Source organism: Bubalus kerabau, chromosome 7 (assembly GCF_029407905.1).
Source record: "Bubalus kerabau isolate K-KA32 ecotype Philippines breed swamp buffalo chromosome 7, PCC_UOA_SB_1v2, whole genome shotgun sequence".
Lineage (NCBI taxonomy): Eukaryota > Metazoa > Chordata > Mammalia > Artiodactyla > Bovidae > Bubalus > Bubalus kerabau.
In genome coordinates, this window is record NC_073630.1 from 120,909,740 (window position 1) to 120,978,997 (window position 69,258).

Sequence of the window (69,258 nt, forward strand, 5' to 3'; positions counted from 1 at the left end):
TCCTGGGGAGGAGCCTTCTCCTGTCTGCTCCCTTTAGTGAGCCATTTCATTTGACTTCCCTTGCAGCTCAGCTGGTAAAGAATCTGCCTGCAATGTGGGAGACCCGGGTTTCATCCCTGGGTTGGGAAGACCCCTGGAGAAGGGAAAGGCTACCCACTCCAGTCTTCTGGCCTGGAGAATTCCATGGACTGTATAGAGTCCATGGGGTCACAAAAAGTCCGACACGACTGAGTGACTTTCACTTTCATGAAGAGGCCTGGCCTCAGCTGCTCCTGAGCTGGGGTGCCAGGGCCCTGTCTGCTGCTGGGTCCAGGGGGCCTGTGGGCCTGGGTCAGTACCCAGCCACGCCCCCCCACCCCCCCCATCCCCACCCCACCCCCCCGTTTGGAAGGCTAGAGGTGGAACAGGGCCCCTTCTAAGGGCAGGACGCTGACCGCCAGCCTCATCTGGAGACCCCTCCAAGGTCCGACCATAGCTGCCTCTGGGTTCAGATGGACGAGTGCCCAGCCTTCTCTCTGGCCAGGAGCCTGGGGGCCTCCGCTGCTCTACCGATCGCACAGGGCGGAGCTGCAGAGAGACCCGAGAGAGCAGGAGGCCTGCCCAAGGCCACGCAGCCAGCCCCAGGCAGGGCAGCAAGAGTGGCGATGGCGGGCCAGCGCTCCGGGCCAGTGGGGACCCCGAACGGCCGGCCGGGCCGCCAGCGAGACCGGGCCCTTCGCTCTGGACAGATCGCCGACCCCGAGCCAAGCGGGCCCCGCGCCGCCTCAGGTCGCCGTCACTGGCGGGCCTCGCGGTCCGGGCGGGGGACCGACACCCACCGCTCGCAGCCGCGTAGGCCGGTGGGGCTCCGACTCTGCAGACGGGGCCAGGGCTGCGCGAGCGCCGTTCGCCGGCTGGCTGCGGAAACGCTCCGGGGCTGCTCAGGCCCCGCCCATCGGCACAAACCCCGCCCACCAAACACACCCCTCAGGTCTGCAAGTCCCGCCCATCCAGCAACCCTTCCTCCCCCACGAGCCCCGCCCGCCCGCAGACGGAGGTCCCGCCCCCAACACAAACCCCGCCCCCCCGAGCTTGTAGCAGCGCGGCCGCTGGTCGACCGTCCCGTGGGCGCTGGGGCGCCACATCCTTGGAGGGAAGAGCGCGGTCTGAGGGCCGGAGCCTCCCGCCCTTCTCCCGCCCGGCCGCGCTCAGGTGCCGGGCTCGGCGTGGCCCGGGAGCGCCGGCGCAGGGCCGCGCGTGAGCCTGGGCCGGATGGTGTCCGTTCCTTCAGCGCGCGGAGCCCGGCCCGGTGCGTGTCCGCCCGCGTCGGTGCCGGGCGTTTTCCGCGGATGTTCCCTGGGGGCGCCGGGACTGGGGGCTCGCGGCCCGGGGTTGGGACTCCCGCTGCGCGCACTAACCCTAACCGCCCCCGAATCAGTCCGGACCCCGGGACCCCCCAAGCCCCAGGCCCCCTGCACCCCAAGACCTCGCTCACCCTGGGGACCCCCGCGCGCCCCACAAGTCTTGTGACGCTTGTGCCCCGAGAGCTCTGTGCACCCCGGGATCCCTGCGTGCCCCAGGAGTCCCTGGCCTTGGGGATCCTGAGCCCCAGGACCCCCCACCAAGCCCCAGGTGCCCTGCACCCCAAGACCTCGCTCACCCTGGGTCCCCTTGCGCCCCACAAATATCGGGACCCTTGTACCCCGAGAGGTCTGCGCACCCTGGTATCTCTGCGCGCCCCGGGACCCCTGCTGCCCAGGAGTCTGGCGCCCCGAGAGCCTGTGGGCCCCGTGCAGTCCACCCGACCTTCAGCTGCAAAGGGCCCCGCCTGGGGCGCCCTGCCACTCGCCAAAGCGACTTTGGGTGCCGCCCTTGTGAGCTGCCTCTTCCCAGCGCCCACACTCAGCCTGAGCGGCTCCCAGGGCCCCTCCCGCGCCTGTCCTCTGGCTCCGAGAGAAGCAGGAAGTTGGACGCGTCCTCGACTGTGCCTTATGGGAGCCCAAAGGTGGGCCCGCTGGCTGGACCTGGGAGGCCAGACCCTCCCGGGGACCTGTGGAAGGCGACTGACTGGAGGTGGATTCCCATGCCGCTTTCTCTGCCAAGAACGAGGGTTCTAAGTCTCTTTAGGACTTTTCCTGGGAGTGCAGACGTGTGTTAGGGGGATGGAGTTTTTCCTCATTTCTACTTCATTTCCCCCTTGCTCTAAGTGCGCTCGCACTTAGTGTGTGTCTGAAGTGTGTGTCTGTTCAGTTGAGCAGTCGTTTGCCTTTGATCGTGGGCTACCTCTTCTTGACTCTTAAGTGCCCACAATTTTACTTTTCTCTTTTACTGTGTTACTCAGTACTTGGTTGAGTTTATGATGATCTCTCAGTGTTGAGAGCTTTGCAAGAGAAGTTAGTTTGACTTCAAGAATGGCTTCGGCTTCACACTATTTAAGAAATTTTGTTGAGCTTTAGATGTGGCTTCTTCCTCTGACCGTCTGGAGTGTGTCCTCACTGAAGCAGGTCTGGGCAGAGAAGCGCTGACTTGCCCACTGGTAGTAGAAGGCAGGCAAACAGCTTGATTTTGAAGTTCTAGAATACTCCCCCCCGCAATTGAAATTGAAATACACTTGTTTAGGAACAGTGGCCTTTCTTTAAGCCGGTCTCCCTCCCTTGGTTCAACTGCCCGGTGAACTGAGACCTCGGTTCTGGCGCTGTGGCCCCCTGCCCTGCTCTGCAGTGCCCTTCTCAGGATCTCCGTGGGGTGGGGCAGCCACGTGTGGTGTGAATGGTTTGCCCTATGGATGGATCCCTACGTTGTCTTGTCTTACTTTGGATTTGGGGACCACGGAGAGGAGGCTGTTACCGGAGCCCCTGGGAATGTGTAACTGGGAGGCAGCCATCATTAATGTTTTGTTTTTTTTTTTTCTTTTTTAAGTGGGTGCATCAGGACCTGGCATTTGCTCATACGCACCTGTGTACACAGGGAGCGGGCTCATAGGAGACCTCTTTGTTTGCTGGTGGATAAAGGAACCGGTGCAACTGGCAGCTTTTTTTTTTTTTTTAACAGGTGGATTGCAAACATTCAAAATTGGCTTTTTCTTTTTTTATAAAAAGCAAATTAAAAATTTTATATACACCTTTTTTCTGCTGTAATATTTTTCAAAGGCACGTGGACTTGCACAATCTTTGGAGTATTTGTTATAAGTGGTCATAATGCCTGTGCCGCAGGCCCAGCTTTTTCCTGCCGGTTCCTTAACTGGATCCCTTGCAGCCTCGTGATGTGGCTGGTTCTTCCCCAGAGTGAAGTCACGGGGCTGGGAGAGCCCAGCTCTGAGTGGGCCAGCGGGTCTGACCCTGGATCTTCTGTCCAGCTGAGCAGAGTCCACCTCATATCCTTTCCCAGAGCCAGCTTCCTGGGTGTGGTCCTTCTTCAGCCTGTGTGCTCTGCACGCTCTAGCAGAGAGCTAACGACCACAGTCTTCTTTTTAAGATGTGAGTTTTTTCTTGTTTTCTTGCAAAGGTCACAGTTCAAACATGGTTTCAGGGCAACTTTAAAGCTCCCGTTGTCTAAGCTCTCCAGTGGTGGGTTTTAATATTGGCAAGATGTTGGTTAGTTAGGGCAGGTGATTTTTGTCTTCTTTGGTTGTCATGAGCATGGCACCGAAAGTGCCCTGTTAAGGAAGGCGCCAAAACATCAACGTCAGGCAATCGTGGCGGCCGTAGCAGCTTCTCTGCATGGCTCGTAGGGAGCACGTGGACGCTCCCCTTTCCTTCCCAGCCCCCGGGTGACGCAGGAGCCGCGACGGACTGGCTCCTGCAGTGCGAGGGGTGCGCTTGGCTCTGTTCACGTCACTGAGTGTCACTGCTTTGGTTTCTATGGCAGCACAACAAATTCACCCCACAACTGGTGGGTTCAAGCAGCAGCATCTGTTACCACTCAGGGTTTCAGGGCCCAGAATTGGGAGCAGCGTGCTGGTTCTCGTTGGGCAGCTTGGCCGCCTGGGGGCAGGGCTGAGCGCCCCCTCAGGGACCTCCCGGCTCCAGGGCTGGGGAGACGTGGACAGCAGGGCTGCTGGCCTCTCTGTGGCTGTGGCCGCCCCCCGCGTGACGCCCCCGGGGGTGTTCCTAAAGGAACCAGGCCTCTGGGGCTCCTGGAAGTCGCCGTGCTCCCCTCCAGTCCGGGGGCCTTCGGCTCCATCTCTTCTGGGGAGGCAAGGAGAGCAGCTCAAGAACGGGGAGCTTCCCTGCTCGTCCAGTGGTGAAGAATCTGCCTTCCAACGCAGGGGACGCGGGTTTGATCCCAGGTCGGAGAATGGGGATCTCACGTGTGGAGGGATGACTAAGCCACAGGTACTGAGCCTGCACTCTGGAGCCCGTGCGCCCCAATGAGGAGAGCCCACGCACTGCGGTGAAGACACATCACAGCCAGCAGACCATAAACAAATACAACCTTTAGGAAAAAAGAGACTCAGCCGGGTCCCGAGTTTCACCTGAGCACTCCTGGAGAGAAAGCAAAGTAGGAGCTGAGATGCTGGAGGAGGTGCCGGCTGCTGGCCGCGGGCTGGCGACTGCTCGGGGGCAGGTACTGCGGTGCGCTGCTGGGTCTGGGGCACCGGGGCCTTAGTGCTGTCTCTTCCGTGAAAACCCCGGGACCAACACTTTAGGGTCCAATGCGGTCGGGCTCTGGCCTCCCGGCTCCGACTGATACAACGGCCCAAGCAGGTCCTGGACATCTTCCTCCCTGTTTAGGGCTTCAGGAGCCGGCTGGGGAGCTGGAGCAACCTGTCTGGAGCCCAGCCTCGGGCCTAGCATCTGGGTCGCCGCCCAGGCCAGGGTCCTGCTTAAGGGCTGGAGGGGCTGCATGTCCGGTGCCCGTCCCCCTTGCCCCCGTCTGTAGCCTGTTGACCCACCCGTTGCTGACCTCCCCGAACACCGGGCAGCCCTGCACTGGAGACACCGTGCACGCTCCTCCCGGTGTGAATGGGGAGCCAGGGCACCAGGCACAGGGGACCCCTCTGGCCGGAAGCTGAGCAGAGGAGGCCGAGGGAAGCAGACAGGACAGCAGGGACTGGACGAGAGTGGTGAGGGGAGTGCTGTGCCTGGCAGATGGAGGCTCGCGCTGCTCAGTTGGGTGGGGCCCTGGTGGTTAGACCAGGAGCAGGAATAGACATGTCATCGGAAGGCGTGGAAGACGAGGTCGTTGGACAATTGTGGAAACAGATGGCAGCAGCAAAAAGGGAGGCAGAGACGGACAGGCAGGGAGGCCCAGGCCAGGCCCGGCCAGGCACCCAACCCTGAGCACTGGCTGTTCCAGGAACGGGGGTAGGGAGTGCAGGAAGGGCTCAGCAGTGACCCCGGGCAGACCTCAGAGGCCCTGACGGCTCGGGTTCCTGGTTGAGAAGACCCTGCTCAAGGCTCGTGCACATCTCCTGACCCTGGGAGATGCGGAAAGCTGGCAGGCATCCAGGGAGGAGAGGAGAGGCGCTGGGCACCCTGTCCGGGAAGCACCGAGGTGTGGGGGGCCCAGGGCCCAGCTGGACAGAGCCCCTTGGACCTGAGCTGAGGCCGCAGGTCAAGGAGTATGAGGGCTAACGACCATCCTGGTGTCTGACCAAATGACGCCTTTTTTTTTAAATGCCAACGTTTTGACTACGCCCTGTGGCACGTGGAATCTTAGCGCCTGACTACAGTTTGAACCTTGTGTTGGAAGCATAGGGTCTTAACCACCGGGCCGCCAGGGAAGTCCCAAGCTTACTTGTTGAGTTTATAATTCTTTGGGGGAGTTTGGGGGAAGAGTTTGCCTTGTGTGGAAACTTTGCATAGGAGGAAAAGGAGGCAGTTATAAACGTTGGGGAACAGACTCCCCGTGCGGCTCCACTGGGACACGATTTATAGTGACGGAATGATGTCGTGATGACTTAGTGAGGATTTGGTAGAGCTTGGAGACAGGGAGGCGGGGTGGGGGCCCATGGTGGCAAGACCTCAGCCCTGATGCTCCCCGAGTCAGAAACAGCCAGGAAGAGCCATGCGTGGGGCTGTTCGCTGTGGACACAGCAGAGGCCATGGCGGAGCTTCGGGCCAGGTGCCCAGCCTCTTGTCACAGGAACGGGGCAGTGCCGGTCTTTGAAACGATGCATGGAGTGATACGACGGGCTTGACTTGTCGTCGGCTGAGTTGTGCTGAAATCCTAAACCCAGTGCCTTAGGAATAGACTTGTGTGCGGAATGCATTAAGATGCCTTCACGCTGGAGGAGGGTGGCCCTAATCCAGGATGACCGGTGCCCTTATTAAAGTGGGGGGGTTTGGACACACACGAGCCAAGGAGCTGCCGGGAGCTGCACAGCCCGGAGCAGGCTCTTCTCGGTGCCTTTGGGAAGCCTGGCCTCCGGAGAGGGAGACAGTAAGAGTCTGTCGTTTAAGCCCCCAGTATGTGGCACCTTGTCACGGCCGCCCCAGACACTCATATGTTGTCGATCGGTCGCCCAGTCGTGTCCAGCTCTTTGCGACCCCATGGACTGCAGCACGGTGGCCTCCCTGTCCCTCAGCTCCTGGAGTTCGCCCCAGTCCATGTTCACTGCATCAGTGATGCTGTCCAGACACCCCCATGTGTGCTTAGCCGCTCAGTCGTGTCCGGCTCTCTGTGACCCCGTGGACCGTAGCCCACCAGGCGCCTCTGTCCATGGAATTCTCCAGGCAAGAGTGCTGGAGTGAGGTGCCGTGCCCTCCTCCACAGACACTTCCATGGCATTCTGCAAACACTGTCTGACTCTCTGTATCAGCTGAGATGGAAACAGACCAGAGCCCACTCTGGCCCCTGTGGGGCAGGATCCGGAGGCCGAGGGGCCAGAGTGGCCGCGAGAGGGCCTCCCGGCCAGCTGGGCCCGTGCGCAGGGCGGTCTGTGGAGCCCCCGCTGTGTGCGTGCCATCCCTGGGCCTGGAGCATGCCAGCATCGCCAGGATGCGAGTGGGGACAGGGTGGGCAGGGAGGGCAAGCCTGAGGGTTTTGGCCTCTGTCCTGCGGCCACGCGGGGTGCTCTGGGGTTGGAGCCTTGTGGCTGCTTCTGGTTGAGGCCGGCTGGGGGCTGCTGATGGACAGGAAGGGTTTGCTTAGGGGCTGCAGCCGCCCAGGCTCACTGGGGTGGCGGGTGGGGAGAGGGGAGTCGGGAGGTGGGCCACTGAGTCCCTGGTTTGGTTGCAAGGATGGACCAGGGCCTTTGGCGGTGGGGACGTGAGATTGGGTTTCTCACTGTAGGAGAAGTGGAGACTGTCCTTGAGGGTGCGTCCTCTCCCATGGGTGTGCCTGGCGCGGGGAGAGGGTGCCCTGGTTAAGGGGGTGCTCTGGGGTCTCTGGGCTTCCTGACCCTCCTGTCTCCATGTCTGCCATCAGCTGGCCTGTCCCCAACGAGAGCACACGTCCCCCAGGGCCAGGGCTCTGAGCTGCTGCAGTCCCGCTCAGCACGCTGACCACGGGCAGGGGTGAGCAGGGCATCATGCGCTGTGATGGTGATGCTCCATCCCGCTTGCTGGGTTTCTTGTGAGGGGAACTGGCTCGGCCTCATGGGCCAAACTATGTCCCCACAAAAAGTTACTCAGGTGAGCCCTGACCTCTGACCCCTGAGGCCCCGCCCCCCAGCACCTGTGCACGCACCTCATTTGGAAACGGGGTCCTTTCAGGTGTAACTGAGATGTGAACTAAGAGGCAGTCACGCTGGATCAGGGTGGACCTCAGACCGGTCCCTGGGGTGGAGAGATGCAGAGATACAGGACCGGGGGAGGCCGTGGGAGGAGGGGGTGGAGGTGGGCGTGATGCAGGCCCAGCCGGGGCCACACGGACCACCGGCCTCCTCCAGCGGGAGCCAACCCCGCGGATGGCTGGGTCTCTGGCTCTGCGCCTCAGAACCGTCCTAACCCCACCTTGTCATGGTGCTTCATGGGGGTGGCCCTGGGAGCGGGGATTTGAGTCTGCATGTTGGTAACCTGGGGGGCACGAGTTCCTTCCCAACAGGACAATGAGAGTGTCATCAGGATGGCCGTGCTCTTCACCCAGTGCTGAGCTGTACCCCGACGCCCAGCATGCCGCTCAGCGTCCCCACCAGGCATCCCTGGCTTTGCCTGTGGCTGCTGCACCCTGGGTGATGCCCGACTGCCCCAGGAGACATGTTTGCCTGGACACGCCGAGGGGCTGCCTTTCCCTGCATGTCTGTGGTGGCGGAGGACCCGTCCACATGTGCCCCCTTTGGGCTGCGTGGCTCCCAGCGTCCATGTCCCGTGTGGCTCCTGCGTCCACGTCCCGCGTGGCTGCCGCATCCATGTCCCATGCGGCTCCCACGTCCATGTCCTGTGTGGCTCCTGGAGTCCACGTCCTGCTTGTCTCCCAGCATCCATGTCCCGCGTGGCTCCCGCATCCACGTCCCATGCGGCTCCCACGTCCATGTCCCATGAGGCTCCCACGTCCATGTCCTGCGTGGCTCCTGGAGTCCACGTCCTGCTTGTCTCCCAGCATCCATGTCCCGCGTGGCTCCCGCGTCCATGTCCCATGCGGCTCCCACGTCCATGTCCTGTGTGGCTCCTGGAGTCCACGTCCTGCTTGTCTCCCAGCATCCACGTCCCACGTGGATCCCACGTCCACATCCTGTGTGGCTCCCGCGTTCACGTCCCATGCAGCTCCCACGTCCACATCCCGTGTGGCTCCCATGTCCATGTCCCATGCGGCTCCCACATCCATGTCCCGTGTGGCTCCTGCGTCCATGTCCCATGCGGCTCCCACGTCCATGTCCCGCATGGCTCCCGTGTCCATGTCCCATGCGGCTCCCACGTCCACGTCCCGCTTGGCTCCTGTGTCCACGTCCCGCGTGGCTGCCGCATCCATGTCCCATGCGGCTACCACGTCCATGTCCTGTGTGGCTCCTGGAGTCCACGTCCTGCTTGTCTCCCAGCATCCATGTCCCGCGTGGCTCCCACGTCCACGTCCCATGCGGCTCCCACGTCCATGTCCTGCGTGGCTCCCGCGTCCATGTCCCATGCGGCTCCCACGTCCATGTCCTGTGTGGCTCCTGGAGTCCACGTCCTGCTTGTCTCCCAGCATCCAAGTCCCACGTGGATCCCACGTCCACGTCCTGTGTGGCTCCTGCGTTCACGTCCCATGCAGCTCCCACGTCCACATCCCGCGTGGCTCCCGTGTCCATGTCCCATGCGGCTCCCACGTCCACGTCCTGCGTGGCTCCTGCGTCCACGTCCCGCGTGGCTCCCGTGTCCATGTCCCATGCGGCTCCCATGTCCACGTCCTGTGTGGCTCCTGGAGTCCACGTCCTGCTTGTCTCTCAGTACCCATGTCCAGTGTGGCTCCCACATCCATGTCCAGTGTGGCTCCCGGCGTTCACGCCCCGTGTCGCTCCCATGTCCACGTCCGGTGTGGCTCCTGCGTCCACATCCTGCGTGGCTCCCAGTGTCCACGCCCCGTGTGGCTCAAGCGCCCACATCCCGTGTGGCTCCCACGTCCATGTCTGGCACAGCACAAGGTTGGATCGGGACCCGAAGTGTGGGCTCTGACTGCTGTTTGACACATGAGTTGGACGTTGTCCCCGGAGCCCTCTTTCTGGCCCAGGGCTGGAGTCCCCCCAGGGTGGGCTGTGGGGCGGGCCCCTCGCATCCATCTTTCACAGCTCTGATGCTGATCACTGCCCGTCCCTTTGCACAGTTCACCTCATCAGGTTTGTCTGATTTTTCTAACCAGTAAATCCAGGTCCTACTTTCTGGCAGGAACCCCGTGTCCCACGCTGTCATTTGTCCCGTGACCGGCCACGCGTGCCTTGCAGCTGGCTTCCATGGTGGTGTCCAGGCTTCTCCGCTGTGTGCTTTCTGGTGAGGAAGTGCCTCGCGGGGGAGCCTCTGGGGCAGTGTGACACCCTGTTCTCCTCATGCTCCCACTGACCGCTTTTTGTTGTTCAGTCGCTCAGTCGCATCTGACTCTTTGCAACCTCATGGACTGCACTGCACCAGGCTTCCCTGTCCATCACCAACTCCAGGAGCTTGCTCACACTCATGTCCATGGAGTCAGTGATGCCATCCAACCATATCATCCTCTGTCATTCCCTTTTCCTGCCTTCAATCTTTCCCAGCATCAGGGTCTTTTCCAGTGAACCAGCGCTTCGCATCAAGTGGCCGAAGTATTGGAGCTTCAGCTTCAGAAACAGTCCTTCCAATGAATATTCAGGACTGATTTCCTTTAGGATTGACTAGTTTGATCTCCTTGCAGTCCAAAGGGACTCTTAAGAGTCTTCTCCAGCTTCCCTCATAACTTAGTTGGTAAAAATTCTGCCTGGAATGCAGGAGACCTAGGTTCGATCCCTGGGTTGGGAAGATCCCCTAGAGAAGGAAATGACAACCCACTCCAGAATTCTTGCCTGGAGAATCCCATGGACAGAGGATCCTGGCAGGGTACCATCCATGGGGTTGCAAGAGTCGGACACAACTTAGCAATTAAACCGCCATATCCAAGGGACTCTCGAGCCTTCTCCAACACCACAGTTTTAAAACATCAATTCTTTGGTGCTCAGGCTTCTTTATGGTCCAATTCTCACATCCATACATGACTACTGGTAAAACCATAGCTTTGACTAGACAGACATTTGTCAGCAAAGTAATGTCTCTGCTTTTTAATATGCTGTCTAGGTTGGTCATAGTTTTCCTTCCAAGGAGTAAGCATCTTTTAATTTCATGGCTATAGTCACCATCTGCTGTGATTTTCAAGCCCAAGAAAATAAAGTCACTGTTTCCACTGTTTCCCCATCTATTTCCCATGAAGTGATGGGACCGGATGCCATGATCTTAGTTTTCTGAATGTTGAGCTTTAAGCCAGCTTTTTCACTCTCCTCTTTCACTTTCATCAACAGGCTCTTTAGTTCTTCACTTTCTGCCATAAGGGTGGTGTCATCTGTATATCTGAGGTTATTGATATTTCTCCCGGCAATCTTGATTCCAGCTTGTGCTTCTTCCAGGCCAGCGTTTCTCATGATGTACTCTGCAAATATGTTAAATAAACAGGGTGACAATATACAGCCTTGACGTACTCCTTTTCCTATTTGGAACCAGTCTGTTGTTCCATGTCCAGTTCTAACTGTTGCTTCTTGACCTGCATTCAGGTTTCTCCGGAGGCAGGTCAGGTGGTCTGGTACTCCCGTCTCTTGAAGAATTTTCTAGTGTTGTGATCCACACAGTCAAAGGCTTTAGTGTAGTCAATGAAGCAGAAGCAGATATTTTTCTGGAATTGCCTTGCTTTTTTATGATACAGCGGGTGTTGGCGATTTGATCCCTGGTTCCTCTGCCTTTTCTAAACCAGCTTGTTCTTGCCTGAAGCTTTACGGGACATTTGTCAGGTGGTGACTTAAAAAATTCCGTCCTTCCGTCTGTGTTTCTTAGTTGGCATTTTCCCACCTCTTCCTCCTCCCCCCCATTTCCTCTTTTCTCAGTTTTCCCTCAGTCTGGGTTCGTGGACCATATGTCCTCTGTGGCGTACGCTCTGCTTGCCTCGTTCTCTCGGCGCCTGCCGGGGGCCCTGTTCCGCCCTCTCACCTGACCTGACGGTTGGGCCCTCCGGAGCAGCCCCGTCCAGCCCTGCACACCCAGCCTCTCCCAGGACTGTGGGCCCGCTTTTCAAACACTAGTAGTTTTGCTGTTTATTTCACATCTTGTCATCGCTGCTGTTCCCTTTCCAGCGCTGTGCGTGCTGTGAGCTGCCGGGAGGGTTTGACAGAAGGCTCTGGGAGAGCCTGGGGCGACCAGCTTGGGGGCCAGGGGCGGTGTCGCGGCCATCGGGGGCTGGTGAGGTTGCAGCAGGGCTGGCCTGTCCCATGTCAGGGCCTGGTGAAGCCCCTCTCCCACGAGGGGCTCTGGGTGGGGCCCATGGGGCCTTGTGGGGCGCGGCAGGGTGAGTGTTCTGTGGCTGCTCCCACCCGTGGGCTGGGGGCTGGGGTGCGAGTGCGGGTGCGGTGTGGCCGGCTCTGGTCCAGCTCTTGGGTCCGAAACGCACTGGAGTGGGGCCACTCCTGCTGCAGAGCCGCTCCATGGGGACACACTGGCCCTGTCCCACCTTTCGGAGCCTCAGGGGCCCCGACTGTGTTGCAAGAGGTGGTCACCCCATGGGGGGACCCGGGGATGCCACCAGGGCCAAGTGTGCCATGGGCTAAGGACCCCGCAGATGGGCTTCAGACCGAAGTGCGCTGACATGGATGTTGCGGACAGCAAGTGCCTCTCCTGGCCTGGAACCAGCCCTGGGGGTGCTCGGTGCCCATGGGGGGGCGAGCTCACGTCGCACACGCTCCTGCTGGCGGGAGGGCCCCGCGCCCTGGAGATCCCTGTCCCTTCTCTACCAGAGGGTGTGCCCTGTTTGTGCCAGGACACCTCCCTCTTCTCGCCCACGGCGACGCTGGCCTTGGGGCGCTGTTTCCGGGTCCTTCGGTGGGCCTGTTGAGACCCACTGAGAGTGTGTTCACATGTGTTTTAGGATCAGAGGGCGTCCCGGCATCCGTAGAAATCTTCATGCAGCTTCCCCCTGGATCTGACCACGGATTTTATGATGGTGAGTGCCCCTTGCGATCCACACAAGGCCCCTGGGGTGCTTCCCATGGCGAGGGGGCTGTGCACCAGGCTTTGGGGAAGTGAAGCTGCCCAGATGGTGACCGGCCGGTTAGAGGCGGGTCCTGGGTGCCTGCCGAGCCCCAGGCGGCCTCGGGGATGGGGGTCCCCAGGCCTGGTGGTGGGTAGGAGCCAGACTCTGCAGACTCCCGAGCCCCGTCCCCGCTTGCGGCTCAGTCTCTGAGCTCTAACTTCCATCAGTGTTTCCTGATCGCTGTAGCTGCGGTGTGTTCTCCCTCTGGCATCCTCTGTTTCCTCCCATCGCTGGGGTTTTCCTGTGTCTCCACCTCTGTCTGCGGCTTCCCAGGCTGGTGGCCCTGGCAGTGCCCACAGGCGGCAGTGGCCACGGGAGGGGGCCAGGGTGGGTGGCAGGCAGGGTGACCAGCCGCGTGGGCTCAGGGCCCTTCCCGTCTGGGCCCCGCTGCCGGCTCCTTGTTTCTGCGACCCCCGAGCTGCAGCTCCCCACTCCGCCCGGGAGAGACCCCCAGCTTCAGTTGGGGGTGGGGCTCTCGCTGGCTGGGTGCGGCGGGGAGGGGTGTTTAACTGCCGTAGTCAGCCCTCAACGGCCGGTCGTCCCTGGGGTCTCCCTGCCCCTGGCCGAGGCCTCGGTTTCCCAGCAGCTCCTCGCGTCCAGAGTGTGGCCGACTGTGCTCCTCCGTCTGGTGCCTGTTTGGAGCAGGGTAGGGGGCCCCCCTTGCTGGTTCCCACCCTGTCCGCCCGCCTTCCTGAGATCAGACCGCAGCTTTCATTAGGTTTTCCAGGAGAAAGCTCGTGCAGTCGTTTACATGCAGGAGGGTCTTAGGGGGTGAGTTTGTTCACTGCGCGGAGCTGGTGGGATGCTCGTGGTCCCGTGTGTGTGACGGTTTCTCTTTGCCAACAACAGGCACGGAGTCCAGAGAATCCTTGGAAACGGATTGCTCGTCTTTAAAACCAAAACACACATGTGCGGGTTAGCTCAGCACCCACAGCAGCCGGGGCCTCTTGAAACCTGACATTCCAGAAGCCCAGGGCCTCCCAAAACCTGATGTTCCAGAAGCCCAGGGCCTCCCGAAACCTGATGTTCCAGAAGCCCGGGGCCTGTTGGCACCGACAGAGGGCCCAGGCCCGGCCATGGTCACCCTCATCACCAAGAAGCTGCAGAGCCAGTGCCTGGACGACCTCGCCCACAAGAGCTATGATACCGGCCTGGTGAGCTGCCCACCCCGGGTCAGGGGATGCTGCCCGGGCTGGGTCTCAGCTTGGGGAGGGGACAGGGGTGGGTGGGCAGCTCCCCAGGGAGGTCCTGGCATCCTCAGAGCTCAAAAAGCTCCCCAAGGTAGTGATGGGGTTCTGGCATCATTAAAACACTGTGAGTGAGAGCCCAGCTCCCGGTGGACACGTGTGGTCCTGGATACCCAGCCTGGACGTTGCCCCGGTTGGTAGCCACGCCCAGCGACACCACCCTGGCCTCTGGGCATGGCCCCTCCCAAGAGCCCGTCTTAACCTCTGTCTCCTGGGCTGGCTCTGTGTTCTAGGTCGAGTTCCCATAATCGTCAGGTCACACCCGCCCACTCAGGCTGCAGGTCCACAGGGAGCCGACAGAGCATGGGCACTGCCCGGTGCTGGGGTCCGAGCCTGCAGTTCTCCTGGGCAGGCGCTCAGAGCCGGCGTGCCCTTGGTGGCCCTGGGCCGGCTTGTTGCCAGTCTGGCAGGGAAGGGGGTGGGCAGGAGGGTTCACTTGGAGAGACATGGCCAGAAAGTTCTGTCTGTATTCTTCCCGCTCTGACACAGGGGCCACCAGGCCCTCTGCATTAGCAGGCCCATTGCCGAGAGCCGTGAGAGGGTTAGGGTCCTGCAGGGGGTGCAGAGACAGGGCTCAGAGCATGGGGACCGGAGCTTCGTGGGGACCGGAGCCCAGTGAGGGGACAGGAGCCCAGTGAGGGGAGAGGACCCCAGTGAGGGGAGAGGAGCCCAGTGAGGGGAGGGGAGCCCAGTGAGGGGAGGGGAGCCCAGTGAGGGGAGGGGAGCCCAGTGAGGGGAGGGGAGCCCAGTGAGGGGAGGGGAGCCCAGTGAGGGGAGAGGAGACCAGTGAGGGGAGAGGAGCCCAGTGAGGGGAGGGGAGCCCAGTGAGGGGAGAGGAGACCAGTGAGGGGAGGGGAGCCCAGTGAGGGGAGGGGAGCCCAGTGAGGGGAGGGGAGCCCAGTGAGGGGAGAGGAGCCCAGTGAGGGGAGGGGAGCCCAGTGAGGGGAGAGGAGCCCAGTGAGGGGAGGGGAGCCCAGTGAGGGGAGGGGAGCCCAGTGAGGGGAGAGGAGCCCAGTGAGGGGAGGGGAGCCCAGTGAGGGGAGAGGAGCCCAGTGAGGGGAGAGGAGCCCAGTGAGGGGAGAGGAGCCCAGTGAGGGGAGGGGAGCCCAGTGAGGGGAGAGGAGCCCAGTGAGGGGCGAGGAGACCAGTGAGGGGAGAGGAGACCAGTGAGGGGAAAGGAGCACAGTGAGGGGAGAGGAGCCCAGTGTGGGGACCAGAGCCCGTGGGGCCAGGAGCCCAGTGAGGGGACTGGAGCCCGTGGGGACAGGTGCTTGGCGTCCCTTCTCAGTGAGGACCGGCGCTGGAGCAGAAGCCGCGGCCCATCTGGGGAGAAGGCCCCCTGTTTACAGGCCTTGGTGGGGCCTGGGCAAGGAGCCCGTGAGGGGCGAGGGGTGCATGGTCAGGGAGGGTCAGCGTGTGCCAGCCTGTGTGGGTATGGCCTCAGTGTGTTGTGTTCCCTGGCGTGTCCAGCTCTGTGGGTACAAACTTAGGTGGGTAGAGGGCTCAGCTTTTAAAAGTCTTAAGTTTAAAAAATACTGTTTTGTTGAGGTGTACGTTGCATGGGCTTCCCTGGTGGCCCAGATGGTGAAGCGTCTGCCTGCAATGCAGGCAGACCCAGGTTTGATCCCTGATTCAGGAAAGATCCCCTGGTGAAGGGCATGGCTCCCCACTCCAGTGTTCTTGCCTGGAGATTTCCACGGACAGAGAAGCCTGGCGGGCTACAGTCCATGGGGCTGCAAAGAGTTGGACATGACTAAGTGACTGTCGCTTTAATTTTTCAAGTTGTAGGCAGTGAAATCTACAGATGAGGTTTGTTGTTGAGTGGGTGTTTCCCAGTCATGTTCACAGTGACTTTGTTCCCATCACCCCAAACGTCTCTGTTGCCCGCAGAGACCCCCATGTGGTTTTCCGGTCCCAGAAGGCAGCAGTGTGCTGACTCGCAGGGTGTGGGTGCCCTGGAGTCTGGGGTGCACTCAGCGCCGGGTCCCTGGGACTCCGTGTGGACGGAGCATCGGCGGGCGTCCCTGTGGCCTGCCGGACGGTCCTTGCCTCCCTGGAGCCCAGCCCTCGGGCCGTGTCCACAGCCGACCGTCAGGAGCGATGCCGCTGTCTGCATTTGCGTGCGGCCTGTGTTGAGCCGGCGGCCTGCCCGGCCATCTGTCGGCACTGACCCTGCTGTGCCTTCTCCCCGGTGGGCTGTGGTGGTCCCACAGCACTGATCTCGTGTCTGATGACCAACGAGATCACGGCCATCTCCTGTACTCCTGTTGGTGTTCAGCTGCTCAGTCGTGTCCAACTCTTTGCGACCCCACGGACTGCAGCCTGCCAGGCTTCTCTGTCCTTCACCATTCTCTTGGAGCTTGCTCAAACTCATGTCCACTGAGTCGATGATGCCATCTGACCATCTCAGTCTCTATTTTTCCCTTCTCCCCTTGCCCTCAATCCTGTACTCATCAGAGTTTTTTATGTGCTTTTTGCTGTTCTTTTGCTGTTTCTTTTGGGGGGGAGAGTTGTGTGTATTTTTCTTATTGGTTTGGAGCAAGTCTTTGTATATTCTAGCTATAAGTCTTTTCTCACCTGTGTATTATGCAAATATTTTCTCCTATCTGGTTGGGTTTGCCTTGTCATTCTAGTTCATAAAACATGTAATTAACGAGCTGTTCCTGGCGGTGCCAGGTCTCACTTGGGGCGTGCGGGACCTTGGTTGTGGCAGCAGCCTTCCTGTGGCGTCTGTGGGCTCTGGCGTGTAGGCGCAGTTGTGCTGCATGGGGTTAGCTCCTCGTGGCATGGGGGGATCTTAGCTCCCCGACCAGGGATTGAACCCAGGTCCCCTGCACTGGGGGCTTCCCCGGTGGCTCAGTGGTAGAGAATCCTCCTACAAGTCAGGAGCCTCAGGAGACGCGGGTTCGATCCCTGGGTGGGGAAGATCCCCTGAAGGAGGGCATGGCAACCCACTCCAGTATTCTTGCTTGGAGAGTCCCATGGACAGAGGAGCCTGGTGGGCTGCAGTCCACGGAATCACAAAGAGTCAGATGTGACTTAGCATGCACGCATTCTCCCCTGCTTTGGAAGGAGGATTCTTAACCACTGGACCACCAGGGAATCCCCACCTTGTCACTTTCTTAATGGTGTCTTTTGATGAAGAGATATTCCAAATTTCACACAGACAAATGTATCAATGTAAATTAGTTTTCTTTTTTTTAATCCTGTTTAAGAAGTCTTTGCTAATCTGAATCTGGGAGACACACTCTGAAGCGCTGCCCCCTTACTGCAGCCTGAAGCTTGCACTGTCTGAGCTGTTCCACGTGGGGCGAGGCAGGTGTGTGGGGGTGCGGCCGGCCAGCACCGCTACTCAGAACCACCACCCCTGCCCCGTCAGTGGTCTCGTGGGGCTCCCGTGGGACCCCAGCGGCCTGTTCTGTGTGTCCCATGGTCACTTCTGTCCTGGGTGGGAGATGAGGCCTGCAGAGAGGGGCGGGCTCCAGGCTGTGTGCCTGCCATGCCCAGCACGGGGGACAGGCTGGGGACAGGCTGGGCGACAGCCTGGGCGCTGGGCGGGCTGGACTGAAGGTCTGGCTTGCCCAGCCCCTGGCTGCGCTCCTGGCCACTCACTGCACAAGTCATCACCGGGTTCCGCTGTCGTGAAGGAGGACTGAGATGGAGCCTCTGTGAGTGTGGAAGGGCGCTGGGACCCCCGCGAGTGTGGAGGGGCGCTGAGACCCCCGAGGCACCAGCCCGGGGCCTTAGCCAACCCTGCCCCCCTACCGTCCCAGCGAATGCCCCCACCCCCAGGGCACGTCACGTAGCTGGCCCTGTGCTGGGCACGGCAGGCACACAGCCTGTAGCCCGCCCCTCTCGGCAGAGGCATGGCTCAGCCTGCGCGGCTCCCTGCGTGGCTCTGTCTCGAACAGGAGCTCCGGGGCACGTGCTCACCGGCTGACCGGGCAGCCTGCAGACTGTCGATGGGCCTCATCCTTCTGGGTGATGAACCCAGCTTTTAACTTACTCCCTTCATGAGAACAGCAGAGAAGTTCTTCGTTTTGTCATGAGTTTGTTGTCCCATGAAACGGTCCCCCCGAGGGGCTGAAGCCCCATGACCAAGCGCTGCGTGCTGTGGAGGAGACTCCAGGTGTGGGAGGCGGAGAAAGCTGAGCACCGCCTGCGCAGGAGGTCTGGAAGGGAGCAGACAGACTCAGGCCTTGAGAGGACGCGGCTCCAAGTGGGCCCTCAAACTCCTGGGGCTACACCGTGGCCGAGCAGAGTGGCATGGGCTCGGGCTGGGCCTCGTTGGCCGCCGAATCCCGCAGCTGCTCGCCTCACTGGACAGAGGGCCGGTGTGGCCATGGTCGAGGTGGGACCAGCTTTCTGAGGAACCGCCCTGCTGAGGACAGCTGTGGCGGGTTTCATGTCCTTTGCTCACCTGAAGAGCTGTTAGGTGTTTAAGTCTTTAGGAAAAAAAAGAAAAAATAAGTGTATTTTGAGGTCCAGACCTGCTGCAGTCCACAGGGTTGCAGAGAGTTGGACACGACTTAGCAACTGAATTACAACTTCTCCTTTTAATCACCAGGAAGGCCAGTGCTGGGGAAAAACAGATTTCAAAACAGGCCTGTTTCTGAGCTGTTCCTGAATCTGCATGTGTAAACCCACAGTACTGAAACTTCTTTCTCTTCACTTTCAGTATTCTGCCCAGAAACTCAGCATAAGTGGCCGGCCACTCCTTCCCTTTTGAGACTAACAGTGAGTGTTTAAAAGCCCCGGCGGGTTTTCCGGGGCTGCTGGGGGCTGGGACCGTGGGCAGGGTGGGAAGGACACGGTCGCTGGCCCGGAGGCGAGGTCGCCCTGTGCTGGCCTTCCTCCCTGGGGCAGCGGCGTGGGTGGGGCCTGGGGCTGCCGCCCCACCTTCTGGAAGCTGCCTGTAGGGCGGAGCTGAAAGGCCCGCCCTGAGGGGTCCTGTGGCTGCCGGTGAAAGGACAGGCGGTCAGGCAGTGTGCGCAGCCTCGGCTCCAGCGCCGCTGGGTGCGGTGCGTGTCCAGGTCCTGCGTGCCTGGAGGGCCTGGGGCTGCCCGCCAGCCCTGCAGTGCATGCCCACAGACGTGTGCCCTGCGGTCTGAGTGGGCTGGCCGCCCGAGTGTGCATGCGCAGGCCGGAGTGTGGGTGCGCGGGCCCGCCCCTCGGTGCCCCCATGGACCCAGCCCTGCCGTCTTCTCTGACTGACCAGGCGTGCTCGTGCCCCAGGGTCTCCCTGGGCGTCCTGCTCTCCTACCCGGGCCCCTTGGGCTCCAGGCTAAGGCCTCCTAGCTGGTGGTGAGACAGTGGAGGCTCTGGTGTTGGGATCGCTGTGCCCCTAGGCGACCCCTACAGTGTGCGCTGGTTGGGGGGCGATGTTTCTGGTGGGCAGGGCCCCTCAGCACCCGCTGCCTGGAGGCCAGGGGTGCGCGCACAGGGACGGGCACCCCCCTCATTCATCTCTCCGTGTCTCCGCAGAAGAGCAGTCCTGGGAGGTCGTCGGTGGAGGGCGGCCCGTAGGAAGCCAGGTGGCCGTGGGCCCCGCCAGCCCCTCCCCGCCTGGTCCCCGCGGCCCCAGCGTAGGCGCGCTCGGCACCCAGGACCTCAGGGGCAGCGCCGGCCGCCCTCAGCGCCGCTCACCAAGCGGCACAGCTGCTCCCTGTCGGAGCCAGAAGAGCTGGCGTGGGGCGGGTCCCTGAGGCGCCCCGGCGGCCCCAGGGCCTGGACTCCGGTCACCAAGAGGCGCTGCCACGGCAGCAGGAGTGCCTGGCTGCCGGGCCGCGCCCTCCCGGCCACCAGCGCTCTGGCCGCCCCGGGCCTGGGCAGGCCACCAGAGGGGGACCGCACGCCCTCCCCGCGACGCCGCCTCTCGCCGCCGCCGCAGGAGCGCCTGGTGCCGGAGGGCGCAGCCCCACCTTCAGCCAGCAGCGCGTCCACGCCTGAGCCCAGCCTGCTCGCAGCCGTGCGTGCGTGCGCGCGGGCGCGCGAGCCCGGCCCTGGACTTCCTGAAGATGGCCGGGGTGAGGCTCCCTCCCGCGTCTGGTGCCGGCGCGGCCCCCCCCCCCCCAACCCCGCTCATCCTGTTCCCCAAGCTCCTCTGTCCTCGGACTATTGCGCAAGGACAGACCCACGCGTCCGTGTTTGTCGGTTGTGCCTGGGCCTTGTGGGTCAGCTGGGCCTGGGGCTCCCGTGTCTGTTGGGAGATGCTTCGGGGGCGTGTGCCACCCCACAGTCCCTCCCTGTTGGCTCTGGCCTGCCTCCTGGGGCCCTGCCCGCGGAGGGTGGACTCCTGTCCCCCTCGGTCTCTGTCCGCTCACTGGTGGAGAACCTTGTCTGCTGGCTGTCCGGTGCTGTGGGCTGTTTCCTTTGTCCTGCATCCCCCGTTTCCTGCAGACCGAGTCGTCCCATTTGTCTTCACGGCCGTCTCGGATGCAGGCGCTGTCCCCGGGTGTCTGGTGACGCTGGGACCCAGAAGCTGACCTGTGGCTTCGCATGTGGGTGCGGCCTTTCCATCAGGAGATTTCAGTGGGGTGCTGGGATGCCTCCATCTGCGTCCCCAGTTCTCCAGGGAGGCCTCGGCCCGTGCCGCCTGGGGAGGCTGGGCCCAGGCTGGTGTGACCCTCAGGTGACCACTCTTGGTGCTTGTGTCCTGTGTTTGGTGGACCGTGGCCCCCCCAGCCCAGTGGCAGGGGATGAGGCCCTTGGCCGGGGCAAGTCGGCGGAGGTGCGTGTCTGCGTGCCTTCCCGCGGCCGGAGCCCCAATGCCGGGCTCCGGGTGTTCCGGGCAGTCAGGGGCCCCTCCCTCGGCCGTCCGTGGCTGTGGCCTGTGGGCAGGGTCAGCTCTGGTGCGAGCATGGACACTGGGCTGTGTTTCCATGAGGGAGAGAGGTTGAGCGTTTGTCTGGAGAAGGCCCAACGCCTTGGCTAGGGGCATATACAGCGGGGGCAGGTCAGCTCTTGGCTCGCGGGACGGTGTCTGTTCAGGGCTGCGCGTGGCCGGACAGGTCGGGTGTCCTCCCTGCTCTCGGCTCAGTCTTGGGGCCCCTTGGCTCCAGCCGCTGAGCCTCGGTACAGTCCCTGTCCGGCGTAAGTCGTCCGACGCGGGCAGGCACGTCCACACCGGCTGTTTTGCACACAAGATGACAGACCCCGTAAGATCGAGGGCCCCTGATTCAGACTCAAAGTCTTGACCTTTGATTTTCTGAAAAAGTATTTTTTGTTCACCTGGTTAGATGTAGGTCACCATCAAACCGGAGCAGGACCGCCCAGTGACGAGAGTCGTGCATATCAGTTCAGGTGCCCTGAGCAGCTCGGACTGCCCCCTGTAGTTTTGTGACACCTTTTGGGCCGTGAAGTTGGTGGTTTCTAGCTGCGTGTGGCCCGAGCCAGGAGCATCCCGAGCTGCGCCTTTCACACTTGAGCTGTCGCTGTGATCACGGCTGGGCTGTGTCCCGGCCGCAGACATACCTCTGGGCTGCGGTCCTTCCGCCTCCCGGCAGGTTTCCACCATCCAGCAGAAGGCCTGATCTCTGTGCCGTGACTTCATGGGTGGAGAAGCGGGGAGGGACATGTCGGCTCTGCCACCGAGTGTGCGGGGTTGGGCCCGCCCTGCAGTGGGGGGTGGGTAGGAAAGTGACCGTGACTGGGGAGTCCACCTGCATCTGAATGCAGAGGAAATTCTTTCACGAACCCTCATTTCGTGGCCAGAATGTGTGGCCAGTTGTCAGGTCTCTGAAGACTTGGTTCTTGGGTTTCTCTTTCCAGTGGCTCGCTCGCTGCAGTGGAGCAGCGATGGCTGAAACCAGGGCCTTCGTCTGCTGGAGCGAGCGGCTCGGAAGTGCCGGCTCCAGAGGGACCGCGGGGGCCCGGGGGCGCTGTTCTGGGACACACGTGTCGGGACCCTGGCTTTGGGGGGCCCGGGGGCACCATACCCCATAACTGCTGCCCACACACTTGTGGCCACCTCGTGTTCTGCCAGTGGCCTGAGAAACCCTGAAGCATGCAGTGACAGGTCTGGGGCAGCGTGGCCGTGCGAGGAGCGGCTGCTGTGTGCACACCCGCTGCTCCGCCCGGATCAGGACCTCAGGGTGGCTTGGTGTGGCCACCCGGCCTCGGCTGCCCATGGTACCACCGAGGAGAGGTGCCTTCGAGCGGGTGGGCATGTGTCTGTCGCTGGGGCCGGTGCTTGGTCTGGGGGTGCAGACTGGGGATGTGATTGTCGGGGGCAGGGCCCTGGCAGGGAGGAACTGGCCATGGGGGGGCAGGAGCCCTGTAGAGCCCGTCTCAGCCGGGCACCCTGGGCTGGGCGGGGACATGCCTGCTGGGGCAGAAAAGGGTGGCGGCTCAGGGGAGGCTCCGGTGTGCGGTGTGTGTCTCTCTCTGGAGTTGAAAAGTGAGGACAGCTGCAGCGTGTTTGTGTTGAAAGCGGAACCACTGGAAGAGGGGGGGCTGGGAGGGGCCGTGGGAGGGGCCGTGGGGGGCTTGCCTGCCTGGAGCTGGGGGGCCCCGATGGGCGCCTCCTGAGGCTGCGGAGGCAGGAGTTGGGTGGTCTGCTGAGCGGGGCAGCTGGACGTGGACCCTGGGCCTCCGGCCTACCTTCCCCTGAGTATTTCCTGGGACTTTGGACACAGCTTTGGCCTCGGGGCCCGGGCCCCCATCCCCAGGCAGGGGTGCGTGGGCAAGGCTCTCAGAAGGTGGCCCCCAGGCAGGGAGGGTGTGTGGTGTTGCCAGAGGACCAGGGAGGTTAACGTGGACTCGGGGACCCTCCGGGGCCAGTGGGACACCGCGTTGCCCGTGACCTCCTGGAAGTGCCTGAAGCTTGCGTCTCTTCTGTTGCAGATTCTGAAAACTTCAAAAAGCCTCTGCCCTCTCCATTACGAAGACGAGGATGAGGAGGACACCCAAGTGAGGACGGCCTTGTCCTCCCCGTGTGACCCCTGTGGCCCTGCCATGCGGGGCCCATGCCTCCGCCCTACCAGCCCTGGCCTGGGGTCCTGGTGGGGCTGGACCACTGGCGAGGGAGCGGCGGGGACCCCGGTGACTGGGACAGTGCTGGCGACGAGGGCGTCCTGCCCCGGGGCCCCGGCGAGCTGGACCTGGAGCAGATGGAGAGCAGCTGACCGGTGGGCGGGGCCTGGGGGCGGGGCCTGGGGCCTGGGGCGGACGCCTCACCTCTTCCCTGCAAAGGCCCGGGCTGTTCTGAATGTGACGTGTTCCTCAGATTCAGCCCTTCCTAAAGCAGTATTTTGTATTTTTGCACTTTCGCAGTTCTGAGAAAGCATCTCTGTTTTGAAACGAACTTTCGGATGGGTGCTCTGTTAACAGGCTCTGTGTGCAGACTGGTGTGGCCATGTGTCCTGCACACGGTTCAGCTTCTCGGGACCCCACGGCACGGCCCCCGCGAGCCAGCTGCCCTGTCTGGAGCGGGGTCGCGTCTCGGGCCGCCGGCTGGGGGGCTCAGGGCCTAGGCTTTGAGCTGGTGAGGACAGTCCGGCCTCTCGCGCCCCTCCCCAGGCAGGTGCCGGGTGGGGCAGGGGCCGGATGGGTCTCCGTTTGTTTGTTCTGACTCAATAAAACCCTGAGATTTCCACCAAAGATGTTGATCTGAGAAACTTTGGATAAGAAAAGGAGTTTGAGACAGCAAAGGGAAATGTTTATGACCTTTGCAGACACATCCTTGATTTTCTTTCCTGAGAAATTGTCATGGGGCCCCGAGGAGAGCTAAAGCACCTTCTGAACTAGTTTGGATGTAGGCAGAAGGCAGGCAAAGTGGGGAGATGGGCTCGTCCTGCTGGACCCCCACCCTCAGGCCTCCGCCTGCAAGTGCTGCCTCAGCGCTGGGACCCCTCCTGGGGATGTCGGGCTGCCTGCCAGGCGCTGGCCCGTCTCCTGCTGGGACCCCAGCAGCACCTGCCCGGTGGCCGGAAGGGTTTCTTCCCGTTGGCATCAGAGAGGTCTGTCTTCTGCTACAACGTTGGCTGCAGCCTGAGGCCCCACTGCCCTCAGACACACACTTTGCTCCTGGCTGTTTCCCGTGGGGGGCGGGGTGCTGGATGTCCGTGCCCCAGATGGATGCAGAACGGGGCTCCTGCCTTGTTCTGAACAGTCCACCTGTCCCATCGGAGGCTCCCCTCCACTGGTGGCCCCTCTGGGGTGTTGCCTGGATGGCTGGGTTTTGGAAGCTTCTCAGACTTAGCTGAAAGTGGAAAGGTCAAAGATAAGGGGACGGGGGAGCTGCAGAGCACGGGGTGGGGGGTGGGGGGTGGGATGGAGGCCTCAGAGGACATCGCAGGGCGGCGGCGAGCCGGCCCCAGGGCCTGCAGTATGCCTCCTGCTTGGGGGCTGGGTTTGGAGGCTTGGTCTCCTCCCACCAGAAGCCTAAGATCCACCTGAGCTCGGCCAGTCGAGGTTCAGCGGGCGTTTGCCGAGCCCTGAGTTCAGGGAATAAAAGGATAAAACCAAAGAAAGAGGAAACGGGTAATAAAATAGGGGCAGAAAGGGAGGACTTTGACAAGGCTGCCACGAGGAGACTGGGGGTCTTGCCTCTGCTGGACTCAGAGGATGGGCCGGGCGGGATGACCAGGGAGGGACAGTTGGGGGGCGAGAGGAGGGACGCAGCCCCCGAGGGTGGCAGAGATGCTGACGCTGGTGAGGGGGTGCGGTGGGCAGGGGAGGGGGCAGAGTGCAGACACAGGCGCTGGAGTCAGAGCCTGGGGGGGCCCTGCAACTGCGAACTGTCCTGCAGAGACCATGCCCACCCAGGACGGCTTTGGGCAGACCCCACGGAACACACAGACGAGGTTCCGGGTGGAGACACGTCCCTGAGAATCGAGCCAGGCCCGGGGACCCTGGTGTGGACAGCGTGGGGGGACCGTGGGGGTGGAGCTCAGTGGCGGCCGGGGTCAAGGGTCAGGGTGGACAAGGTTGAGGGCAAGCAGGGTCCAGCTCCTGTGGCCTCCACACCAGCCCTCCAGATCACAGTGGGGAGAGGGCCCTGGTCCCCTCACTCAGGCCACCAGCCTGGAGGTCCCAAGCCCCTCCCCACGTATCCCCGGGGCCTCTGACCTTGGCTGCCCACTCTCAGCAGGGCCCCTCCCAAGGGTTTCTGCTCGGGGGTCCAGTGGAAGGGGAAATGACACCCCCCTCCCCCGCAATCATGCACCTCTTTCTGCTTTTCTGCAGGTTTTTAACTAATTCAAACCTATTTCAGTTGATTTGGTGATTTATATCGTCTTAGAACGTTGTCAGTTTCATCAAGAGAATCCCACGCTCTAACATGTCGCTTTTAATCCCGGCTCTCTGACCCGCTCTGGGCCCGCTGGGCCTCTCTGTTCCCTCGCTCTGTTCATTAGCCCGTCAGACGTTTGTTTATTTTATTTATTTATTTTGAGGCACCAGCTCGTGGATTTACTGAGGAGTTCCCCCATTTTTCTTGTTTCCAATTCATTAATCCGCCTTTATCTGTCCCCCCTCCTGCCTCCCTGGATTTACTTTATTGTTCTGTTTTCCCTCCTTGTGTCCAATGTTTAGTTCATTTATTTTCAGTCTCTCTTGCTCAGTAATAAAAATATTTAAGGCTGTGAATTCTCCGCCAACTCCTCCTGAAGCTGGCTCCGCGGACGTGCGGTCTCTCTCTCTGTACAGCTGTAAAATCGTGTGTCACAGTAACTTTTATTTGCTCTCTGACCTAGGAGTTATTTAGGAGAGTAGCTTTGAATTTGCAAATCGTCTGGCTTCTTTTAAAGATCCTTTTAGCAATTTTTAGGTTCACTGCATTAGCTTAAATTATGAGGCCTATAAATATTTTATTGCTTGGAATATAGTGAGGTATATGTGCATATGTGTTCATACATGTGCATGCATGTACCTGTGTGTACACACACGTACACCTGCACCTATGCCTGTGCGCACACATGTATATACACACATGCACGTACTTGTGAGACCTGTGGGCCTACGCATGTGCATGCGCACGCATGCATTTGTGTGCCTGCCCATGTGTGGCTGCATACATGCGCGATATGTATGCAGTGCACACACATGTACACACATGTAGCCATGCACACACACGTGCACATGTGTGTACATGCACCTATGTGTACACACACAGCCACATGTGAGCATCTGTGGACCTGTGTGTGTGTGTGCAGCATGTGTTTGCCCGTGTGTGGTTGTGTCCATGTGTGATGTATGTGCATGCACGGGTGTGTATATGCCCCTGTGGGGCTGTGCCCAGGTGTACACACACATGCACACATGTGGAGAATGTTCTCTGGTTTCCAGCCAGGTGAGGGCTGCCCAGACAGGGCCTCCGGGAGGGGACTCAGGCCTCGTTCTCCTTCAGTTTTGTCCACCTGCTCCTGGGTTTCTGGCCGAGGTCTGGGCACTGGAGCTGGGCTCCCCAGGTACTCACAATGACACCCCCGATCTCATGCCCCTTGGTGGGCCCAGATGGCCAGGACTGCTTGTTAACAAGCCACAAAGACAGCTTGAAGCCCCACTGCTGGGCGGCCTGGGAGAGGCTTGTGGGGCACCGCTGTGCTGGCGCAGAGGGTGGCCCTCATCCTGGTCCTGGCCCGGGTGTGTGCCAGGTCTCCCCTCAACCCTGAAACAAGGAGCGGAGCATGGAGCGGACTGAGGGGATTCAGACAGAGCAAGTCCAGTTTTACTCCTAGTCTGCTAATTGTAGAAAATCACGTGAATGCTGAACTTCTGTTTGTCTATCGAGACGATCCTGTGATGTTTCTCCTTTTATCTGGGGGCACTGGGGGGCTCAGACAACAGACACCTGTTCCCCCCAGTCCTGAGGCTGCAAGTCCCAGGTCAGGGTGCGGGCGGGGCGGGCTCCCCCGAGGCCTCTCCTGGCCGTGTAGACGGCATCTCTACCCTGTGTCCTCACGGGCTCTCCCGCTGAGTGTCTGTGTCCTCATTGCGTATCCCCGTAAGAACACCAGGCAGCACTGGATCAGAGCCCACCCTCAGGGCCTCGTTTTAGTCACTTCCTTAAAGACTGTGTCTTGGACTTCCCTGATGGCCAGTGGATCAGAATCCAGTGCAGGGGACGTGGGTTCAGTCTTTGGTCCGGGGAGATTCCACTTGTCGGGGAGAAACTAAAGTCCGTGCTGAGCTTGTGCCCCAGGAGAGGCCCGCAGACTGCAGCGGAGAGTCGTTTCCGCTCAGCATGACCAGAGAGAGCCCAGCAAAACCGGAAATGATGAATAAATGCATTAACTAGTTAAGTTATAGAAAACAACCCTGGCTCCAGTTTTTTGATCGTGGCAAAGTACGTGCAATATTTACCATGTTAACCAGTTAAAAAATGTATTGGATTATAGCTGACTTACCATGTGTTAGTTTCAGCTGTACAGTAAAGTGACTCTGTTACATGTATATCCCCTCTTTTTCAGACTCTCCACATGAAGGCGTTACAGGGTACCTAGGATAATTCCCTGGGCTATACTGTAGATCTTTATTGTCTGCTTTATATATGGTAGGGATGTGCTGTGTGCCGTGCTCAGTCGTGTCCATGTGGACTATACAGTCCATTGGATTCTCCAGGCCAGAATACTGGAGTGGGTTGCCATGCCCTCCTCCAAGGGGATCTTCCTGACCGAGGGATGGAGCCCAGGTCTCCCACATTGCAGATGGGTTCTTCACCACCAGGGAAGCCCATGTAGTAGATATACTGTGTGTCTATCAATCCCAATCTCCCGATTTATCCTGTCCACCTTCCCTCCTGGTAACCACATTTGTTTTGTACGTCTATAAATCTATTTCTGTTTTTTAGTTATTTTAAATATTGTATTTACTTGTTTGGCTGCACTGGGTCTTCATTGCGGCATGTGTATCTAGTTCCCTGACCAGGGATTGAACCCGGGACCCCACGTGCAGAGTCCTAGACACTGGACCACCAGGGAAGCCTCTCTGCTTCTCTGTTTCACACTCCAGGCAGTAAGTGCGTTCATGTTGCTGGTCAGCCACCACCACCGTCCACTCCGAGCGCCTCCATCTTCCCCAGCTGAACTCTGCACCCGCTCAACTTTCCACTCCCTCCCCCAGCCTCACACCCCTCTACTTTGTGGATTTGACTATTCTAGGTGACTCGGGTAAGAGGAACCACACAGCATTTGGTTTTTGTGTTTTTGGTGACTGACTTACGTCCCTGAACTCAGCACAATGTCCTCAAGGTTCATCCTTGTGGCAGGTGTCCACGTCCCCTTCCTGCCCGAGGCTGCAGCACAGCCTGCTCTGTGGACGGGTGCCGTGGTAGCCTCCACCTCGTGCCTGCGGAGAGCGTGCTGCTGTGGACACAGGGCACCGAAACCCCTTTGAGACCCTGCTTGTAATCCTCCGGGGTGCGTGTCCAGAAAGGGAATGACGACCCTGCAGTGACGCTCTGCTTAGTTTTCGAGGAGTCTCCGCGGTGTTCTCCAGCCGCTGTGCCCTCTGCATTCCCATCAGCAGTGCACAGGGTCCAGTTTGCCCACGCCCCAGCCGGCACCCGGGGTTTGCTGTTGTGTGGGTAGTTAGCCTTCCCTACGGGGGCAGGGGCTGGTGCCTGTGGAGACTGTCTGTTTTCTATTTTGTTGCTGATATTTAACTTTCCTGCATGATAGTAGGAAATGTATTAGAAGTTTATGGCCTGACGTAGGGGCAGTTTTTATAGCTGTTCTGCCTGTGCTTGAAAAGAATATTCTGAAGATGTAGTATTCTATCTGTTTGTAAGATCTAGATTTATTGTACAAGTCTTTATCTCTATTGAAATTTTTTGTCTACCTGATGAATCAAGTCTTGATAGCGTGTTAGATTCTATGATGGTGGAAATGTCTGTTTCTCCTTGAAGCTTGGTAGCTGCATTCACGTTAGAATTATATATTTCCAGTTAATCTTTTCTAAAAATAATTTTATGTATGTATTTATTTTTGGCGGTGCTGGGTGTCTGTTGCTGCTCGGGCTGCTTGTCCTCTAGTTGTGGGGTGTGGGCTTCTCACTGCCACCGCAGCGGCCTCTCCTGTTGTGGAGCTTGGGCCTGAGGCTGTTCGGGCTTCAGGACCTGCGGCCCACACGCCCCGGAGCGCACACTCACTAGCTGTGGTGCACGGGTTTCGTTGCTCTGAGGCACGTGGGATCTTACTGGATCAGGGATGGAACCTGTGTCTCCTGCATTGGTGGGCAGATTCTTTACCACTGAGCCACTAGGAAAGCCTCAAAATGAATCTTTTATAGTTACAAATTGACCCTCTTTGTCTCTACTGATAATTTTGATTAAACTTAATTTTGTGTATTAGTAAAATAGCTATAATATCCCTTTGGATTGCCACATTCAGCACTTTTGATGGCCTTCATTCCTTCCAGTAGACCTGAGTTTTCACTGGGTATCATTTGTCTTCAGCCTGAAGACCTCCCTTTGGCATGTCTTGTAATTGTGGGTGTGATGGCTCGCTTTCATTTATCTGAAAATGTCTTCATTTTGCCTTAATTTTTGAAGGACAGCTTTGTTATACATGGAATTCTGCTTTGTCGCCTTCCTTTCTTATTTTATAAACTTAAATTTTTAAAAAATTATTTAGTAGTGCTGGGCCTTAGTGGCAGCACGTGGGTCTTTGTTCTTCACTGCAGCGTGCAGGAACCTTGGCTGTGGCGTGTGGGACCTAGTTTCCTGACCGGGGATTGAGCCTGGGCCGCTGGACACCCAGGGAAGTCCCTCCTTCTTCAAAGAAGCAGTTCCATTGTCTTCTGGCTTGCATAGTTTCTGGTGAACGGTCAGAAGTAATTTTGTTGCTGCCGCACTGTAAGGCGTCTCTCTTTTTCTAAAAAAAGCTTTTGAGAATTTCTCTTTAGTTTTGGCTTTCAGCAGTTGGCTCTATCCAGGAATGGTTTTTCTTTGTATTTATCTTGCATGGTTGCTGCTGTTTCAACTAGCTTCTGAGCTTAGTGGGTTGTTAGACTTTTCTGTAGTCTCCCCTCTCCTGTCCTCGGGGCCTCCGGCTCCTTGTATGTTAGATGCTTGATAGTTTGGGTGGTTGACCAAGCCCTCCGAGCCCCCATCCCTGCGGGCAGACCCCCTGGGCCAGCCCGGCACCCACCCTGGGTGTCCTCGACAGGCTCGTCTCTCTGCAGACTTCAGTTCTCCCGGCATCCCCAGCTTGAGTGGTGACGAGTTGTCTTCTCGTCAGGAGCTGAGGGCTTCACCATCCTCAGCCTTCTGACCAGAAGGGGATGTCAGCAGGGGTATATTTTTACATCCTTTTGTGTTAAATCTTTTGGTAACCTTGTTTGGTAGCTCTTTGGTGAACAGACCAGAGTGATTTTCTTAGTCCCGCCTCCAGCTTGACCTGGAGAAATGTGTTTTTGCTTTTATTTTTTCACTTACTGTCGATCTTCTGTCACTGGGTCCTGCACCCTTTGTCTCCCTCTCCTAGCTGTGACCCCAGGACTCCTGTTTCTGCTCTGCAAGGGGGCACCCCACTGCCATGAGAAGCATCCTTGTCTTGCAAAGTCTGAAGGTCAGCCAGGTCTTTGCCTCCCCCTGCTACACCAGGACCTTGGTCAGTTTAGTTCTGGCACTGCCCTCTTAGTTTTCTGTCCTCTTCTCGGGCACAGGCAGGCTCGTTTTACGCACAGGATGTTGACAGTCCTGTCATGCGCTGTCAGGGTCCCTGCATACGCCCCCCACCCAATGGCGCCTCCTCGCCCCCCAAGGAAGCTCACAAGCGGCAAGCTTCCCTTGGCTGCCCAGCCCTCTGCAGCACCCCCGCTCCCTGTGAGCCCAGGAGGTGGGGGCCGTGGGGCATCTCAGAGGCCGCCCTCTGCCCAGCGAACACCTCTTCAGCTCAGGCACCATTCTCTGGCTCCTCTGTGTGCCCCGTGCTGGGGTCCCTCCCCAGGGAGCTCCCCATTCAGCTGAGAACTTGCTCCGGGAACAAGAAGCCGTGGTGACAGATGACAAATGAGGCCCGCAGCACTGTACCGACTGTAGCAGGGAGAGTGTCTGTGGTGCCTGGGCTGAATGCAGCCCTGCCAGTCCCAGGCAAGACCCAGGCCACATGCACCCCTGGGAGGCGGGGGGATGGAGACCCTTGCTGAGGCAGCGCCGGGTGAGGGGGCACATCACAGCCCCTGCGCAGCCGGGACGTCCCTGGGGAGAGGCTGTGGGGAGCTTGGGTGGGCACAGGTGGGCAGGTACAGGTGAGGGGCCGAGGCCGGGTGGACGTGACAGCCACGGGACAGAAGTCTTACTGCTCTGATGTTATTTTCCTAAAAGTCTTACACTGAGACATCTTTTTATTCTTAGCATACGGGATTTATTGATTTGGGTGTTAACTGCATACATTACTACACATTCAAGCTACCTAATTGTCTTTTTAAAACTTGTTTTTGAGATGAAATGCATGTTACATGAAATTAACCATTTCAAAGCGACAGTCAGCACACTGATAGGGTTGTGTGGCTACCGCCTCCAGCCAGCTCCCTGTGGCCCCAGAGAAGCCCCCGTCCTTGGCCATCACCACTCCAGCCTGCTCTGGTTCTGCGGTTTGCCCCTTCTGGACTTTTCAGGGAAGTGGACTCTTACAGTGGGGGCTTCCCAGGGAGAGAAAAAGACCCCTGGGAGGCAGGGGGACGGGTTCTGGGCCGGGTGTCCCCACATGGACAAAACTCATTCTCCTGATAGTGTGGACAGGGGCCGGGGCCCAGGGAAGCAGCTGCGTATGCCCCTTGGCCCCCAGCTGCCCTCTGGCTGGGCCTCCAGGGTGCACGTCCAGGATGCCGGTTGGCTCCAGGAGGCCCCTGGTCACTCACCCTGTGGCTGGGTTTTCCTGCGGCGGCCTATGGCTCCACCTGCGCTGCCCCTGACAGCCACTGGGTGGCAGCAAAGATCGCCCCGGCGGTGGCCGAGCCCTTGGCCGGCCTGGTGGCCGGTGGGCAGGCCGGCACGGGTCTGGAGCCCGGGGGTGGGTGGGTGTGGGCAGACCCTGGGGACCAAGTGTGGCAGCGATGGTGTCCCCCGCCAGGCCCACCCACTTCAGTGCCCTTAGGGCTTCTGGGCCTCTTCCTCCTTCCTAAAGAGGGTTGGGTCTAGGGAGGGCATCAGTACCACTCCCTAGAGTGCTGGGCACCCTGGGGGTGTAGACAGGATGGGATGCCCAACCCCAAGGAGGCCCAGATGTCTAGGGGCTTGTCAGGGAAGCAGGAGCCCCGGGTGGGGTGAGGCAGGCGAGTTGTAGGTGTGGCCAGGTGGGCTGTGGGTGTGGCCCCATGGCTGTGGGCTTGGCCCCCGTGGCTGTGGGTGTGTCCGCTGGGCTTACTGAATCCAGCCCTGGTCAATGGACAGTGCACTTCACAGATGGGACTCTGACTCCAGAGTGAGGGGCTTGCCTAAGGCCATGGGACTCACGCAGCCCTAACATTCAGGGGTCACTGAATGCTGAGTGGGCTCCCAGAAGGGCTGGGGAAATTGAGGTTCAAGACCCAGGCTACCACCAAATTGCTGCTTGAACTCGGGAGAAGCCGCTCTGCCGAGTGGAGATTCTGGGAGCAGCTGCTCTCTGGGCCAGCGCTGGGGGTGAGGGCCTGGGGCCACTTCGCCTGGCTCCCATCTCAGGCCCCCTCTGCTTGGCCCCCTCCTCCGTACCCCCTCTGCCTGGCCCCCCTCCCCCACACCCCCTCCGCCTGCCCCCCCTCCCCTGCACCCCCTCTGCCTGCCCCCCTCTCCTGCGCCCCCTTTGCCTGGCCCCCCCTCCCCAACGGCAGCCTTGGGGGCCCCTGGCTCAGCCTGGACACTGGCCCTGTCTGGTCAGTGAGTTCAGCACGTGTGCTAGGAGGATACGTAGGAGGGGACCCAGGACGGATGGGGAGAGGGCAGGGCGGGTGGGCCCTGCAGGGTTCTCAGTCTGGGCCCCTGGAGCCTCGATCCTTCGGTTACTGGAGTAGAGACGCTAGCATGTGTGTGTCCTGGGATTTCCCTGCAACTAGGTGTCGGCGATGGCGGGAGCTAGTCAAGGGCGGTGCCACCAGCTAAGCAGCTGCTGTGGCCTCGGCAGGGCCCTGGGCTCGAAGGTGGAAGCGGTGTCCCCTCTGCCTGCTGGGCCAGGAAGGCCCTGTGTCCTCGGGACTTGGCCGGTGGGGACCTGGGTGGCTGGGAACATAGGGCGGGCTGGGTGACTTCCCAGCCAGGGGCTGTCAGGAGTCCTGGTGAGGCAAGAGGCAGCAGTCTGACAGCGCGACCCTCGGGGGCTTGGGCCCTAACAGTCCATGAGCAAACGCGGCCCCCACTTTCCCTGCCGGTGGGGGCCGCGAGGCCTCCCTCGCGCATCAGGCCCGGGAGAGGCAGCGGGTCCTTCCCTTGGAGGTGGGCCGGGTGGGGAAGACTGTCCGGGCCTCCCCGGAACCGCCGTGGTGCCCCAGTGCTGCCCGCAAACCCCACCGGAACTGGAAGCCCAGCCCAGCCTCCCCTGTCCCTGATGCCCGGCCCTCCTCACGTCTCACCCTGACGCGCCCACCCCCTCCTGAGAGGTCACCTGAACGTGGCACCAGCCTCCCCTGCTGCTCCCGCCGCCAGTCTCCTGTGGGCTGAGAGTCCGGTCCCGCGGGCACCAGATCCTGCGAGGTTCATGGACGCTGGAGCTGCCCGGTCCTGGTTCTGGCGGCGGGGGCGGGAGCGGGGCAGGACGGGGGCCGTGGGAGTAGGGGGGGCGGGGCGGGGTGAGGGCGGGGCAGGGGCGGGGGAGCCGTGTGGGGCGGGGCCTGGGGCGGGGCGGGGTGAGGGCGGGGCAGGGGCGGGGGAGCCGTGTGGGGCGGGGCCTGGGGCGGGGCGGGGCCTGGGGGGCGGGGCGGGGTGAGGGCGGGGCAGGGGCGGGGGAGCCGTGTGGGGCGGGGCCTGGGGCGGGGCGGGGGCCGTGGAGGGGCGCGCGGGGGCCGTAGGAGGGGCGCGGGAGCGGGGCAAGGGTGGGGGGGGCAAGGGTGGGGCGGGGGCAGGCCCGCGGGCCGAGCGGGGCTGGGGCGGGGCCTGGGGCGGGGCGGGGCCTGGGGGGCGGGGCGGGGTGAGGGCGGGGCAGGGGCGGGGGAGCCGTGTGGGGCGGGGCCTGGGGCGGGGCGGGGGCCGTGGGGGGGCGCGCGGGGGCCGTGGGGGGGCGCGGGAGCGGGGCAAGGGTGGGGCGGGGGCGGGGGCCGGTGCGGGGTCGGGGGGTAGGGGTGGGGGGCTGGGGCGGGACCGGGGGCGGGCGGGGACGTGGGCAGCCCTGGGGCCCTATTGGTTACCTGTTTCCTCTTGTCCTCCTGCTTTCCGGGCTCCGCTCCAGGCCCGACCTCAGCGGCCAGGTGACCCCTGTCCTGTGGCGCCTGTCACCCAGAGGCCGAGGCGAGGGCCTGAGATCCGTGTGGTGAGGGTGAGGCCGAGGGCCTGTCTCTACTCACGTTAGCATTGCGGGGTTCAGGGACCCCCCCCCTCAGCCTCCCTGTGGCCTCAGCCCTCCTGGTTGGCCCCCCCACCCCCAATCCCCACCTGGATCCGTGCAGGGTCTTCGCGAGCCTTCCCCGGGCTGGCCTCAGCCCTCCCTGCCCTGCGTGTCGGTCAGCTTTCCATTGTGATCCTGCTGTGTGAGGGATAGCCCAAAGGCCAGGCCTGGGGACCAGTGTATCCCTCTGGGTCCAGCATAGACCACACAGGCCCCGGTGCACGGTGCCCCTCAGGACCACTGGTCAGGTGAGTGGATGCCACGCCCTGAGTCTTGGTGGGGAAGGGCACCTGGTTGGGCTCCCAGAGGACTTGCACCGCGGGACCCTGCCCTGGGGGCCAGAGCCTGGTCTCAGACTCCAGTTTCCCGCCTCCTCTCAATCCACATGTTGCCCCAGCGTGCCCTGGCCCTGACCACTCGGACCAAGACCCTGGATGCTGCGTGCCTCTCGACCATGGGCGAGATACTCCTGCAGGAAGGGCTCTGGGTGAGTGCCCGCGGCCAGAAGGACCCTCCCTGGCATCTGGGAAGCACCCCAGGGCCAGCCTTCTCTTGGTGAGATCTGCAGGCGGCCGCAGGGAGGCCAGCCTGGCTTTGTCACTATGTCCTCTCTGGAGGGCTCTGTTGCTGCTCCTGAGGATGTAGAAGGCCCGTCATCTGTGGGGGTCTGCGGTGGACGTCTCCCTGAGGGTCCTGCCTGGGATACCGCTTCCCCTGGCCCTCCCCCCAATGGGCAGCTGGCTGCTCTGTGGTTGCCCCTGGGCCTTGGGGTCTGTCGAGCTCCGATTCCCCTGCTGAGCTGTGGGTCCCTCTGGGTCCCTCGAGCCCTGTTGTCTTGTTGCCCAGGGCCTTGGAAGCCTTTCCCACAGCCACTTGGCTGAGAGGGACGCCGGACGGTCTCATGTCCCCACAGGCTTTGCCATCTGGGCATGGTGGGCTGTGCGCTGGGGCCTGCCCTCTCTCTCTGTGCGTCAAAGACAATTCCCTGACCCTCGCAAGGGGCGCGGGGGCAGTGGTCGCCCCTACCCGCTTTCACGGACGGGAGGATGGGGCATGGTGTCCAGGGGGCGAGCTGACCTGAGCTGCAGGTGGCTCTCCCGCCCTCTGCCAGACCTGCCCTGTCCTGCTGGGAAAAGGAGCCTCTCTGCTCCTCAGCTCCTCGGAGGGGCACCTGGCAGGAGGCGGCCTGCTGTCTCCGTGGACGGGGAATCCGGACAGTGGGACGGGCGGCCCGCGGCAGAGAGGTCAGGCCTTGCCCCTCTTCCCAGGCGGGGGCACTTGGGGGTCCTGGGGGTCCCGGGAGAGGATGCCTGTCTCCCGGGCTGGGGGCTGCGCCCCACCAGGCACCAGGCTTCTCGCCGCCCACAGGAGACGGGCCGTCAGCGCTACCCCCTCGACTTTTTTCTCCTCCCCAATTAATTAATTTAAATTGACCATTAAGTCAGCCGAGTTTTTGATTGATATTTTCATTAGCAGCCCTGTCCGACGCCCCAGGAATGTATGGTAATGTCCGATCTGCGGCCGCGCTCCCCCCGCCGCGCTGAGTTATGGCTGGCACCGCGCGTCTCCCAGGGTAATTTGAATTCAGATGAGCTGCCGCAGTGTTCCGGAGCCTGGCGGCCGGCCGCTGACGGATGGCACTCGGGTTATCACAAGGTCACCGGCACAGCCGCCGCCCGCCGTGGGAGGGGCCAGCGGGCCTTGGGCGCCTTGGGGGGGAAGGTGGGCGGCCAGTGGACCCCCAAAAAGTGGCGGGCCGAAGGGCGTGTGTCCAGGGGAGCGTGGCCACCAGCCTCGCAGCTGCAGTCCCCACAGGGAGCTGAACACCCGCCCACCCTCCTGGGCGCCTGGCCGCCCCTCATAGCGGGGTGGGGGCCCTGGCCCTGGAAAGCGCTGACCAGTGCTGGACACAGAGCTTGGGGGGTCCTGGGAGTCGCCTGGAGCGTCCCTGCCCTGGGCACCGCGATTCCGTGAGCTGGGCTTGCTCAGTCCACGCGTCTCAGGGTGGCTGGGTTGCTGCGGGAGGCCATCCAGCTGCAAGGCCATGGCAGCTCACCTCTGTACTGTCTCTCCGTTGGTTCAGCAGGATGACATGGGGCCTCCACTGTGGCTTGGGGTGAGGGACCCGGGCAAAGCACGGAGTCCTCTCTGGCTGCACCCCTGAGAGGGGGCTCCTGCTGAGCTGTGAGGTGGGTGGGGGGTGGTGGGGCTCTGACTGGCCCCCTTTCCCAGGCGCTCTGGGGGTGCTGCCTGCTGACCCCAGGCCTGGGTGAGGGCTCCCGGGGACCCTCCATGGAGACCCCAAGTGCTGGCATCCGGGCTGGACCAGAGTGAAGCTGAGCCTGTGTGGGCGGGATCTGTGCGGCTGCCCAGTGGGTCCAGTGGTCGGGGAGCAGGGCGGGGGTGGGGGCCGAGAAGGAGCCCCGCTGAAGGGCCACTCCAGGCAGATCGGCCTCTGGCCCAGGCACCCAGGCCTGAGCTTTGCCCATCATGAGGGCCGGACAGAGACCCGAGGCTGTCGTGTCCTGAGCGACCTCAGGGGGTCGGCAGGCCCTCGCCCCTGGGCAGTGACAGACACTGTCAAGGCTAGCTGTTTGCCCCCATCTGCGGATCCTGCTGGTCCTTGAAGGCCCTGCTGGGGTCATGGAGCTTCAGAGGTGGGGCCTCGGGACAACCAGGAGGAAGGCCTGGGGTCTGCCCAAGTCCGGCAGGGAGGAGCGGGTGCTGGTCTGTATTCTCGGGCAGGGCTGTGGGGGCTCATCCCAGGCCCCGTCCTCAAGTTCTGCTGGGTGGGGACAGACTTGCCCCCAGGCCCCATCCCAAGCTGCTGCACTCACACTCCTCCCGGCCAAGCCAGCCGCCTTCCCTGGGCCCCGATGTTCCCTGCAGCTGTGTGTGGCCGTACAGTGGAGGCCTACTGAGGGGGTGTGAGTACAAGTGCTGGACAGAGCTTTGGGAAGGCTCCTTAAACGTAGCTGATTCAGCTGGGAAAGACGGAGGGCAGGAGGAGAAGGGGCGACAGAAGATGAGATGGTTGGATGACATCACTGACTCGATGGACATGAGTTTGAGGAAACTTGGGGACGTAGTGAAGGACAGGGAAGCCTGGCGTACTGCAGTTCACGGGGTCACAAAGAGTTGGACACGACTGAGTGACTACAAGCACCTGGGAAAAGCACTCCCCTGTTCTTTGCATTTCTTTTTTTCCTGCTTCCTAAACAGAGATGTGGTAGTTGGGGCTCTGGCAGCTGTTTTGAACCACGAGGCAGGAAGCCATGTGCGAGGATGTGGAGCAGAAGGACAGAGGTGCCTGGGTCTCTGACGGCTGTGGACCCCCAGACCACCCTGGTTTGGCCTTCTCCGACTCTGGTCTCGTGGGAGAGACATGAACAGCTGACTTAGCAGCGCTACTTACTGTTGGCGGAGTGTTGCTGGCGCTGGAGGCACAGCTCCTGGGCGAGGCAGGAGCTGAGGAGGACCCACCGTGTGTGGGAGCAGCTCATTGTTCCTGGACAGAGCAGGGGGCTCAGGGCAGATCCCATGGGGCTCACTGCAGCAGGAGGGGCCGTTCCACCCAACCGCCATGGCCGAGGTCACGTGGCCACTGGTTTATTTCAGGAAAACAAGGTGGCTTTCATGAGGTGCTGACGCAGTCTATAATACGATGACATAAACACAGGGATGAGAGACCAGGGGTGGGAGACGGGCTGGTGGGTGGGGAGGGCGAGAGGCAGGGCTGACCCTGAGCCAGCTGGGGAGGGAGGGGTCCCCTCTGCCCTGACCCCAATCCCCCTGTCTGGGCTCAGCCCGGCCAAGGTCCTGGGCCCCCTGGCGTCCCAGTGCCCCCACGGCACCTCCCCGTGTGTCTGGCTGTGGGGGCGCCCATCTCACCGTCCCTTCCTCGTGTTCTGGCACAAAACAGAGGGGTCATCCCCGAGGGGCCACCTTGCCTCCCGGGAGTGCACTTCCAGAGTGGTGTCTCTGTGCTCAGACGCAGAGAGCCAGGCACGGTCAACTTCAGGATAGAGCAGGGCGAGGGACCGTCACACTGGCCACCGCCCTGGAAAATGGGCCGCAGGAAGTCCTTAAGACAGAGCCAGGGGAGCCAGAACCTTGGCGGGAAGGACGGGCCAGCAAGGCCAGGCAGACACGAAGGTCCCCATCCAGCGGCCTCTGAATTCTGGGCCACGTGGTTCTGGCAAGTGGAAAGGAATCAGTTTGTAATGAGTGCCTTACAAACAGGGGCAGGAGAAGGGGCTGAAGGGAGGCCAGGTTTGCACATGTGGGTACCCTGCATTCTAATCACCTCTGGGGAGCTCCAGAAACGGACCCTTAACCACAGACAAGTCACTGCGGATGAGTCTCTAAACAGCCCCCAAGTCCCAGAGCAGCCGTCCTGGGGTCTTCAGGACCGGTAGCCTTGGCTTTCATGCTGTGCCATGACCTGTCATGCATGAATCTGGGATGTGTTTCGAGGAAGCAGGGCTGTCCCTCTCTCCAAACACTGACTCGCTACTCCCGGCACCATTTATGAATTTTTGGTTTATTCATTTATTTTTGGCTGTGCTGGGCCTTGGTTGCTGTGCATGGGCTCTCTCTAGTTGCGGCCAGCGGGGGCTGCTCTTCCCTGCTGTGCTGGGCTTCTCACCGCAGTGACTCCTCTCGTTACGTATGGAGTGCAGGTCTGTCTAGGTCTACGGGCTTCCGCAGTTGCAGCTCTCGGGCTCCATAGCACCAGCTCAGGAGCTGTGGAGCACGGGCTTAGCTGTTCCGCAGCGTGTGGAACCTTCCAGAGCCAGGGGTCAAACCTGTGTCCCCGCATTGGCAGGCCAATTCTTATCCACAGCACCATCAGGAAAGTCCTTGGCACCATTTTTGGAAAAGATGTTCCTTCCCCTGTCAACAAGCCCTAATATCAGAAATAAACAGACCACGTGTCTCCACGTCCACTTCTGGATTCTGCTCTGCCCTGCTGGCTGTTGGTCCATCTGTCTTACTGCAGTTTTACAGTTAAGTCTTTTTTAAAATGTTTATTTATTAGTTGGCTGGGCTAGGTCTCAGTTGCCCCACGGGGATCTCTGTTGCAGTCTGTGGGATCTAGTTCCCTGACCAGGGATCCCACCCTGGCCCCCGGCCTGGGGAGTGCAGATTCTGAGCCGCTGGACCCCCAAGGAAGTTCCTACAGGAAGTCTTGACGTCACTTTGTGTAAATCCTCCAGTTTCTCCTTTCCTTTCAAAAAATTTAGGCCAGGCTTCAAGCATTTTTACCAAAAAAGGCTGCTGGCATTTTGATTAGGATTATGTTAACTCTGGCTTCCCTGGTGGCTCAGACAGTAAAGAGTCTGCCTGCAATGTGGGAGACCCAGGTTCGATCGCTGGGTGTGTTAACTCTATAAACCAATTCTGGAAGAACTTCCATCCTGATGGGACTGAGTCTTCCGACCCACACAGTCCATGACTCCGTCATCTATGTGCAGGTCTTGCACAAGTTTATTTGAATTTATCCTCATCTATTTTACTTTTGGTGCTAATTTAAACATGTTTAAACATTCTGTTTCCTAATTATTGACTGGTCGCGGGCAGAAGTGAGATCGTGTCTTGTGTATTGACCTAGTATCGTGGGATGTTGCTAATTCCTCCCGGCAGCTCCAACAGCTCCTCTCAGAATTCCTGCACCTGTTAGTTACCTGTGGCCACATTGCGAATTATGCCCAAGACTAGTTTGGTTTAAGCTTGTTGCGATCCGTGGCTTCTGAGGGTCAGTAGTCCTTGTCACTCGCCTGGGGCCTCAGGCTCCAGGGCTCACAAGATTGGCGTCACGCCGGGGGTCTGTGGGCTCACTGGACTCGCCCCTTCCTACCGTTGCAGCTGCCCCCAGGGTGAGGGCCGGTTCAGAGACGGGGGAAGCCCCATCTGCTTCCTGCTGGAATGCTGACGTTCACGCCTAGAATGGACCCCGGGGAGGAACGGCGCCCAGCTGGATTCGTCACTCTCCGCTGTGTGATGACTCTCCAAACCGAGCAGCTGAAGAAACCAGCACTCACGCCCCTCGGCTTCCGCAGGCTGGGCCCTGGCTTCGGTGGGTTGGGCCTGGCGGCGGCCCAGCTGGTTGTGCTTCAGGCTTAGGCCCGCGCCGTCTGCAGGCTCGAGTGGGGCAGGGTCTCCAGGTGCCTCGCTCCCCTGGTGGCTCCTGTCTGCGGGGGTCTCAGCGGGGGTGGGAGGCAGCCCTCCCCTTCACTGTCTGGCTGCCAGTGGGTCCAGGCCACACTCCAGGGAGGAGAGGGAGACGCTGTGTCCAGAGCAGGGGAGTCTTTGGGCCTTCACAAATGTCCACAGGCCAGGTACGACTAAAGGTAGAGAGTGTGAGAAAGGAGAAAAATACACTTCTTCAATACGAGGCAGACTCCACAGTGGGGCTTCCCTGGTGGCTCAGGGGTAAAGAATCCCTCTGCCAGTGCAGGAGACACAGATTCCCCAGGTTCAATCCTTGGGTCGGGAAGATCCCCCTGGAGGAGGAAATGGCAACCCACTCCAGATTCTTGCCTGGGAAATCCATGGTCAGAAGAGCCTGGCGGGCTACAGTCCATGGAGTCACGAGAGTTGGACACGACTTAGCGACTCAACTACCACCACCAAACTCCATGGTGAAGAGACTGAGGACACTAAGCTGCATGGGAAGAACAGGATAGCATCAAAATATCGAAAAGAAAACCCTTCTAACAGCATAGAAAACACAACAGGACCACAACTTTGACGACAGTCTTTGAGCAGACCGGGAAATAAAAATTCACGTGTGTACAGAGGATTTGAACAAACCTATATGGAGAGAATTGAACACAGCCACGTATAGGTGCATCAAACTTCCTACTCGACATGCAGAAGACCCCTACTCTAAGCAGTTGTGTGCATGCCTGCTAAGTCACTTCAGTCATGTCCGACTCTTTGAAACCCCACAGACTGTAGCCCTCCAGGCTCCTCTGTCCACGGGATTCTCTAGGCAAGGATACCTGAGTGGGTTGCCATGTTCTCCTCCAGGGGATCTTCTCAACCCAGGGATGGAACCCAAGTCTCTTATCCCTCCTGCTTTGGCAGGTGGGTTCTTTACCACTAGCGCCACCGGGGAAGCTCACTTTAAGCAATTCGGGAACATTTACTAGAAGGAGCTATCAAGTGCCCCAGGAAGACTATCTCAGTAAAATTTTCAAACAGAAGCCACCACTTTTTAGGCTCTGGCTACAACGTAACAACAGCACTAGGCGTCACTAGCAGAAGCTGAAGGCAGGAAACATGCTCAGCCGTCAAAACAGTCTCATCTCTTTCTTTCTTCCTCAAATATCCATTAACTCAAAGAGGAAACAAGAGACTGTTGAGAGTCCCTTGGACGGCAAGGAGATCCAACCAGTCCATCCTAAAGGAAGTCAGTCCTGAACATTCATTGGAAGGACTGATGCTGAAGCTGAAACTCCAATACGTTGGTTACCTGATACGAAGAACTGACTCTTGAAAAGACCCTGATGCTGGGAAGGATTGAAGGCGGGAGAAGGGGATGACAGAGGATGAGATGGCTGGATGGCATCACCGACTCAATGGACATGAGTTTGGGTAAACTCCAGGAGTTGGTGATGGACAGGGAGTCCTGGCATGCTGCAGTCCATGGGGTCGCAAAGAGTCAGACACAACTGAGCGACTGAACTGACTGACTGAGGCCAGTTTGGAAAACAGCTCCACTGAGATGATACACGTCAAACTCAAGAGCTTGGCTTGCCATTTGGACCTGAAATTACACAGGGAAGGACAGGAGAACTGCCTCTGAACCCCTCCCGTCCACCTCCCCTCCTTGCCCCCTGCTGGTCCAGGCCGCCGGGCCCCCCACCCCACCCCCCCCACCCCCCCACCCCACCCCCCCCCCGGCTCTTCCAACCTCAGACGCGGAGCTGAGCCAGCGCCCTGCAGTTCCAGGAGCATTTCCTTCCCGGAAGGTGCAAGGCCGGCCTCCCGTGTTTTATTTTACTTTATCATTATTTTGTCTTGTTTCCTTTAGTCTCACCATCTCGTGACATCCAGTCTCCCTTTCTTCCCTTTAGTGACAGAGGCTCCCAAGTCATAGCCCGTGGCCCATGCTCTGAGGATCTCCCTGCCTTCCTGGGGGTCGGGCGGGAAGCCTGTGCGTTCAGCACCCCAGAGAGGGTGGGCAGCAGAGCCAGCCTGACGGCCGGGGGTCCAGCTGCTGGAGCCTCAAGATGCAGTCAGCTGCTCTCTGCCAAAATGTCAATGGACGCCCTCCAGACACCGGCGGCCTGCCTCTCCCGCCGGGTTGCTGGTGGGCAGGCTCTGAGGAGCAGGGTGGGGAGCGGTTTGTGGACGGTGGCAGTCTCCAGCGCTCGAGGGTCCTGTCTCTGCAAGCCCACCTGCTCGCGAGGCCCCGCTTGTCTGCGCCGTCGGCCCTGGGGAGCCCGCGAGGGCACCGGAGATGGACGTGAGTAGAGCCACGGGAGAGGTCGCCCCTGCCCCCCACCCCTGGAAGAGCCGTCTTCCCGCCCCCGCGGGGTGTGTCTCCGCTCTCGTGCTTCGGGGGTGACTTTGCGGCTTTCATGGTCCCGGCCGAGAGCTCGTCACACCCAGTGATCTGTGCGCAGGAGGCCGGATGGGCCCCGCGCGCAGGAGGCTGGCCGGCCCCATGGGGGACCCCGTGTGCCGGGTGGGCTCCGTCCTGGCCGCGCGATGGTGCTGCCCACAGGGTCAGTGCGGCGGAGCCAGTGACAGTGCGCTCGCGAAGCCATCTTTAAACACAAGCCCACGTGAAGCAAGGTTCCGTGTCGACCCATCAGCGAGAACACGGGGCCAGAGGCCGCAAGAGCAGCCCTGCGTTTCCTGGGGAGTGGCAGGTACAGTGAGTCCGAGCTCACGGGGCGATAACGGAGAAGGGACGCTTGGGCTTGGGTGTGGCCCCCGCGTGTGTCCCTCCCTCCACAAGGCCAGTGTGGCTGCACCCCTGACCCGTTCTGGAGCGTCTTCCGCCCCCTCACCCTTCTCCTGGTGGCAGGCACTTGGCCACCCTGACCTGACTGCTCCCAGGATGAGACTGCCCTGGGGCAGAGCCCCTCCCTGGCTATGTGGGCCCGGGGTCTGCATGGGTTCCAAAACCTGCTGGCCAGTCTCTGCTGGCATCGGCTCTGAGCTGACCTTGGAGCCCACTGCTCTGCAGGGCACGAGAGTGTCCGAATCTGCATTTATCTGATTCCTGGTCGGTCGACCTCCTTTGAATGGGTTAGCCTATCGGCTCTCCCCTCGGTGATTTGCCTGCTCATTTCTTCTGTTGGGTTCTCCAACTTTTTTACATCCATTCCCAAAACTTGCTGATGTGGCCTCAACGGCTACATCTTTGCATCTGGCCTGAGCTGGGGAAACAGTTCAGTCTTTCTCTGTGTAATAATCCAATCCCCTTTCAAGGCTCGTTTTAAAGAGATTTAACAAAATACAGATAGATGTTAAACTCACCAAACACACTTCCTCATCTGAGACGCTCATGTCATTTTTCTCCCTTTGGCTCCTGATGGAGCTGAGCCATGTTGACCTAGGAAGTGCAAGCTGTCATTAGAACACACTGCTGGGTTCAGTTAGAAGCATTTTATTAAAAATGGAAATGTATTTGTGGTACACACATGTGTGCCTGTGTATACACACACACCTGGACATAATACACATATGCACACACACGTACACACAAATCTGTATATGCACACACATCTGTACACATGTGCATGCACAGACCTGTATACACACATATACCTGTCCAGATGTGTACACACACAACTGTATATGCACACACATATGTACACAGGTGCACATATACACACAACTGTATATGTACATGCACATGTCTCTACGCACACACCTATATATGTACACACACCTATGCACACATGTACACTCCTTTGTGCATATACACAGCACACACATCTGTGTGTGTACATGCCTCTGACCACACACACGTGTACACACACACACAGCTGTGTGTATACATACACATGTGTCTCGGCCCTGTTTGATCTCCTCTCTGCCATCTGCGTGTGCTTGTTTTGTTGTCTGGGCAGCAAGGTGGGGCCTGCCCTCTTCTGTTTCTGGAACAGCCTGTGTTGAGCAATGAGAGAGGCCTGGGGGGCTTTCTGGGGCCTTTCGTGGGGGGAGTTGTACTTTTCAAAAACACCCATTTGGATGCATTTTCGGGATGGTGTTTTGAGCACTTTCTCTGTGTGCCGTGGCCATTGTGGGAGCCCAGCGGGGGCAGGTGGCCATGGGGGTTGGTGGGGTGGGCAGGGGGGCCTGGGAGGGCTAGCTTCACAAGAATCAGCCTGGGGGGTGGCTAGGTGGGATGCTGGTGAGGGGTGGGGGGGCCTGGGGCCGCTGGGTGTGTGCACCTGAGCTCCGCGGGGCTGCCAGCAAGGGCGGAAGGCTCTGAGAATGGGGGACGGGGCGTGGTGCCAGGGAGTGAGGGACCCCCAGTCCAGGCAGGCAGACAGGATGTGCTGTACCACCAGGATGCAGAGGGCAGTGGGAGTGGGCTCTGGAGCGAGCAGGGAGGCTGGGGGCAGCGCATGTGGCCTGGGGGCTGACCGGAGGGATTCCTGCGCCAGCCCCTCTTGGGGAGGTTCCAGCCTCTGGATGAGTGTCTGCAGCTCTCACCCCCCCTCCCCAGCCTTAGTCTCCCCATCTGACACTCCAGACACTCACCTCACTGGCTGGGGAGGCTTTGGGGGCCCTTCTTTGGGATCCCCTGCTGCTGACGGGCAGCAGAGCCCCTTCCAGCCCAAGTGGTCAGCTGAGGGCTGGGAGTCCTTGAGGCTTGCCCGTGGGCGTGGCTGAAGGCCATGCACAGACGGCCCAAGAGAGTTTCTGGAAGGGTCGGTCCATGCGAGACGTGCCTGCTGGCCTCAGACCCAGACCAGGGAGGAAGACCGCGCTCATCCTGGGCTCAGCACTGGTGTCGTCTCCCCCAGGAAGCTTTCCTGGATGCCCCGCTGGCATCTTTAATGACTCAGAGGCTCCTGGTGCCCACCCAGGCTCTTCCTGGAGGACAGGTGGGTATGCAGAGGCCGGAGGCACCTGGCTGTAGGTGCCAGGCATGGGCGGCAGCCGGGAGTTCAGGACGTGACAGGGAGGCTTCTCTTGGCTCTTGGAATCAGGCCAGTGCGGCAGAGCCCACGGCACTGAGAAGGCCCCGCGGCACAAGAACAGCCCGGTGTGGCCTGAGACCCTCGGGTCCTGGGCGAGCCTTGAGGTGAGTGCGTGTGTGGTTTCTCTTGTTGGTGGATGTGTGCACGTGTGTGTCCGGCGTGTGTATCATAGGACAGCATGCGTGCACGTGGGTGCTCATGCTCACGTCTGTGTGTGTGCAGGAGCGTGCGATGGTGACGTGTGGGGGGTGACGTGTGCGTGTGTGACTCTACTGTGTGTACGAGTGCCACGTGCATGTGCCAGTGTGTGCGTGCTTGTTCGTGTGTGTGCACAGGTAGGCGTGCCTCCCCATCTGCTGTGTTCACCTGCACACACGTGCGCGCGTGTGGGTCCCTCAAGCAAGCTCAGGCGCTCGAGCACGTGTGCACTGTGTACACTTTGTCGTGTGCCCGCAGGCACGTATGAGGGGCCGCGCTGTGGGCACTGGTGGGCGGCCAGGCTGGACTTCGCCTCCCTCCCTCCCTGTGCAGGACCCAGCCCTGCAGCACGGAGACCTTCACCTTCACGGGCAGCGTTGTCAAGGGCCCCACACGACCCGGTGTAAATACAGCAATCCCTACTTCAGATAAATACAAGATGCATCAAAAGATTTAAGGCACCTGTTGTGTATTTAAAAGAATTATATCTTGTTTATGGTTCAGTATAAAACGCATAGCTGATTTATACAGCGGCTGGTCCCTCGCAGAGGAAATCTCATTTCAATCATAAATGGCAGGATTTGATTTAAGAATTCATTCTTTAATGGGTCTGCAATGTTCAAATTTAAACCCATTCAATTCATCAGCCAAATATTCAATATGGGGCACAGGGAACTCATTTAGGCAAACAGAGACTTTTAATATAAATTTTCCGGGAGATTTCTCCATCGATTCCGCAGTTTAGTGCAAAATGATTTGTGCGATACATTCTTGAGGATCAATGCTGCCGGTCAATGGCTCCTATAAAACGCCTCCCCCGCCCCCAGGGGTCAAGGAACTTTGGTTCTCAGGGAGCTGCCCTGACACCGGGCAGCCAATCCGCCTCTGCACTCACCCACCGCCTGTTTGCCCGCTGGGCTGCCTTCCCGATGTGCCGATCCGGGCAGGCGCGGCCCTCACGGCTCCACACCAGCCTGCTGTCTGCCGCGCTGATGAGACCCAGGGCCCCAGTGAGACCCAGGGCTCTGATGAGGCCCAGGGCTCCGTGCCCAGGCCTCCTCACTGGACCTGGTCCGTATGGCGTAGCCACTGCAGCTTGGGCCTCAGTGCCCGGCCATCTCAGCAAGTGAGAGTGCGTTGGGCCAGGGAGCTGGCTGCCCTCTCAGAGCCAGGGCGCCCCTGCTGGCGGGCCTGGGGGCCACCACCCCGGGAGCTGCCTCCCGTGGCCGATGTCTGGGTCTGAGGGTCGGTCTCCGGGACAGACGGTGGCGGCAGACAGCCTGTGGGCTGCTAGGCCTCAGGCTGCGGTGCCCGGACTGGAGTCTTCCAGCAAGAGGGCCTCGGGGGCACAGGGCCGGACCCCGCGTTCCCCACACCCAGGCCCCATCTGCGCAAGTGAACAGGTTCCCCCTCTGCATGCTGGGGTGGGCTGGGTGCCAGACTGCTCGCGGGGTGGCTCACCTGCGCCCCCATTTCCCAGGTGAGGTGCTTGGCCTCGAATACGCCCAGGGTCACAGATAGGGGTCAAAGTCATGCCACTGGCACCAGCGGGCAAGGCCGGGCCATGCCTGGCAACATCAGGAGGGGCAACAGGGGCGGCCACAGAGATGGGGACCCGCAGCTTTCCTGGTGCCCTGGGGCATGCCGGGGCTCTGAGAGCCGCCTGCTGGACACTGCAGCCGCTGTGGTGGGATTGGCTCCCAGGAGGCCAGGGGCAGCTCTCGGGCCAGGCGCTGGGCAGGACGGGCAGGGGCCGCGGGGCGGGCAGTTAGGAGGCCGGTCTGGGCAGGACTCTGGGGTGGCTGGGGGTGGGCAGGACGGCGGAGCGGCCGGCTCACGTCACCAACTCTGAGCTGAGCGTGCGTTCTGAGCCCTGCGAGCAGCTCCTCAGGCCTGGCCCCCGTCCCCTGACCTGCGCAACCCCACACCGTGCTCCCTGTGGTCCTCCAGGCCTCTCCCCCGCCTGGCGCTGTGGGGTCCCTTGCTGCTCTGGCCCCCAGGCTGGGGCTCCCCTGGTTCCCCAGGTCACGGTCTCCGTGGACCCCGGGCGGCCCTCGTGCCCTTCCTGAGTGGGCCGTCAGTCCATCTGTCCCTTCACTCCACTTCGCTTGCTCACTTGCCCCTCAAGCGTACCTGCTCTCCTCTGCCCTGGGGCTTCCCTCAGGCAGCTCTGGGTCTGGAGGCTGGAGCCACAGGACTAGCCCACCCCTTCCCAGGCAGAGAGGACAGCTGGCAGGCTGAGGGCAGCCGGGGCTTCCGGGGCACAGATGGGCGTGGCTGCCCCTGGGCTGGGTGTACTGGGGTGGGCAATGGGCTGGCCCTGAGGGTCCTGGGGAAGGATGAGCCCCTGCGCGCTGCAGCGAGAAAGGGTGCCAGGGGGCTGAGGGTGGACGGGCCGCCGGGGGGCTGAGGGGGATGGGCTGCCAGGGGCTGAGGATGGACTGGCCTCCGGGGGGCTGAAAGTGGACGGGCCTCTGGGGGGCTGAGGGTGGACAGGCCTCCAGGGGGCTGAGGGTGGATGGGCCACCGGGGAGCTGAGGATGGACGGGCTGCCGGGGGGCTGAGGGGGATGGGCTGCTGGGGGACTGGGGGGGACGATCTGGGGGTCATGGGTGATCGCGAGCTCAGGGAAGCCACGGGGGGTGTGGCTGAGCCTCCACCAAAGCCCAGGCTTCGAGGGAGGCGGGGTAGGTGCAGACCTGGCCTCCCTGTGAGAGTGAGAAACGCAGGGAGAGGGGCCTGTGTCCTGGGTTGGGGGGTGCGGTCTCTGCAAGGACCCCAAGGTGAAGGAGCGACGGCTGTCCTCCACTGAGCCTAGGCATTTGCAGCTTGACGGTGCTCCCGCTGCCCCAGAAAATTCCAGGAGAGTGAGTGTAAAAGTCCGGCCGGCAGATCGGCAGCACCCCCGCCCAAGCCCCGCCGCCCTCAGCCGCCTCGGTGGTGTCCCGGGCACAGGGCACTCCAGGAATGAAAAGCAGAGCCCGTATTGATTTCATTTCCAAATTATTAATCAACTTCACAGCTCAACAGAAATATTGTATTGTTCAGCTTGGGCAGATCCGAATGGCTCTCCCTCGGGCGAGGAGCAGGGGCCGGTGAAGGACGTGGGTGATAAACGTTCCAACTGCCGCGGAGGCCTTGGCGCGCCCACCAGGAGGCCAGGTGAGCAGTGGGAGGGGCTGGGGTTCGGAGGTGCGCACACGGCAGAGCCACACCCTGGCTTGGGCCCTGCCAGGGGCTTCTGCTGGCTCTGGGGAACTGATGGCGGGCAAGGCCCTGCTCAGTGCCCACACCCGGAACCTGGCCGGCTGCCCTGGTGTGCCCGCCGCCCCCCTGTGTCCCGCCAGGCTCCTGTGCCCGGCTTGGGGTCCTCTGTCTGCGGTCTGACTGCACCTCTTGTCCCGGCCTGGGATTCTCGGAGGGCCACGGTGCCCCTGCTGCGTGTCATCTCAGACCCCTGCCCCTGGGCTAGGCTCACTGTCTGCCCATCAATCCCCCTCCCCAGGAACCAGGCCCCCCACCCCCTGCTTGGAGCAGACAGGGGCGGTGGGTGCAGCTGCACCAGCAATTCAGGGTGTGGCGGGCTGGGGCAAGGGGTGGAGAGGGCAGTGGAATTCTGTTATGGGGGTGTGGGGGTGCAGGGGTGGCAGCGGGGGCTTGAGGTGACTTGATTTCCCCACAGCCTATGAATCAGAAAACGCGTCGATGGCGACGGAGGCCTCACCTAGGCTTGATGTGAACAAACCAGGTACCGGGAAGACACCAGTCTGCCTGTTGTGGGTTAGCGGTGGCCATTTTTAGGGATTTTGTTTTGTTGAAGTCTCCTCATCCTTTAGAAATACACACTGAAGCACATCCGGCTGAAAGGGTTTGTGTGAAGAACTCATTCTCAGATTACCTGGGGGTGGGGGTAGAGACGAAACCAGATTCCTGAACTGTTGAAGGGCAGTGGGTACTTGGGTCCTTTGTACGGATCATCTCGCTACTTTTCTGTGTGTGTTAACATCTGCAAAATGATGTAAATAGACGCAAGTCAAAACCACTCTGAGACACCACCTCACACCCATGACGATGGCCATGAGCAAAGACAAAACAAGAAATCCCCCTAAACAGGAAACAACCAGTGCTGGTGAGGATGTGGAGAAATTGACACCCTCGGGCACCGTTGGTGGGAATGTAAAAAGGTGCGGCCATTGTGGAAAAGAGGATGGCGGGTCCTCAAAAAATTAAACACAGAGCCATCCTACGGTCCTGCAAGCCCACTCTTGAATTTATACGCCAAAGAATTGAAATTGAAGAGGTATTTGTGCACCCATTTCAAAGCAGCATTAGGCACAACAGCTAAGACAAGGAAGCCACCCAAGTGTCCAGGGAATGTTATTTGGGCTTAAAAAGGAAGGAGATTCTGAGGCCTACTACCACACAGATAAACCTGAGCACCTTCTGCTCTGGTATCCAGGGGGGTCAATTCACAGAGACGGAAAGCAGGTGGTAGGTGCCAGCGGCTGACAGTGGGGCTCGTTGATGTTTATTAGGTAGAGTTTCTAACGAGATGGTGAAAAAGTTCCGTGGACAGAAGGTGGAGACGGCTGAACAACCATGTGAATGTATTTCAGGCCCCTGGATTGTGTGCCTAAAACTGGTTACAACGGCAGGTGTTACCTAAAGTAAATAATCATGTAATGTGCCAAGCCCCCTGGATTATGCAGGTGAACTGCACGGTATGGGAGTGACAACCACAGAGCTCTTTTAGAACAGCGCCTGCAGTGTGGTTAAGTGGGTATGACTTCCAGGTCAGGGCCTGAGCCCTGCGGAGCCGCTGCTCCAGGGCCATCCTGGCCCAGGCATGGCACAGGCCGCACAGGAAGTGCAGGTCTGGGTGTCCCCACCCCTGGTGGGCAAATAGATGCTCAATAAAGCTGCTCCACAGGGAGCACTTGGAGTCTGGACTGAAAGAGGTGGGGAGGACCCAGGGGCCTCAGCGGCTGCATTTTAGAGAAACAGAGAAGACCAGAGGGCTGACCGGGCCCAGAACCCAGCGGACTCTCGGGTTTGGGGGGGCGTGTCCCGCCTGGGCCCAGTGAGTGGGCTGCTCCCCCACTTTGGGGGCATGTGGGGGCCCGTGTCGCCTCTGTCGTGCTGTGCGGGCAGGCTGAGGGCACAGAGAGGACACGGGGGCTGCCCGAGAGGCCGTCCGAGGAGCCTCACCCCGCCTGGACCTGGACTGGATGGACCGCAGGCCAGGCTGGCCCTGCTTCTGGAAGGGATGAGGCGCTGGGTTTGGGGCGGGGTGTGTGTCAGGTGGGCGGGGTGTCTGCCTGGTGGGTGGGGCATCTGTCGAGGGGCGGGGTGTCTGGTGGCCGGGGTGTGTGCCTGGTGGGGTGGGGCTCTGGTGGGGGCGGGGCTCTGTCTGGTGGGCGGGGCTCTGTCTGGGGGTGGGGCGCCTGTCTGGTGGGCGGGGCGCCTGTCTAGTGGGCAGGGCGTTTGTTTGGTGGGGGTCGGATGTCTGCCTGGTGGGGTGGGACGTCTGTCTGGGGGGTGGGGCATCTGGTGGGGCGGGGCGTCTGTCTTTATGGACGGGGTGTCTGGTGGGCGGGGTATGTGTCTGGTGGGGCGGGGCTCTTGTGGGGTGGGGCTCTGCCTGGGGGCGGGGCGCCTGTCTGGTGGGCGGGGCGTTTGTTTGGTGGGAGTAGGGTGTCTGCCTGGTGGGGCGGGGCATCTGTCTGGTGGGGGCGGGGCATCTGTCTGGTGGGGCGGGTCTCTGGTGGGGGCAGGGCGTCTGTTTGGTGGGGCCGGGACTGTGCAGGTCACCTGTCACGTAGCCGCAAGAGGCTGTCTGTGGGCGTGGACACTGTCCCTCTCCCCAGGAGGCAGGACATGTTACTACCCCTGTAAGCAGGTGGATTGACTCAGGGGCCCTCCCAGGTCCTCTAAAGTGAGACCACCCAGTCTGGTCCTCCTGGGACACTGTCCCCCAGCACTCGGAGGGGTCATGTTGGGGGTCCTGGCTGGAGGTCTCTGCCTCAGCCAGTGTCAAGCTCGGATGTGGGATGACCCAGCGGGGCCTGCCCACCCTGAGTTTCTCCAGCGAGGCTGGTCTCGGTGCTATGGGGGGCAGCGACTGCTGGTCTCGTCCAAGATGCCGGCCAGAGCCTCTGCCGCAAGTGAGCTGCAGGGGGTGGGAGGTCACCCCGCAGTGGACAAGGGACACCACAGATGAGGTGGGGACAAGAGAAGGGGGTGGTGGGGTCGGGGGTATGTCTGCACACCAGGAGGAGGGGTGATGAGATGGGGAGGTAGAAGGAATCAGACTCTCCCCAGGAGCCCCGAGAGCAGGTTCAGACAGAGGGAGGCAGTCTCACATGGGGCTAGAGGGGGTCAGGGGTCAGGGCGGTGTTTGGGGTTGGGGTGTGTGGTGGGCTGTGGGGTGTGGAGTGGAGTGTGGTCTGGTTGGGTTTGGGGGGTGGTGGGGTGCAGGATGTGATGTGGGGTGTGGAGTGTGGGGTGTGGGGGATAGCGGGGGCAGTGGGGTGCTGGGTGCTATGTAAGGGGAGCCTGGGTGCAGGGCTCAGTCTTGTGGCTTTAGGTGAATATTCTAGAGCACGCCTTGTGCTTCCTGGGGTCTTCCTGGGGTCTGGCAGGGAGGTGCTTGCCATGGGGGGCTGCTTTCTTGCGGGCGGCCTCAGCCTCCTGAGACGAGCCTCCCCGCCGGTTGCTCGGCATGCAGGCCCCACCCCTCCTGCCTGCGGTGAGAGCGACACCCCCGTCCTCGCTCATGTGAACTTGGGGCTGCGGCCCCCCAACTCCAGAGGCCCCCTCAGGAGAGACCCTCTGCTGTTGGGGGCCCCGGCCTGGCCTTGCCCACCCCTGGCAGCAGGGTGGGGTCTTCCTGGAGGAGGTGGAGGCAAGGATGGTGCTGGACGCTGGGCAGTCCAGCGTGTGTGGCTGGGGGACACACCTGCTGGGCGTTGCGGCTGTGCCCAGACCCCAGGGAGCTGGGCTCCCCTGGTCCCACGGGGACTTCTTCTGGGCCGTGAGAGCCCACCTGGGTGGTGGCGGAGCATTCTGGAGGCTGAGGGCCGGAGCGGTGGGAGGCCTGCCCCGGCCAGTGCTGGCCTGCAGTCGGGTGAGCCTGGGTGCAGTCCCCGGGCACGTGAGTTGCAAGGTGCCCCTCCCCTGGGCCTCCCTCGAGCCCCGGGGAGGGGCAGAGCCGGGGGCTCTGAGCCACACGGCATCGTTCACTCCCCCACCCCCACCCCATGGTGAAGCCAGTCAATTTTTTCAAACCACATTTGCTGTCTTATTGTTTATTTTCGGGCAGCAGCAGCAATTTTCGATACCCACCTCAGATATGGCTCGGGTCACCTGTCATTCCAGAAAGGTCAGCGATTCATTTAAAGTTCCATCACTCTTCACATAAGCAGGCAAACACCATTTCATCTGCCACAGCCTTTGTGTGGGCTGCGGACTGGCCTGTCGGCTCCTTCCAGGCCCAGGAATGGACACCCCCGCCCCGAGGGGGGTCGCGCCCACGCCCCCCCCCCCCAAACACATTCACTTAGAGGCAGTTCCGGGCCGGGCCCCAGCCTGGCCCTTCCGCCCCAGCTCTTAGGATGAAATCACCCAGTTGTGAATGGTGGGCCCCCACCCCAAGGCAGGGCCCGCAGGGAACCGCTCCTAGGAGGACCAGCCCTCCATCCTCAGGCCAGGATGTGACGGGAGGCTGACGCAGGTGGGACTGGGGTCCAGAGCTCTGAGGGGCCGTGGGCACCGGCCCCCTGCTGCCCGAGGTGCCCAGTGGGGGCCTGGCGTCACAGTGGCGTCCGAGGCAGGACTGGCTGACGGCCCACAGCAGGACGAGCACGGGAGGGGTCTCGGGTCCCGGAGGACAGGCAGCCCTGAGCCCCCAGTGCCCTAGTCTGGCTGCTCCCAGGTATGGCACTGGGGGTCTCTGGGGGTCTTTGGGCTCTCCTACTGCTGTGGGCCCCCAAGGGCAGGGTGAGGTCCCGGGGTCCGTGGTGTCCAGGGGTCCACACAGATCTCTGCCCGTCTGTCATGTTTCCACCCGCCTGCTCCAGCAGGACAGCGCCAGGCAGGGAGATGCGAGGACAGTGGTGGGTGTGGGCTGGGCAGGGGAGGAGGTGGCGGCAGGGCGGGGAGAGGACGGCTGGAAAGCCGGGCCCGGGGCCTCCCTGATGCCGGGACAGCCCGCCTGGGGCTTCTCGCCGTCCTGGCAGGCGACAGCCTGGTCTCCAGGGCTGCCCGGTCCCGAGGCCCGGAGGCCGGGGTGACCGTGGGCGGGGCCCGTTCCCTACGTCCTTCGCTGAGGTCATCCTGCACTGAGAGGGCCAAGGGGTCCTCTCCCAGCCCTTCTGTCTGCACAGGTGGTTTTTTTGGGCTCCTTCTGGCTTGGGGGTCTGCCATGCCCACCCGTTCCCACGGGGGTCCACCTCCATGGGCTCCTGGGAGGGCGGGCTGCACACACAGCCCCTGCCTGCCCCCCCGACTCCGCCCCTTCTGGGGTGCTGCTCCCACCCCGTCCCTTCTCCGCGTCCCAGCTCTTGGCTCCCTGACACCCCAGCAGGGGGCACAGCACCCCCAGCTGGGAACCAGCCTGTGCCCCTCACCCGTGGGGTCATGCTTCACCCCCAGGCATCCTCAGCTGGGGTCCCCCCAACCCGCCCAGCCCTGGCTCCTCGCTGCCGCAGGGACCCCACGAAGCTTCTCCTTCTGGGGGAAACAGTGGGAAACCCGGGGTCCCAAATAGCTGAGGGCAGGATGGACGTGTGCTGTCCAGAGGTGGGGCACGTGGGTGTGAGGGGAGCCTGGGTTTCCTGAGGCAGAAGCCTGGTCCTGTGTGTGTGGGAACGGAGCAGGGCCCTGCACGGGAAGGTGTGTGAGCCCGGCATGTGCCTGGCGTGTGCATGTGTGGAGCTGGCCGGTGTCACGCGAGGTGTCTCCCGTGTTATGGAGACACACACCAAGACCCCAGAGCCGGGCTGCAGGACTTTCACACATCCCACCAGAGCTGGATCTGCGCTGGCTGAGGCTGTGGGCTCCCTGCTGCCCTCAGGGTGGGGTCCCCGGGGCCTCTTCTCCGCATCCATGAAACAGGCGTGAGTGCCCGTCAGCACCCCTCTGCAGCCCGACGACCACTGGGGGAGGGTCCCGGCTGGCCAGCCCATCCCCTGGGGGTGGAGCTTCCAGAAGATTCTAGGTACTGCCCGCCGCCCCTCGACTGACCCTGCCTCCACCCTCATCTCTGCTGTGTGGCCCCTCCTGGCCCCTTCCCCACAAAGCCCGCCCAGAGCCCCTGGATGCCCTTGGCGGCCCCAGCGGGTCCCGCCAGGCTCCCTAGTCCTGGAGCCCAAGCGTCTACTTCCTAGGGGCTCCTCAGACCAGAGCGGGTGCAGGGCTGCTGTGAGGCAAGGCAACTCCCAGAAGAGGGGCCCAGGTGAGACCCAAGAGGAAGGGGGCACCCTTGGGGGCATGGGCCCGGCCCGTGGAGGGGCCATGCCTGGTCTGAATCAAGGCCCCCCCACCACACGGTGGCTCCCACGCCTGCTGCTCCTGGTGACCCTCCATCTTCAGAGGTCCACACGCCCTCCAGCCACCCACCCACCCAGAGATCAGCCCCACCCTCCTACTCATCCGTCCATCAGTGGGTCCACCGGCAGCACAGGACACACAGGGCCCACGGGCTGGGCGCTGGGCCCCAGAGGACGGTGCAGGCTGCAGGCTGACCTCACCTGCACAGACAGGCGACAAGGGGGTGGAGGGCAGGGCAGGGGCCCCGTCTGAGTGCCTTAATTCCGCACAGGGTGCCTCCCCGAGGCCCATATCCCTGCCTGGGCCGCCCCCAGAGCAGGGCAGGCAAAGCCCACCACCCCCCCGCCTTGTTGGCCAGGCCAGTCACCCGCCTGAAGGACACCCACTGGGGGTTAGGTGGCCGCCTCTGCCCCCAGCCCTCCGGACCCTCTGGTCCTGGGGATGAAGGGCCTGCAGAGTGAGGGGGGTGGGGAGATGGCAGGGGAGCGGCCCCACGCCCGCACACACCCTGCGCTCTGCACAGAGGAGGAGAAAGATAAGTGATGGGTAGTATTTTAAGGCATATTAACCCAATTACAAGTATATTTTTACAATCGTGGCTCCGACATTTATCACGCGGTGTTATTAGCCCCCGAGCTGGGCTGTGTCAGACGAAGGCTATGAAACAGGAGCGTTTCATTACGTTCTGCTGCGCCGGGCTGCAGCCCGCGACTCTTAAACCGCGTGATTTTATCAAAATCTTCGGAAATTGAAGCAATCACTAAAAGGTGTCGGGGAATTAAAATGTTCTGTCTCGGTGAAAGAGATACACTTCTTGTAACATATATCAGGGGTCTTTTTTTAAAAGACACATTACTATGCAGAGAACAGGCATCTGAGCGGGAGGGGCGTTCCAGAAGCGTCCTGCGACAGCGATTCTTCACGCTTAAAAATGGTCTCTGAGGGACGCGCCGCTGGAGCCTCGCGGGGCCTCTCTCCCTGGGCCTTCTCTGCTCTTGTTAGTCACCCTCGTGAGACAGCTGGGGGTCGCGCCAACCCCCGTGGGCCTCAGGGCTGAAGACTGTACCCTCCGGCTGGCGGCACCCGGTGGTGGGCCAGCCCTGTCTGCGCCCTCCAGGCAGGGGAGACCAGGGTTTAGAATGTGCCCCCGGATTTGTCAGACACACTCGGCTGCCCTTCTGGGCCGAGGTCCGTGGGCAGAGCGGTGACTGGGGTGCACAGCCGGACTGCCCCCCCGCCCACATTCCTGAGCTTAAGGGGGGCACGGCAGGGACCACCCCAGGGCCTGGAGGGCCCCAGAGCCGAGGAGCAGCCTTGCTGGGCACCACCCTGGACCCAGAGGGTGTGCAGGGTGTGGAGGGCCCCTGCAGAAGCCAGACCCACGGGGGAGGGACAGCCGCTCGCTCCACACCACCCCCCAAGGCTCTGGGCTGAGGGGCTACGGGCAGATGTCTGCACAGGGCCTGGTGGTCGGTCTCCGAGGAGGAGCCTGGTGCTGGGGGGTGGCTGGAGGGGCCCCCTGACCTCACGGACATCAGGGGGTGGTGGTCTGTGGCAGAGGTGGACCTGGGCAGTGCGGGGAGAGGCCTGTGGCCGGGCTGGGTGGGGGGACAGGGGGACAGGAGGGGCCTTGGGGGGCCCCTGGCTGCAGCCCCTCGGGGGCCTGCGGGGTGTGGGCCTCTCCAGGCCTCGAGGTTGACCGGGGGCTGCTGGACCTCACGGCCCCAGGGGGTGGCCGGGATGCGCACCCGGCACCGTCCGCGTGGGCGCTCACAAGGAGCCCCTCTGAGCCTTGTGATGGCGGTGGACACGGGCCTGAGACCCCGGAGCTCCTGGGCCAGCCTTCCCAGCTCACTGACCAGGCTTCTCTGTCTCTCCTTTTAAAAGCAGGGCTGTTGGAGAAGCAGCGTGGTTGAAAAGCTGGGCGTGGCTGACGTCCTCCAGGGGCTAAAGGGCCCCACACGGTGGGGAGGGGTTATGCTGGGAGCCCCCAGGAGCGGGCAGAGCCGCTGGTCCACCTTCTCTGGCACTGGGGGGCGGGGTGACTGGGGGGCGGGGTGACGGGGGGCCAGGTGGGTGTGCTGAGTCGTGGCCGAGGGGGAGTCCTGGCTGGGATCCGCTGCTTTGGGGCGGAGGGAACGTGGGGTCTCTGAACAGCTTCTGGCCTATGTGACTCTGTAACTTTCTCAAAATAAAAGTTTGAGTAAAAACAAGTAGTTTCACAACAGTTCTGAGAAGAAATTCCAGCATGGGAGGACGCAGAGGGAGCACCAGCCCCTCCTCCACCCCTGGGGGCCCTCCCCCAACCCCGGGGGGAGACCTCCTCCCACCCCTGGGCTCTCCCCTACCACCCACACCCAGCTCGGGCCAGGCCTGACCTGCCTGTGCTGCCCGGAGCCTGGTGTCGGACTGCTGGGGACACTCTACCGAGGGATGCTCTGCTGCGGGCGCTCTGCCGGGGGGCGCTCTGCGGGGGACGCTCTGTTGGGGGTGCTTTGCGGGTGGCCGAGCCCTCTGGGTCTGACGGGGGCTCTGGGCTCCTCCCACCCCTCCCCCGCTCCTGTGCTGGGCGCCTGGACCTGTTTCCTGGAGGCCCTGCGGGAAGCCCAGAGGGGCAGTGGTCAAAGTCAGAACAATGCAGGCTAGGGGAGCGGCGGGCCTGTGGGCACGTGTGGTGGGAAGGGCCCAGCGCGGAGCCCTCCCGTGAGGGGCGGACTCTCCGCCTCATGCCTGGGTTGCCCCGGGGCCTGCGGATGGACAGGAGACGTGCCTTCTAGGCGAGCACGGGCTCGGGGGCGGGACAGGTCAGCTGGAGGAGCGGGTGGGGCGGGGCGCGGCTGCCCGGTGGGCAGGGCCTCGGCCCCAACCAGAGCCCAAGTGTGTCACTCCCAGGACGCTTCTGCAGGCTGGCCTGGGGGTGGCCCTGAGCCGCCGGGTGTCCTGCCTCCTCTCGCCCCTCTGTCCCCAAGTGCCCCTGGAGCCTGGCTCAGGAGCAGGGCCCCAGGCCACAGGGACAGTGCAGGCAGGCGAGGACAGCCGCCCTCTCCTGTCCCTGGTTGAGCTTGGCCTGGCCGATCTGCAGTGACCCGCAGGCACAACCCATCCTGGGTGGGCCTCCTGGGGTGGCTGGGTGGCCCTGGGGTGGGGCTCTCCTTTGCCAGGTCAAGGGAGAGGAGGAGACAAAGGGCCCAAATGGACCACACATGGGCCCAGCCGTGGCCTCTCAGCTCCTTCCTGGTCTGGCTGGGCTGGGTGGCGTCCGAGCTGGCTCCTGAGGGCTGCGCACCACCCACCGAAGCTCAAGCTGAACTGCAGGGGTGCTGGGCAGGCCAGAAGGGTCAGGCCGGCCAGGGTCTGCTCCCGTGCCGTGAACTTACACCGGGGACTGCTTCCCGGGGCCCCGCCCCCATCCTGGCCCACCAGCCTCTCGGAACACCTGCTAATTCGGCCGTGCGGCAGTGGCTCTGGACGCCTGGTGGGGGCGCCTGTGGACGGAGCTCTGGGGCAGCTGACCACCCGCAGCCCTGTGCTCGGCCTCCAGCACCACCGTCCCCGTCTCTGCCACCTGAGGTCCCCCACGTGCCTGCCCTGCCCTCTGACCCCACGTGTGTGGGGTCATGTGCCCTCACCGCCCACCACCACGCAGAAAGGAGGGGCGTTGCCTGGCCAGTGAGGCCACGGCCCCTGCGTGGACACTAGGGGAGGAGGCGAGAACTTTCCGGACCTCACACCACCCGGTGTGGAGTCGTGCCCGCGGTCCGGGGAGTGTGGGGAGGGGAGGAGGGACTCTCGGGATAACGGTCGCAGTCACAGCCCTGCAGCCCCTGGGCCTGGGGCCTGGCGCCTGGCTGCAGTCCGCCTTTTGCTCACGACCAAAACCAGCTGAGTCGTTGGCTCCGAGACCAGAGCCCCCAGGGACCCCAGGTCCCTTCCCTTCCTTTCCTCACCCCTCCCCTACCCCATCCGTCTGTGCCTCCAGGCTGGCACCTCCGCCTCCAGGAAGGCTTCCAGGCTGTGCCGTGAGTTGTAACTTCCTGCGTTTGTCTGCCTCCCCTGCCTGCGGAGCCTTGTATAGAGAGCCCCTGGAGGCAGGGCCACCCATGGGTCCCCAGCCGCCCTGCCCCTTAACTAGGACCTGCAGGAATGAGGGGACACGCCCTGGAGGGCAGCCTGGAGGTGGTGTTCACCAAGCTGCAGTCCTGGCTGTGCTGGGCTGCGGGGGCCTGGGGGCTCCAAGGAGCCCCTCCCTCTCAGGCCCCGAGGGGCGGCAGTGATGGGCCACCGCCAGCTGGGCTCTCTCCGGCCTGTAAATTTCCAGTGGACGGCAGTCCTCCAGAGACTGTATCTCCTGCTTGTTGGTGTCAGAGACTTTGCCACACTGGGGTCAAGAGTTATCCTGCCCGTCTTTTGTTCTAAATTTAATTGTTGCACTCCTTTTCTCCCTTAAAAAGATCAGTAAAAACTGTTAATTTGATCAATACTTAATTTTTTCACCCGAAGCGCGTTTCTTCTGCTGGCCCGTGATAAGCAGGCGGCGGGGCAGAGGGACAAGTAAATTGTCAGGAATTTCTCCACTCTCCCGCGGCCGCTCCACCACTTAGAGCCGTGTAATTTATACCCCGGCAGTCGCTCTGCAATTACCCTGTCTATTGCTGTCGACAGTATCGCACTATCTTTTAAATAGATCCGGCTTGGCTGGTCCGGACGAGCCAGCAGGACAAATGACGCCATCCCTCATCCCGCGAGCCCTAAAGAGATAAGTCCCTTAAAGAGGGGCCCATTTATCAGCTGATACAAGCTGGGTACTTACAAGCCCACTCCTTTGTTTGGGCTCTTTTCAGATTTCCAAAGCTATTGATCTACCGAGGGGGCCAGGCTAGGGCGTGAGGCGGGGTGCCGCAGGGCAGCCCCAGGCCCAGCTGACCCACAACTCTGAGAACCCCGGGAGGGGCAGGGTGTCTCCCCGCTGCCTTGTGGGCCGCCTCCTCGCCCCCCCCAACCCCCCCGGCCAGGCCCACTGTGGGTGCCGCCCTCGGCCACGAGGACGAGCTTCCTCTCTTGGGCAGGTGAGCAGGCGTCTGGGCACCCTCTGACCCTCAGGCTTGTAGGCCAAGCCAGTCCCCAGGCACTCCCTGGTCCCTACAAGGCCTGTGCTGGGGGCTGGGAGGGGCTGGCCCCTGCAGGAGCCCCCAACCCAGGCCTGCTCCTGCCTGGAAAGACACCTCCATCTGCTCAGCATCCAGGGTGCGCCTTCTCGGGGCTCGGACATGGGCACACGGCTCCCATGGGGTCTGCATCCTGCGACCATCGGGACTTGGCATGAGGAAGTGGGGTGACAGGCCAGTGCTGGGGGCTGCATCAAAGGGCGGGTGGTGAATGGCTCTGATTCTCTGGAGGGGCTCCTAGGCCCATCAGCCACCTGGGGCCCAGGTCCAGGTGGGCCACCAGCTGGTGGGGCTGGTCCTGTGAGGCCCAGCTGACTGCCCCCAGCGTCACAACTGCGGCCCGTGTGCGGGGCCGGGACGGGATGGGGTGTCTGTGCTCTCTGCGTCAGGTGGGCCCGGGCCTCCATTGGGCCCCTGTGCTCACCTGGCTCTGCCAGGACCTCGGGGAGGGGGCAGCAGGTGGACTGTCCTGGGCCCCCTGGAACCAACCCAAGAGCGGCGGCAGCTGTGGGGTGATGAACGGCCCTGGCAGAGCCTGTCCACTCACTCCCGGCCGGACTGGAAGGAAGAAGGGACCCCTAAAGGCTCCCCGACAGCTGTTTCCACGAGACCTGGGGGTGGTGAGGGCCCGAGGGGCCCAAGAGGCAGGGCCTGACCCTTGGAGCAGGGTAGCAGGTCAGCCTCCCCCAGCCCTGGTCATCCTCTCTGCCTGCCCCCTGCTCCTGCCCCTGGTGTGTATCCATCACGTGCCCCAGAGGGGCACAGGGGGACGCCACTGGTGGGGACGGGGAGGTGACCTCTCCTGGAGGCCAGGGCCTGGGTGCCGCCCCACGACGACGCCGGTCCTGGGTTCCAGCCGGAATCGGGGGGTGGCTCCTACCTGTAGAGCTGGCCCTGGTCAGCAGAGTGAGGAATGGTGTCCAATAGCAGGCCCAGGCGCTTCAGAGAGGAAGGCAATGGCCCTGGGGCTCGCGTGGCCCCTGGGAGCAGAGACCAAGCCAAGGGCCGGCCTCACACAGGGTCACCGACCTGCCTGCATCCTGTCTGACCCCTCAGGGTACCCCTGGGCATGCGGGCCCTCCCTAAGCCCTGCCCCCACAGGCTGTGGGCTGACCACTGCGGGGCAGCCCTGACCTCAGACCCGGACTTGGGCGGGAGGTGCGCTGTCCCTGGGCCCCCAGCCTCAGGCATCCCTCCAACGCCAGATCTCTCTTCCCTCTGGGCCCCCCTGACCCCCTAGCCTCCAGTCTGAGGGTACTAGGGCCAGGCCTGGTCTGGTGAGAGGGAGCTGGGACGGGCTGACGGGACTGGCGGTGGGAGGGGCAAGGCTGTGCAGGGCAGGGGGCGGGATGTCGGGTGTGGGGGGCACGCTGCAGCTTGCTTCTAAGTGACCTCCACGACCTCCAAGCACCCCCCTTCCAATCAAGTGAGGGTCCTGGGGGAACCAAGGTCCTGGGAAGGGGTAAACTGGTTGGTCGGGACCCTGCAGGCCCCTCCCCCTGGTAGGCTTGGCGGTGATCTGTGCATCGCCTCCGCCTGGACGCGCCCCGGCCACGTGGGCGATAGGCCGCCGGGCTGCAGGGCTGCGCCATGGAGTCATCACTGTCCATGGAGACGGATGGGGGCGCGGTGTCGGACGAGGCTGATGGGGCGATACACCGGGGGTCATCTGTTTGGTCTTAATTTAGAAAAGCTTCACGAGATTATTACGTGGCGTTTTTTCCCCCGCGGTGCTCGATGCTATCGGGTGGGTTCAGGGCTCAGCTTTCCCGTTTATCTTCCTCAGAGAGCGGCCCAGACGAAACCCCCAGAAACAAATAGAAATGAGCTCTGCCGAGTCTCTCTTTAAAAATAGCACCCATTTATCAAGCAGCTGCGGGTGCCAGGCTCACACCCGTGGCCGGGACGACTGACAGCCCTGGGCTTAAGTGTCTGCTCTCCCACTTAGCTCTCCTTCTAGCCAGGCTTCCTGTCCTGCCGCGAGCTGCAGAAGGAGGCTCTGGACGTTGGCACTGGCTACAGGCAGGATGGTCCTGGGGCCAGGGACTGCCAGCCGAGCACCCACACATGTGAGCAAGGGGAGCCCCAGAGCAGCACCAGGGTGCCCCCCGCTGAGGCTCTCATCTGGGGATTCTGGTTCCTCTCTCTGCTGAGACCCCTCTGGAGGGGCTCACATCCTCCCCTCCAGGGATTCCCAGACCCCTGCATGGACCCAGAACCCACACCTGGAAGGAGCCACGGGCAGGTGGACAGAGCTGGTCATGAGGACTTTCTGGTGTGTTCACTCACAGTAATATACGCCTTCGGTGGGCAGGCGGGTGCGGCGCTGTGGGTGCTGTGGGAAACGAGGCTGACCGCAGCTCTGTCCTCACTAGGTCACCATGTGCTGGCTCGCACCTGTTCAGGAAGGCTGTCCTGGGGCCTGTTTTCCCTCTCAACTCCACTCCTGGCAAATGCAAGGGTAGCTGGGTTTTCAAGGTGGATGAAAGATCCTGGAGGGCAGAGGCTACCGTGTGTTCAGACAGGGACCTGCCTCCATGGAGGTTGGGGAGAGGCAGGGCCTTCGCAAGCCTGGAAAAGGAGAAAAGAAATAATTAAAACAAGCACAGAAATTGGAAAACACACAAGATGGCATTAGGCAACTCTAGTATAAAATCAGGGCTTCCCGGTGGCTCAGTAGTAAAGAATCCACCTGCCAAGGCAGGAGATGCAAGAGATGTGGGTTCAGTCCCTGGGTTGGAAGATCCCCTGGAGAAAGAAATGGCAACCCGCTCCAGGATTCTTGCCTGGAAAATCCTATGGACAGGGGAACCTGGCAGGCTGCAGTCCGTGGGGCTCACCAAGGACTTGGGCACAACTTAGTGACTAAAACAATAATAAATATAAACGAGTTAGACTCAGTGATCTGAAAGCAGAGACTCACAGGTTGGATGAGAAACACATGCTGCAGTGGGTTGCTAGAGAAGGAATGTTTTAAAGGCGGAGGCACAGAAAAGTTGAAAATCAAAGGAAGGAACAAGCACAAAAATAGCAATAGCACTCCCTGAGTGACGAGAGCCTGGGCAAGGCCTGCCTGTACGTGTCTGAGGGTCTCCTGCAGAGGCGTGGGTCCGCAGTGGCCCGCCGTGGGGACGGGGGCACTGGCAGCAGCAGTTCTGGGAGGCAGCTGTTGGCCTGTCCTCTTGGAGTTTGACTTTAGACCTCCCGTAGACTCCAGGGATGGAGTCAGGCAAATAACTGACAGGAAGGGAGCACAGCCCCAGCCCTCAGGAGAAAATCGGATTAAACGTTTACGAGCACGTCCCCGTCCACCAGAGCAAGACCCGGTTTCCCCCACAGCCAATCCCTCCCATCAGGAAGCATGACACGCCCCTTATCCCCATCCATCAGAGGGCAGACAGAAGAAGCAAGAACTACAATCCCACAGCCTCCAGAATGAAAACCACAGTCACAGAAAGCTCACCAAAATGATCCCATGGACCACAGCCTCGTGTAACTCAGTGAAGCTATGAGCCACGCTGGGTAGGGCCACCCAAGACAGACGGGCCATGGTGGAGAGTTCTGACAAACGTGGTCCACTGGAGAAGGGATTGGCAAACCACTTCAGTATTCCTGCCTTGAGAACGCCGTAGACAGGAAGCATGAAACACTGGAAGATGATCCACCCAGGTCAGGAGGTGTCCAGTATACTACTGGGGAAGAGCAGAGAGAGAGCTCCAATAAGAAGGGAAGGCTCTTGGCCAAAGCAGATATGATGCTCAGCTCTGGATATGTATGGTGGTGAATGTTAAGTCCGATGCTGTAAAGAATAATATTGCATCGGGACCTGGAATGTTAGGTCCATGAAGTAAAGTGAAGTGAGGTGAAGTCACTCACTCGTGTCCCACTCTTTGCAACCCCACGGACTGTAGGCTACCAGGCTCCTCCGTCCATGGGATTTTCCAGGCAAGAGTGTGAGTCAACGTAAATTGGAAGTGGTCAAACAGGAGATGGCAGGAGTGAACCACCATCAAATGATATAATCTTAAAATAAATGTGAAACTACAAATGAGAATGTTACCAGGAGAAATATATGACTAAGCTATGGTAGTAGGAACTTTTAACAAACTCTTGTAAAATGATAGATTAAATACATTAAAAAACTCAGTACAGATTTTAAAGTCTGAATGGTAAATTGCTGTCTTACATCTATTATTTCCCTATCAATTTACATATCCCATGGAGAACATGGGTTCTTTTGTGCATAATTTATTATTCACAAAAATGGGCTACGTGCCAGGGCACTGTAATGGTTACCTTCAGAGGTAGTCAGACCTCACTGCAAATTTGGCTCAAATAACTGAGACAGAAGAAGAATCAAACACCCCCCCAAAGGGGTGTGAAAAAGTCTGGATTACCTGCTAATCGATGTTTCTGAGAGCGGTGCAGCCTCCTGAGTGTGCTTGTGCTAAGTCTCTTCAGTCGTGTCCACCTCTCTGCCACCCATGGACTGTAGCCCGCCAGGCTCCTCTGCCCGTGGGATTCTCCAGACAAGAAACTGGAGTGGGTTGCCGTGCCCTCCTCCAGGGATCTTCCCGGCCCAGGACTGAACCCGTCTCTGTACGTCTGCTGCTCTGGCAGGCGGGTTCTGTACCAACGGTGCCACCTGGGAAGACCAGGCCTCCTAAGCAAGTCAGGAATGACTTGGGAGCTTTTTTACTGTGGTTCTGGGCTGGGGCGGGGGGAACACTCCTGTGTGTGGGCCTGGGTCGCCTACATCTCGACCAGCATGAGGGGGGCACACCAGGCCCTCCCGTCATTCTGTGCAGCTCTTAGACCCAACAGGAGGAGCAAGGAGCAAGGCTTAGACACTGCCAGCAGCCAGACACCAAACACTGGGGGCGGACGCCCACAGACCCATAGGAGGAAACGTGACAAATGCCAAAGAACCGACACAGCACCGACTATATTCTCTGAGAGTGATGCAAAGAAAGAGACAGCAAAAGAATAGTGAGGGCCTTCCCTGGTGGTCCAGGGGCTGAGACTCCTTGCTCCCTTCATAATGGGCCGGGGTTTGACCCCTGGTCAGGGAACCAGACCCCCCATGCTGCAATCAAAGACCCCGCATGCCTTGGGTTAAGACAAAAGCACACAATAACTTGAAAAATTTTAAAGCACTGCAAGTTAAGAGTTGTGGTACATTCCTGAAGCAACAACAAAATTAAAAGATTATGGTTTTAAATACATTTATCAGAAAAGAAAGAACGAAAATAAGTGAGCTAAGTATCCAGTTGGCTATAAAAAGCTGAAGAAGCTAAAGATAAGATCTAAAAAGAAGATGGAAATAAAGATAAGAGAACAAATCAATGAAGTAGAGAACATTTTTAACATTAAAAGGCTAAAAAAGATTTACAAAGCTAAAACTGGTTCAGTCCTTATCAACATAACAAACAGACTTCGGGCCAGATTGAGAAGCAGTGCAAAGAAGCAGATAAACACAGGATGAAAAATGGAAATAACTGAAAAAACAATACAGGCAAATTATGAGTGACTAGAGTTCCAGAAAAACATCTATTTCGCTTTATTGACTATGCCAAAGCCTTTGTGTGGATCACAATAAACTGTGGAAAAGTCTGAAAGAGATGGGCACACCAGACCACCTGACCTGCCTTTTGAGAAACCTGTATGCGGGTCAGGAAGCAACAGTTAGAAGTGGACATGAGACAACAGACTGATTTCAAATAGGAAAAGGAGTACGTCAAGGCTGTATATTGTCACCCTGCTTCTTTAACTTCTATGCAGAGTACATCATGAGAAACGCTGGGCTGGAATAAGCACAAGCTGGAATCAAGATTGCCCGGAGAAATATCAATAACTTAGATATGCAGGTGACACCACCCTTATGGCAGAAAGTGAAGAGGAACTAAAAGCCTCTTGATGAAAGTGAAAGAGGAGAGTGAAAAAGTTGGCTTAAAGTTCAACATTCAGAAAACTAAAATCATGGCATCTGGTCCCATCACTTCATGGGAAATACATGGGGAAACAGTGGAAACAGTGTCAGACTTTATTTTTTGGGGCTCCAAAATCACTGCAGATGGTGATTGCAGCCATGAAATTAAAAGACACTTACTCCTTGGAAGAAAAGTTATGACCAACCTAGATAGCATATTGAAAAGCAGAGACATTACTTTGCCAACAAAGGTCCATCTAATCAAGGCTATGGTTTTTCCTGTGGTCATGTATGGATGTGAGAATTGGACTGTGAAGAAGGCTGAGCGCCGAAGAATTGATGCTTTTGAACTGTGGTGTTGGAGAAGACTCTTGAGAGTCCCTTGGACTGCAAGGAGATCCAACCAATCCATTCTGAAGGAGATCAGCCCTGGGATTTCTTTGGAAGGAATGATGCTAAAGCTGAAACTCCAGTACTTTGGCCACCTCATGCGAAGAGTTGACTCATTGGAAAAAACTGATGCTGGGAGGGATTGGGGGCAGGAGGAGAAGGCGACGACAGAGGATGAGATGGCTGGATGGCATCACTGACTCGATGGACGTGAGTCTGAGTGAACTCTGGGAGTTGGTGATGGACAGGGAGGCCTGGCGTACTGGATTCATGGGGTCGCAAGGAGTCGGACATGACTGAGCGACTGAACTGAACTGAACACATACATACTCATGCAGATAAAACAGATAAAATTCTAAAAATATCTAAAATGCCAAAATTGACGACCAAATGGAAAACTTAAATAGACCAAAATCCATTAATTGGGAAACAAATAATTCCTCATCAAAAACTTTCAAGAAAGATAAATTATTTCCTATGAAGACTCTTCTAGAGAACAGAAAATAAGAAATAGCCTCTCACCTCATTTTATGAGTTAGTAATACAGTTATTCCAGAATCAGAACAGAAAAGAGAATATAAGCTTTTCTTTTTTGGCCACTCCAGGCTGCAGGTGGGATCTGAGTTCCCTACTCAGGGATTGAACTCATGCCCTCTGCAGGAGAAGCACGAGGTCTTAACCACTTGACTACCAGGGAATTCCAAAGCATTTTCAACAAGAAATCATAAATAAAATATAATCAACTCTAAGTGTACACTAAATTTTTTTTATTTAAAAAACTATCAAATGGGTTTATTCCAGGAATGCAAAGACAGTTCAACATCAGAAAATCTTTCAATGTGACTGACTTCATGAACAGACTAAAGAAGAAGAGTCATGTTATAATCTGAATAGATGCCCACTCCTGCCCACTACCCAAAAGAGGATTTGACCATTGTTGTCGTTCAGTCGCTAAGTCGTATCCGACCCTTCACAACCCCACGGGCTACAGCATGCCAGGCTCCCCGTCCTTCACCAACTCCCAGAGCTTGCTTAGACTCATGTCCATTACATCCATGATGCCATCCAACCACTTCATCCATATCACTCCCTTCTCCTCCTGCCCTCAATCTTTCCCGGTGTCAGAGTCCTTTCCAATGAGTCGGCTCTTTGCATACGGTGGCCAAAGTATTGGAGCTTCTGCTTCAGCTTCAGCATCAGTCCTTCCAATGAGTATTCAGGGTTGATTTCCTTTAGGATGGACTGGTTGGATCTCCGTGCTGTCCAAGGAACTATCAAGAGTCTTCTCCAGCACCACAGTTTGAAAGCACCAATTCTTTGGTCCTCAGCCGTCTTTATGGTCCAGCCCTCACATCTGTACACGACTACTGGAAAAACCATAGATTTGACTATATGGACCTTTGTCAGCAAAGCGATGTCTCTGCTTTTTAGTACCCCATCTAGGTTTGCCTTAGCTTTTCTTCCAAGGAGCAAGAATCTTTTAATTTCATGGCTGCAGTCACCATCTGCAGTGATTTTGGAGCCCAAGGTAATGTGACCATTATGATGGTTAATTTTACGATAACTTGACTAGGCCATGGGGTGCACAGACACTCGGTCAAACGTGATCCTGGGATGTGTGTGAGGGTGTTTCTAGATGAGATTAGAATCTGAACTGGTGGACTGAGTGAAGCAATGTGGGTGGGGCTCACCCAGTCAACCTAAGGCCTGAACATAACAGAAACAGTGAGTAACTGGGAATGCCTCCTGCCTGGCGGTTTGAGCTGGGACGTCAGTCTTTCCTGCTTTCAGACTCGAACGGAAAAATTGGCTGATCTTGGTTCTTGAGGCAGCTCTTGGATGGGAGGTTTCACCATTGGCCCTCCTGGTTCTCAGGCCTTCACACTTGAACTGGATGACACGTCGTCTCTCCTGGGTCTCCAGCTTGCTGACGGCAGATGTTGGGACTTGTCAGCCTCCATAATTGCATGACTCAATTCCCTACAATAAATCACTGATTACACACGTACACATGATAAGCACATGCCATTTCTTTTTTACTTTATTTTTAAAAATTTGTTTATTTTTTGCTGTGCTGGGTCTTCACTGCGCTTGGACTTTCTCTAGTTGTGGAGAGCAGGGACGACTTTTGAGCTGCGGTGCACGGTCTTCTTGTGGTGGCTTCTCTTGTGGCAGGGCTCAGGCTCTAGGGCCCGTGGGCACAGTAGTCTCGTGGCTCGTGGGCTCTAGATCTCTGGCTCAATAGTTGCGGCACATGGGCTTAGCTGCTCCTTGGCATGTAGGATCTTCCTGGACCAGTGATTGAACCCGTGTCCCCTGCATTGGCAGGTAGACCTTTTACCACTGAACCACCAGGGAAGCCCAGGGTATATTATTCCTATTGCTCAGACCAAGAAGAATGGAATAAGATAATAAAAAGTAAATAAGAGGTTATTGGATTGGAAAGAGAGACAAACTCATTTTATAAAGTTGATGTGATTACCTACATAGAAAACCCAACAAAGCCAATGGGTAAAT

At 60.1% G+C, this 69,258-nt stretch overlaps 2 long non-coding RNA genes across 3 annotated transcripts; both read left to right on the plus strand.

The window, feature by feature from the left end:
- Positions 1–1,122: 1,122 nt before the first annotated feature.
- On the plus strand, positions 1,123–22,999 carry LOC129657343 (uncharacterized). 2 transcript variants are annotated; one of them, XR_008716695.1, is made up of 6 exons: positions 1,123–1,288; positions 12,466–12,540; positions 13,480–13,784; positions 18,556–18,614; positions 19,362–19,903; positions 22,722–22,999. It is a non-coding gene; the product is annotated as an uncharacterized LOC129657343 (long non-coding RNA). The 2 variants fall into 2 exon arrangements; XR_008716696.1 differs by lacking the exon at positions 1,123–1,288 and adding an exon at positions 1,553–1,984.
- A 23,978-nt stretch (positions 23,000–46,977) lies between these two features.
- Positions 46,978–49,490, plus strand: LOC129657409 (uncharacterized). The gene is made up of 3 exons (XR_008716701.1): positions 46,978–47,111; positions 48,766–48,870; positions 49,391–49,490. It is a non-coding gene; the product is annotated as an uncharacterized LOC129657409 (long non-coding RNA).
- The last annotated feature ends 19,768 nt before the right edge of the window (positions 49,491–69,258 follow it).